The 62,122-nt window shown below is 45.0% G+C and overlaps 1 protein-coding gene and 1 long non-coding RNA gene across 2 annotated transcripts; one reads left to right on the top strand and one right to left on the bottom strand.

The window, feature by feature from the left end:
• The first annotated feature begins 19,248 nt into the window (after nucleotides 1–19,248).
• On the top strand, nucleotides 19,249–26,366 carry LOC122922056. Its single transcript, XR_006387080.1, has 3 exons — nucleotides 19,249–19,376; nucleotides 22,607–22,862; nucleotides 23,395–26,366. It is a non-coding gene; the product is annotated as an uncharacterized LOC122922056 (long non-coding RNA).
• A 300-nt stretch (nucleotides 26,367–26,666) lies between these two features.
• FSIP1 (fibrous sheath interacting protein 1) lies at nucleotides 26,667–60,521 on the bottom strand. Its single transcript, XM_044271365.1, has 8 exons — nucleotides 60,371–60,521; nucleotides 58,004–58,176; nucleotides 57,461–57,554; nucleotides 43,203–43,295; nucleotides 42,790–42,905; nucleotides 40,115–40,222; nucleotides 39,118–39,285; nucleotides 26,667–27,875 (listed from the first exon to the last, which is right to left on the bottom strand). The coding sequence occupies exons 1-8, from the start codon at nucleotides 60,519–60,521 to the stop codon at nucleotides 27,687–27,689; spliced, it is 1,092 nt and encodes a 363-aa protein (XP_044127300.1). The 3' UTR covers nucleotides 26,667–27,686.
• Nucleotides 60,522–62,122: the final 1,601 nt, after the last annotated feature.

Here is a 62,122-nt window from a genome sequence, read left to right on the forward strand (position 1 = left end):
TGCTGGCATTCAGGGCCAGGGATCGAGGGTGGCTAGGTGGGAATTTACGCTTTCTATCAAATGTTTGTGAGATGGAGAGCTGAACGCTGGCGTGTGACATGGTTGAGACGCTTGGTGACGGAGGTGGTGGTGGTGGTGTTGGTGGTACATCCCCTGTTTGCTGGGCGGCAGGTGCCAACGTTCCTCCAGAGGCGGAGGAAGAGGCCGAGGCGGCAGCAGCAGAATAGGCCGAGGCGGCAGCAGCAGAAGAGGTAGCAGGGGGAGCCTGAGTGACTTCCTTGGTTTTAAGGGGTTTACTCCACTGCAGTTCATGCTTTGCATGCAGGTGCCTGGTCATGCAGGTTGTGCTCAGGTTCAGAACGTTAATGCCTCGCTTCAGGCTCTGATGGCACAGCGTGCAAACCACTCGGGTCTTGTCGTCAGCACATTGTTTGAAGAAGTGCCATGCCAGGGAACTCCTTGAAGCTGCCTTTGGGGTGCTCGGTCCCAGATGGCGGCGGTCAGTAGCAGGCGGAGTCTCTTGGCGGCGGGTGTTCTGCTTTTGCCCACTGCTCCCTCTTTTGCTACGCTGTTGGCTCGGTCTCACCACTGCCTCTTCCTCCGAACTGTGAAAGTCAGTGGCACGACCTTCATTCCATGTGGGGTCTAGGACCTCATCGTCCCCTGCATCGTCTTCCACCCAGTCTTGATCCCTGACCTCCTGTTCAGTCTGCACACTGCAGAAAGACGCAGCAGTTGGCACCTGTGTTTCGTCATCATCAGAGACATGCTGAGGTGGTATTCCCATGTCCTCATCATCAGGAAACATAAGTGGTTGTGCGTCAGTGCATTCTATGTCTTTCACCGCTGGGGAAGGGCTAGGTGGATGCCCTTGGGAAACCCTGCCAGCGGAGTCTTCAAACAGCATAAGAGACTGCTGCATAACTTGAGGCTGAGACAGTTTCCCTGGTATGCATGGGGGTGATGTGACAGACTGATGGGGTTGGTTTTCAGGCGCCATCTGTGCGCTTTCTGCAGAAGACTGGGTGGGAGATAATGTGAACGTGCTGGATCCACTGTCGGCCACCCAATTGACTAATGCCTGTACCTGCTCAGGCCTTACCATCCTTAGAACGGCATTGGGCCCCACCATATATCGCTGTAAATTCTGGCGGCTACTGGGACCTGAGGTAGTTGGTACACTAGGACGTGTGGATGTGGCAGAACGGCCACGTCCTCTCCCAGCACCAGAGGGTCCACTAACACCACCACGACCATGTCCACGTCCGCGTCCCTTACTAGATGTTTTTCTCATTGTTATGGTTCACCACAACAACAAATATATTATTTGGCCCAATGTATTGTATTCAAATTCAGCGGGATATAAATTTGAGGCCTAGTATTTAGGCGCTGGGTGACCGGTATGGATTTAGTGACAGAATTAGACTTGGAAATGCACAGAAGCGTGTGTGTGAAGTTATTCTGAATGACCCTATGTGCACCTTCAATATGATCTACCCTTTTAGGGATAGATTTCAAATAGCTCTGATATAGCAGAAACGACTAAATTATGAAATTGCTAAATTGGGAATTGTATTTCAACCCAGAACAAAAAATGTGCTTTGACGGACACTAAATAACTTTCCCAGCCACAACAGGACAGCGGTAACGAGAGATTTAGCGGGATATAAATTTGAGGCCTAGTATTTAGGCGCTGGGTGACAGGTATGGGTTTAGTGACAGAATTAGATTTGGAAATGCACAGTAGCGGGTGTGTGAAGTTATTCTGAATGACCCTATGTGCACCTTGAATATTATATACCCTTTTAGGGATAGATTTCAAATAGCTCTGATATAGCAGAAACCACTAAATTATGAAATTGCTAAATTGGGAATTGTATTTCAACCCAGAACAAGAAATGTGCTTGAACGGACACTAAATAACTCGCCCAGCTACAGCACTAGGGACAGATTTAGCTGGATATAAATTTGAGGCCTAGTATTTAGGCGCTGGGTGACCGGTATGGATTTAGTGACAGAATTAGACTTGGAAATGCACAGAAGCGTGTGTGTGAAGTTATTCTGAATGACCCTATGTGCACCTTGAATATTATATACCCTTTTAGGGATAGATTTCAAATAGCTCTGATATAGCAGAAACCACTAAATTATGAAATTGCTAAATTGGGAATTGTATTTCAACCCAGAACAAAAAATGTGCTTTGACGGACACTAAATAACTTTCCCAGCCACAACAGGACAGCGTTAACGAGAGATTTAGCAGGATATAAATTTGAGGCCTAGTATTTAGGCGCTGGGTGACAGGTATGGGTTTAGTGACAGAATTAGACTTGGAAATACACAGTAGCGGGTGTGTGTGAAGTTATTCTGAATGACCCAATGTGCACCTTGAATATTATATACCCTTTTAGGGATAGATTTCAAATAGCTCTGATATAGCAGAAACCACTAAATTATGAAATTGCTAAATTGGGAATTGTATTTCAACCCAGAACAAGAAATGTGCTTGAACGGACACTAAATAACTCGCCCAGCTACAGCACTAAGGACAGATTTAGCGGGATATAAATTTGAGGCCTAGTATTTAGGCGCTGGGTGACAGGTATGGGTTTAGTGCCAGAATTAGACTTGGAAATACACAGTAGCGGGTGTGTGTGAAGTTATTCTGAATGACCCAATGTGCACCTTGAATATTATATACCCTTTTAGGGATAGATTTCAAATAGCTCTGATATAGCAGAAACCACTAAATTATGAAATTGCTAAATTGGGAATTGTATTTCAACCCAGAACAAGAAATGTGCTTGAACGGACACTAAATAACTCGCCCAGCTACAGCACTAAGGACAGATTTAGCGGGATATAAATTTGAGGCCTAGTATTTAGGCGCTGGGTGACAGGTATGGGTTTAGTGCCAGAATTAGACTTGGAAATACACAGTAGCGGGTGTGTGTGAAGTTATTCTGAATGACCCAATGTGCACCTTGAATATTATATACCCTTTTAGGGATAGATTTCAAATAGCTCTGATATAGCAGAAACCACTAAATTATGAAATTGCTAAATTGGGAATTGTATTTCAACCCAGAACAAGAAATGTGCTTGAACGGACACTAAATAACTCGCCCAGCTACAGCACTAGGGACAGATTTAGCTGGATATAAATTTGAGGCCTAGTATTTAGGCGCTGCGTGACAGGTATGGGTTTAGTGACAGAATTAGACTTGGAAATACACAGTAGCGGGTGTGTGTGAAGTTATTCTGAATGACCCAATGTGCACCTTGAATATTATATACCCTTTTAGGGATAGATTTCAAATAGCTCTGATATAGCAGAAACCACTAAATTATGAAATTGCTAAATTGGGAATTGTATTTCAACCCAGAACAAGAAATGTGCTTGAACGGACACTAAATAACTCGCCCAGCTACAGCACTAGGGACAGATTTAGCTGGATATAAATTTGAGGCCTAGTATTTAGGCGCTGGGTGACCGGTATGGATTTAGTGACAGAATTAGACTGGGATATGGCCAAAAAATAAACAGACTATTGCTGGTTAAATGCACTTGGTGTGACAGCTTCACCCTGATGTAGGCTTTAGCCAAAAAACAACCACACCATTGAGGGTTAAATGCACTTGGTGACAGGCGCAGCTTGCCCCTGATTTTGTATATGGCCAAAAAATGAACAGACTATTGCTGGTTAAATGCACTTGGTGTGACAGCTTCACCCTGATGTAGGCTTTAGCCAAAAAACAACCACACCATTGAGGGTTAAATGCACTTGGTCGCAGCTTGTGCTGGCGCACCACAAGACACAAAATGGCCGCCGATCACCCCAGAAAAATGTGACTGACAAACGGTCTGGGCAGCCTAAAAACAGTGAGCAATTGAGGATCAGCAGCTCAATGATCCACAGCTGCAGATCGATCAGTTAATCAAGTCCTTTGGAGGAGTTAATCTGCCTAATCTCGCCCTACTGTCGCAGCCGCAACCTCTCCCTACGCTAATCAGAGCAGAGTGACGGGCGGCGCTATGTGACTCCAGCTTAAATAGAGGCTGGGTCACATGGTGCTCTGGCCAATCACAGCCATGCCAATAGTAGGCATGGCTGTGATGGCCTCTTGGGGCAAGTAGTATGACGCTTGTTGATTGGCTGCTTTGCAGCCTTTCAAAAAGCGCCAAGAAAGCGTCACAAAAGCGCGAAGAAAGCGACGAACACCGAACCCGAACCCGGACTTTTACGAAAATGTCCGGGTTCGGGTCCGTGTCACGGACACCCCAAAATTCGGTACGAACCCGAACTATACAGTTCGAGTTCGCTCATCCCTATGTTTAACACCACAATAAGTACAGCTCTGGACATTGTTGCCCCCCTCACACACAACAAAACCCAAAAACTCAACAGACAACCCTGGCACACCAACCTGATCAAAAAACTCAGACAAGCTTCCAGGGTTGCTGGGCGGCGATGGAAGAAATCACACTCTAACGATCACTTCACCACATACAAACAATCTCTCCTCATTTTCAAATCTTCAGTCGCTGATGCAAAACAGGCCTACTTCTTATCCCTCATATCTTCCCTGTCCCACAGCCCTAAACAACTTTTTAACACTTTTAACTTCCTTCTCTGTCCCCCAGCGCCTCCACCCTCTCCTCTCATCTCAGCTGAGGGCTTTGCCACATACTTCAAACAAAAGATATGGATTACACCTATCCTCAAAAAGCCTTCACTTGACCCATCTTCCTTGTCCAGTTATCGCCCCATATCACTTCTTCCGTATGCCTCAAAGCTACTTGAGCAACATGTCCATTCTGAACGGTCCTCTCATCTCTCCTCCTGCTCTCCCTTTGACCGGCTACAATCTGGATTCCAACCCCACAACTCAACTTAGACTGCCCTTACTAAAGTCACCAATGACCTACTAGCCAAAACCAAAAAACATTACTCTGTCCTCCTTCTCCTTGATCTGCCCTCTGCCTTTGACACTGTCAACCACTCCCTTCTGTTGCAAACTCTCTCATCTCTTGGCATCACTGACCTGGCCCTCTCCTGGATCACATCATACCTCACAGACCAGACGTTTAGCGTCTCCCACTCTCACACCACCTCCTCGTCTCATTCCCTCTCTGTTGGTGTCCCGCAAGACTCTGTCCTAGGACCCCTGCTCTTCTCTATCTACACTTTTGGCCTGGGACACACAAATCTACCTCTGGTCCAGACATCAACACCTTATTATCCAGAATCCCACAATGCCTATCTTCCATATCCTCCTTTTTCTCCTCTCGCTTCCTAAAACTTAACATGGATAAAACAGAATTCATCATCTTTACCCCATCTTGCTCAACCCCCCCCCCCCCCCGAACAGACCTATCATGACCAATGGCTGCACACTCTCCCCAGTCAACCAAGTCCACTGCCTTGGAGTGACCTTGGATTCTGCCCTCTCCTTCCGACCACACATACAAGCCCTTTCCACCACCTGCCGCCTCCAACTCAAAAACATCTCCCGCATCCGCGCTTTCCTCAACTTTGAGTCAGCGAAAATCCTTGTACATGCCCTCATCATCTCCCGCCTAGACTACTGCAACATCCTCCTCTGTGGCCTTCCATCTAGCACTCTCACACCCCTCCAATCTATCCTCAACTCTGCTGCCCGACTAATCCACCTCTCACCCTGTTACTCCTCTGCCAATCCCTTCACTGGCTCCACATTACCCAGCAAATTCAGTTCAAAATACTAACAAATACATACATGGCTGTCCACAACCTGTCCCTCCCTACATCTCTGAGCTACTTTCCCCACACGCAATCTCGATCCTCACAAGACCTCCTTCTCTCCTCTCCTCTTATCACCTCTTCCCACAATCGTCTCCAAGATTTCTCCAGTGCTTCCCCCACACTCTGGAACTCGCTACCTTAACATATCAGAGTCTCACCTACAGTGGAATCCTTCAAAAGAAACCTGAAAACCCACCTCTTCAGACAAGCCTACAACCAGTGACCCTTTCTGCCTTTATACCGCCATGACTTAATTGATGATATAGGGGATGGGCCCTGAGAATAATTTTCTATGGTGAGCCTAAGGAACCCCAGTCTGATACCAGATTGTAGTCCAAATATAGTGACGATGATAGGTTCATGGAAATATCATTGATTGCGCTGGTTACTGTGGTATGCATTCTGAGCATATGGGCTTTAGCTGGTTCTACTCATGGAGGTTGGGATGAACAATTAAAATCAAGGCATTACACTTATTTTGGGTTTTGGGTTTTGCCTTTGATCCACATTCTCGCAAGAAACTTGCATGTGAAGAATGAGAAACCAACTGGTAATAATCCCCCTAATTGTTGCTATTGATGACCAGTTCTTTAGGCATGCTGCAAATCGTCCTCCCAGAAACTAGGCCTATAATACTTCACCATTGGATGTCTTTCACTGCAGTAATGGACCTGGCACTAGTTCTAGATAGATCTTGCTTAGAATAGTTGTTACTATGCTCTACGAATAGTATGTTGTATGTATCGAAGAATGCTTTGCTATCTATAATACTGACCTCATTTATAATGTGATGGCTCAGGTTCACTTCTGATACCATGCATACCTGGCCTTGCAACAAAGAACAGTCATTAATCTGCATTTTTGTGGCCTTCATCCATTACACGTGGCGGGGGGGACCTTCTGCCGAAGATGATGAGCAAAAGTATCACGATCGGCGTAACTGTCACATACGTGACACGGAGGGAGGAAAAGAGGGAGGCCCTGCCCTAGTGAGAGGGAAGGTGGTGACCCCTGACTCACCTTGCGTCTGGCACCTGGCTGCCCTGTCGTCCCTAGACGGGTTCCTCACCCGTACGCCGATCACGTGCCTAAAACCCTGGCTTTCCCTAGGATGAGCCCTAGATAGTGAACAGGGCGGTGGGAACACTAGTCCGCACCACTAGCTCTAAAGGAAAACACCAAGGGGAGGACAGACAATACAGACTAAACATATAATCCCAGGTGGGCAACAACAGGAGACAACAAAAGCCCAACAGGGATCCGGAGGGTAGCACTCTGGAACAACAACCAGGATTCACAGCTCCAGTGGGTCAGTATAGATGTCCAGGCAGGAAGCTCTATAACTGGCAACAAGAGAAGTGTGAGAGGAGAATATAAGGAGTTTGGGAGTGGCAGACAAGAAACAGCTGAGGAGGAGAAGCTACGGATCCCTGAGTGAGACAAAAAGGATAGTAAGGAAAACACAGAAAACAAACACTAAGAAACACCGTGATCTTTAGACATAGAGCGCGCAGCCACCCGCTGCGACTTCCTGACCCCGGGTATAACGGAGTCAGACGTGGCTCTTGACACCCTCGTGACAGTACCCCCCCTTTCACGAGGGGCCTCCGGACACTCAGGACCAGGTCTCTCCGGATGAGAGACATGGAAAGCCTGAATCAACCTGTTGGCGTTTACCTCTGACGCTGGAACCCACATTCTTTCCTCGGGACCGTAACCCCTCCAATGCATCAGATACTGAAGAGAGCGGCGGACCCGACGAGAATCAACAATTCTGGATATTTGAAACTCCAGATTACCATCCACAACAACAGGAGGAGGTGGCAGCGGTGATGGTTCTAGAGGTGAAACATACTTCTTGAGCAACGACTTATGGAAGACGTTATGGATCTTAAAAGTCTGAGGTAGCTCCAGGCGAAAAGCCACAGGGTTAATGACGGCTACAATTTTATAAGGACCAATGAACCTAGGACCCAGTTTCCAAGAGGGAACCTTCAACTTAATATTCCTAGTAGACAACCACACATAGTCATTCACTCCTAGGTCCGGACCTGGCGACCGTTTCTTATCGGCCATGCATTTGTATTTACCACTCATATTTTTCAAGTTAGCTTGTACCTTCTGCCATACCGATGAAAGAGATGAAGAAAACCGTTCCTCTTCGGGAACCCCAGAAGACACCCCCTCTTTGAAAGTACAAAATTGGGGATGAAAACCGTATGCACCAAGAAATGGTGACTTGCCAGTGGATTCCTGACGGCGATTATTTATGGCAAACTCGGCTAACGGTAAATATGATGACCACACCTCTTGGTTTTCAGACGCAAAACACCTTAAATATGTTTCTAGGTTTTGGTTGGTACGCTCAGTCTGTCCATTCGACTGAGGATGGAAAGCTGGGGAAAAGGATAAGTGTACCCCTAAACGGGTACAAAAAGCTTTCCAAAACTTAGAAATAAACTGGGTTCCCCGATCCGAAACCACATCGGAAGGGACCCCGTGAAGCTTCACGATTTCACTGATAAACACCTGAGCAAGAGTCTTCGCATTAGGTAGTGCGGGTAATGCAATAAAGTGTACCATCTTGCTAAACCTGTCTACTACTACCAAGATAACTGTTTTACCCGCAGACAAAGGTAAGTCAGTGATGAAATCCATTGATAGATGTGTCCATGGTCTATTGGGGATGAAAAGTGGCAATAAAGACCCTGCTGGACGTGTATGAGAGACTTTTGCGCGTGCACAAGTAGACACGAAATCTATTACATCCTGACGCAACCTTGGCCACCAAAAACGACGAGACAATAGCTCCAAGGTTGCTTTACTACCCGGGTGCCCAGCAAGTGCCGAATTATGATGTTCCTTCAATAACTCAAGACGCAGGTTTAACGGTACAAACAATTTCTCTGAGGGGCAAGAGGCCGGGGCGTCCCCCTGGGCCTCTAACACCTTTCCCTCTAGAACAGAGTGTACAGCAGAGACAACCACTCCTCTTTGTAGAATAGGTACCGGATCACTAACATTACCCCCTCCAGGGAAACTACGAGACAATGCGTCTGCCTTGGTATTTTTTGCCCCAGGACGATAGGTGATTACAAAGTTAAATCTGGTAAAGAATAGCGACCACCTAGCTTGTCTAGGGGTGAGACGCTTAGCCGATTCTAGGTACAGAAGGTTTTTGTGATCCGTAATTACCGTGACGGGGTGGATTGCTCCCTCTAAGAAGTGACGCCACTCTTCAAACGCCAGTTTAATCGCCAACAGTTCCCTATTTCCAATATCATAGTTCTTTTCTGCTGCAGATAATTTTTTGGAAAAGAAAGCGCAAGGACGCCATTTGCCAGGAGACGGACCCTGAGACAATACAGCCCCCACTCCCACCTCCGACGCATCAACTTCAACAATAAAAGGCTGGGAGACATCAGGTTGAATTAGAACAGGTGCCGAGGTAAATCTCTCTTTTAGAGAGGAAAATGCAATTTTAGCGGCGTCAGACCATTTAGAAAAATCAGTCCCCTTCCTAGTCATGTCAGTAAGGGGTTTAACGATCACTGAATAATTTTTAATAAACTTTCTGTAGAAATTTGCGAAACCCAAAAACCGTTGTAGAGCTTTAAGGTTCTCAGGAAGATCCCAATCTAAAATTGCCTGGACCTTCCCAGGATCCATACGGAAACCTGAAGCAGATAATAGATATCCCAGGAACTGTATTTCCTGAACGGCGAAGACACATTTTTCAATTTTCGCATATAATTTATTCGTCCGTAGGACCTGCAGTACTTGCCTGACATGTACTTCATGTGTTTTCAGATCAGCCAAATAAATTAAGATATCATCTAGGTATATGACTACAAACCTGCCGATGAGATGACTAAAAATATCATTAACGAAATGTTGGAAGACAGCAGGGGCATTGGTCAGACCGAAAGGCATGACTAAATTTTCGTAATGCCCCTCAGGGGTGTTAAAAGCTGTCTTCCACTCATCCCCTTCCTTGATACGAATCAGATTGTAGGCCCCCCAAAGATCAAGTTTGGAGAACCACCTAGCACCCGCAATCTGATTAAAAAGGTCAGGAATGAGAGGAAGAGGGTATGGGTCTCGGACGGTTATCCGGTTTAGCTCACGGAAATCTAGGCAAGGACGCAGGCCCCCATCTTTCTTTTTAACAAAGAAAAACCCTGCAGCCACGGGTGAAGAAGAGGGTCTGATGTGTCCCTTGGCCAGACTCTCGGAGATATAATCTTTCATGGCTTGTCTCTCGGGACCCGAAAGATTATACAACCTGGACTTGGGTAATTTTGCACCGGGAATCAGGTTAACCGGGCAATCATAAGGACGATGAGGTGGTAGCTTCTGACAACCCTTTTCAGAAAAAACGTCCTCAAAGTCCGAAATAAATGTAGGTAGGGAAGCTATGGAGGCGATTAAGCAATTGTTATTTAAGCAATTCTCTCTGCAATGCTTACTCCACTCCAATATCTCCCTGGCCTGCCAATCCACCACTGGATTGTGCGCTACCAACCAGGGAAGACCCAATACCACAGGAGAGGGAAGGCCCTCCAGAACGTAACATGAAAGACGCTCCTTATGGTGGTCCCCTACCCGAAGGTGTAAGTTATGGACAATGTGAGTGAGGTTTCTCTGAGACAGAGGAGCAGAGTCAATAGCGAATATGGGAATAGGTCTCTGTAACATACAGAGAGACAAACCCATAGTGCGGGCAAAATGGGCATCTATCAAATTTACCCCTGCTCCACTGTCTAGAAAAAAAGAAATAGACTCCGTCTTAACACCAAAAACAATAACCGCTGGCAACACAAATTGAGATGTTCGTATGGAGGAAACGTATACCCCCCGGCTGACATCCTCCGCACAGCCTGGGGTTAGTAGTTTTCCGACGGTCTTTTGTTTTTGGGAAAGGAGGGACAGACATTAATGAAATGACCCTTCCCCCCACAGAAAAAACAAGCCCCCCACCTACGGCGAACCTCAGGAGGACGGACCTGACGAGAAGTTCCTCCTAGCTGCATAGGCTCATCTAAGTCAGTACAGACTAACTGCTGCTTGGGAGAGGTTACCAATTGCTCAGGAATTTTCGATCTCTCCCTAAGACGTCTATCTATCCTGATAGAGAGGGACATAACAGCATCAAGGGAAAGGGGGGTCTCATACAGCGCCAGCGCATCCTTAACCCTTTCAGATAACCCAGAGCAGAACTGACTCCTGAGAGCCGGGTCGTTCCACTGAGTATCCGTAGCCCACCTGCGGAACTCTGAGCAATATTCCTCTGCTGGCCGATCTCCCTGTAGGAGTCTCCGTAACTTCGACTCAGCCAGGGCGACACGGTCAGGGTCATCATATATGAGACCCAAAGCCCCAAAAAATCCCTCCACTGACCGGAGAGCCTGGGAACCAGGGGGTAACGAGAACGCCCAGGATTGCGGGTCCCCCTGAAGCAGGGAAATAACAATCCCCACCCGCTGTTCTTCATTACCTGAGGAGTAAGGGCGCAGCTTAAAATATAATTTGCAGGCCTCACGGAACAACACAAATTTGTCCCTTCCCCCAGAAAATCTGTCAGGAAGAACAACCTTGGGTTCTGTAACAACCTGGTTACCCATAGCAACCGCTGGGCTTACGGTCTGCTGCATTTGCTGCTGCTGTTGGAGGACAGACGCCTTCAATCCTGCCACCTCCAAAGACAGGCCTTGAAGCTGTTTTGCCAAAGCAGCAATAGGATCCATATTGGATTCTAAGTAGAGAAAAAAAAATTAAATATATATATATATATATATATTTTTTTTTTTTTCTCTCAAAAAATAAGGGCCAGTTATAATATCACGATCGGCGTAACTGTCACATACGTGACACGGAGGGAGGAAAAGAGGGAGGCCCTGCCCTAGTGAGAGGGAAGGTGGTGACCCCTGACTCACCTTGCGTCTGGCACCTGGCTGCCCTGTCGTCCCTAGACGGGTTCCTCACCCGTACGCCGATCACGTGCCTAAAACCCTGGCTTTCCCTAGGATGAGCCCTAGATAGTGAACAGGGCGGTGGGAACACTAGTCCGCACCATTAGCTCTAAAGGAAAACACCAAGGGGAGGACAGACAATACAAACTAAACATATAATCCCAGGTGGGCAACAACAGGAGACAACAAAAGCCCAACAGGGATCCGGAGGGTAGCACTCTGGAACAACAACCAGGATTCACAGCTCCAGTGGGTCAGTATAGATGTCCAGGCAGGAAGCTCTATAACTGGCAACAAGAGAAGTGTGAGAGGAGAATATAAGGAGTTTGGGAGTGGCAGACAAGAAACAGCTGAGGAGGAGAAGCTACGGATCCCTGAGTGAGACAAAAAGGATAGCAAGGCAAACACAGAAAACAAACACTAAGAAACACCGTGATCTTTAGACATAGAGCGCACAGCCACCCGCTGCGACTTCCTGACCCCGGGTATAACGGAGTCAGACGTGGCTCTTGACACCCTCGTGACAAAAAGTTTTCCTACTGGTCTCACTGCATTGCTATATGTTTAGTACATATATGAGAACGGTATGTTCTAACCTCTGTTCCAGAAGACATGCTTTTACAAGATTAGTAAGATTTGATGAGTTTATCAGAAATGTTGAAGCTTTCTCCAGATGCTAGGACATGCTGTGTGCTAATGAACTATACTTTGTGCCAAGTACTATATATCAAATACATACATAAAATGACTAGAAGAATGTGGACACCCCCACCCCACCTATTGAATTCAGGTGTTTTAGCCCCATCCATTGCAAATAGATGCATAGAATCAAGCACACAGCCAAACAATTGTCATGGACCATTATCGGTAGTAGTATTGGCCTTACTGAAGAGCTCAGTGACTTGAAACATAGTGCTGTCATAGGATGCCACAAGTCAGTTTGTGACAATTCTGATCTAGACCTTCCTCGGTCAACTGTATTATGTATGTGAATATGGTGCCTCCAAGTGCAAGAAAATCTTAGCCACGAAGAGGTACCTACCCACAATACAGGTTTCCCGATTACCCCTGGAAGTGACATCAGCACGTGCTGACAGAATATTGACCTACTGGAATGTATAGAGCCTACTGTTGTGGGAATAGTTTTGGGTAACCCCTTTCCTTTTCTGGCATGACTTTGTATATATATATATGCTTAGTGATGTCCATGTATGCTGTTTCCCATAGAATAGGTTGCTTGCTAAAAATTTGAATCCCACCCCAGTTTTGACCCAGGTATCAATCTCTAGTAATGGTGCCACTAGTGCACAATAGTATCTGGACAGATACATGCAGCGGATCCAGAACCACATGTGGCTCTCAAGCCACTAGTTGCCCAACACTAGTTTAGGGGGTTTCTGGTCTGAGGCCTGTATTACTTTGGTGGATTGCTCTTCAGTCTGTATTTAGAGATTCCGGTCTTTGGTCTGCATTTGTTTTGATGGTCTGGGGTCTGTATTTGATAAGGGGGACGGGACTTGGTTTGGTATTACATAAACAGTCTTGTTTGGGGTCTGTATTTGACTAGGGGTCTGGTCTGGGTCCGTACCACTTTGGGGGTCTGCTCTGCAGTCTGTATTTAGCGGGTAATGTCTAGTGTCTGTATTTGTTTAGGGGGACTGAACTTGGTTTGGTATTGCATTAACAGCCTGGTCTGTATTTGATTAGGGGGTCTTGTCAGGAGTCTGTATTACTTTGGGGGTCTGCTCTGCAGTCTGCAATTAGAGGATCATGTCTAGGGTCTGTATTTTTTAGGGGGACTGGTCTTGGTTCGGTATTACATTAACAGCCTGGTATGGGGTCTGTATTCGATTAGGGGACCTGGTCTGGGGTCTGTATTACTTTGAGCATCTGCTCTGTAGTCTCTTTTTAGAGAGTTCGGTTTGGGGTCTGTATTTATTTAGTGAGACTGGATTTCATTCAGTATTACTTTTACAGTCTGGGGTCTGTGGTTAATTAGGGGGTCTGGTCTGGGGTCTTTATTTGTCCAAGGGTCTGTATTCCTTTGGCGGTATGATAAAGGAGGTCTTTGGCACTTCTATAACTATTGTACTTATGCATTTGTAATTCACACTGTAAGGGCTCATGCACACAAATGTATTTTGTGTCCGTGTCCATCAGTTTTTTTGCGCAAAAAAATAATGGAAATGACTCCGTGTGCATTCTGTATTTATTTGTCCGCAAGTCCATTCTGCAAAAAAATAGAACATGTCCTAATTCTTGTCCGTTTCGCGAACAATTACAATTGATCCGGAAAAAAAAAAAACTGATGAAAAAGGGATGTAACACAACGTTTTTTTGCATGAGCTCTAATGCTGTAGGTTGGGTTGTGTCTTGAAGGCACTTGCAAACCCCATTTGCATATGGTGTAAACTTCATTTTTGGACCATTGCAGCTTCAGAAGTGGCAAAAAAAGGTACCATGTGTTATCTGTGTGTGTGAGCTACAACGTGGTATTAACAGCTTGACATGACTGAAGTTGATGACTCCCTTTAAATAAATTTCACGTTTTATCCTTCACGTTTTAGAATCTCCCTGATGTCTTCTCGAAAGCTTGCTATGGCAATGGTGGCACATTACAACAGACCTCAGAGATTAAGTCATAAATGCTATTTTTCCTAAATTGCCAAAAATTGTGCATTGTCCCTCCCTCATACCATGTGCCCCACACATAACCCTCTGAAATGCACACCCTGCATATTAGCCCCAATTTTGTATTACCATATTAAATGTCTCCATGTGTATGTCCCACTAAATCCATCTCAGTTCTGTACAATTTAACGTTTTTTCCGCCCATTACAGACATAGCAAATGTTAACTTGTTAAATACCCAGTTGCCACAGACACAACATGAAAGCACCCATTGAAAAAGTCAAGTTAAAGTTTAATGTATGTGTTAGGTTAACATTTGCTGCATCTGTATACCAGCTGCCTGACATTGCTCTTTCTGTTCAGTAAAATCATCTAAATATATTCTAGGTCCAACAATTATTCAAATAAGTTTGATGATGGATTATGGTAACACGCGTTCTTCACCCTTCCCTGAGGTCAGTCATTTTTCTTGCGAGATGGGGAGAATGAATCATATTTTCCATCAGACAAAGAATGCAATACAGAATAAGAGCATTCAGAAGAAGAAAAACCAGAATTCATGGACAAGGGCATGCATATAATATAATATTAATGATAATCTTGATTTATATAGCGCCAGCAAATTTCACAGCGCTTTACAATCAGAGAGTTCAAATACAAACAAAATCATACATTACATAGCAACAAACAAAAGGAATGATGGATAGTATCACTAAAGTCGGGTCACCCCATTAATTCAGGACCTGAATATCAATTAAATCATGCTATAGATTAAAGGCATTGCTGGTGTCATATTAAAGAGCACCCAACAGAAAGATCAACCCTATTAAACTAGGCATACTGCCTGGTAGGGCTGATTCTGCTGATTAAAATGATACCTATCTTGTCAAAATCAGTGGTGGCGTTCACGAGAAATAAGACTTTTCTTCTGTATGCAAATGAGGACTTCAGTGCGCCAAGGGGCGTGGTCAGCACTGGAAAGCTGAGGAGCATGAGAGTCTAAACTCCGCCCCTCAATGCACTAAAGCCCTTATATGGGTAAAGGATAAAAGTCTTTTTTCTCAGGAACACTGACACCGATTTTCACAAGACAGGTATAATTTTAATCAGCAGGGTCAGCCCTACAGACAGTATGCCTAGTTCAATAGGGTTGTTTCTACTGACTGTTGCCCTTTAAGAATCATAAATGCTGCTGATGTACTGAGAAGAATATAGACAACTGAATATTTCCAGGTGGGGACCTGGTCACAGCTCAGTTATCCTATTAATGTGTTACAGGCACATAGGAATTCCAAATGGTACGAACAGGTGAAGATGCCTACACAAGGGTTCTTGTGATGTCTCCCAACATGTAAGTGACACAAGTGGAGCTACAATTACTGCTCCTGAAAAGAGTCAATGAGTTCTTAACGTAGACATAACCAATATGATAATTATACTGGTAGTAAGGTCAGGGCCAGAGGGTTGTGATAGGGCCACATGGCCACCGCAGTTCTACTGTACCGAACTTAGATCACTATGAGGCTCTGCTTTTCTGTCTCCAGAAGATACTTTCATAGTCATTTATGAGAACCTATGAGTGTGGGTGTCCTAAGGAGACCAGTCCTGGGAAATCGTGTTGCATATCCTGCATTATTAAAGAGGTTTTCTGGGATTTTCATATTGATGACCCATCCTCAGGATAGGTCATCAATATGAGATCGGCAAAGGTCTAACTCCCGGCACGTCTTTCAATCAGCTGTATGAAGAGGGTGCGACGCTATGTGAATGTTCATTGGTGACTTGGCTTTTGTGGGGCTCAAGTAAATCGCTCTGGGCTGCAATACAAAACACAACCACTATGCAATGTACAGCCCTCTTCTTTGTAGGCTGCGAGGAGGTTCTTGTGAGCACCAGGGCCTTCTCAAACAGTTAATGTGTTACAGGCACATAGGAATTCCAGATGTTACGAACAGGTGAAGATGCCTACACAAGGGTTCTTGTGATGCCTCCCAACATGTACCGGTAAGTGACACAAGTGGAGCTACAATTACGAATCCCATCTTTCTTATATTGATGACCTATCCAGAAGAAAGGCCATCAATATGAAAATCCTGGAAATGTAAAACAGGCTGTGCCTGCTGACCCATAGACGGAATACAGACTGCCATAAATTATATCCAGCATTCTGCTGGTGGATCTGAAATTTCCATAGCCCTGCAAGGTAATCGTCAGAAAGCCCCCACTAAATTGCTATGTTATTCCATAATATATTAGTGAAAGTGCACCACAGGTTCAGGAAATGGAGCAGGGAGGATGGGCAATCTAGGGCACAGCTGCCTCCTTTGTCTATGGCGGTGCAGGTTAAACCCTCAACTTGATCGGCAGTAGTAATTATGCCAATCATACATAGAGATATGACTGTCAAAAACCGTCTGAGACAGCTGCATCCTGCTGCTTGACAGCAGCTCCACTCTTCTGCACTGATCACGGTGATCAGGACAGGAGCAGAGAGTTACATGTGAGCGCCCTCTGTTGGCTGCTTAATTGCGTAACCTGCAATTCAGTGACTGAACAGCACATAAGCAGGGGGTATACCATAGAATGGCTTATATTGGGGGCAATGACGGTTGTACTGCAGGAGCATTACGGCTGCTACTTTTTGGGAAACGTTATGACCTGTACTCATGAGGGCATTTTGATTTATAAGGGCTCATGCACACAACCGTATTTTCTTTCCATGTCCATTCTGTTTTTTTTGCAGCCCGTATGCACCATTCACTTCAATGGGTCCGCAAAAAAACCTAAATGACTTTGTGTGCATTCCGTGTCCGTACGTCCGCAAGTTTGTTCTGAAAAAAAAATAGAACATGTCCTATTCTTGTCCGTTTTGTGGACAAGGACAAACATTGTTATATCGGATCCGTAAAAAAAAAAAAAATGGATGCAACACGGACGTCATACGGTTGTCATCAGTTTTTTTTTTTAGAGATTCAGAGGCTAATAGTATGGGGCATTACTTAAATTTGGTTTGAGACAGTACACCGGATGAGCTTCAAGAAAAATTTATACTTTTATTGATATTTCAACATCAGTGGTACATGTTATAGCAACGTTTCGGGCCCAAATTGGTGCCCTTCATCAGGCTGTAAAACATGTACCACGCCGTGAAATCCTACATTGGTCTTATACAGCCTGATGAAGGGCACCAATTTGGGCCCGAAACGTTGCTATAACATGTACCACGCCGTGAAATCCGACATTGGTCTTATAGCAACGTTTCGGGCCCAAATTGGTTCCCTTCATCAGGCTGTATAAGACCAATGTCGGATTTCACGGCGTGGTACATGTTATAGCAACGTTTCAGGCCCAAATTGGTGCCCTTCATCAGGCTGTATAACATGTACCACGCCGTGAAATCCTACATTGGTCTTATACAGCCTGATGAAGGGCACCAATTTGGGCCCGAAACGTTGCTATAACATGTACCACGCCGTGAAATCCGACATTGGTCTTATAGCAACGTTTCGGGCCCAAATTGGTGCCCTTCATCAGGCTGTATAAGAGCAATGTCGGATTTCACGGCGTGGTACATGTTATAGCAACGTTTCGGGCCCAAATTGGTGCCCTTCATCAGGCTGTATAACATGTACCACGCCGTGAAATCCGACATTGGTCTTATACAGCCTGATGAAAGGCACCAATTTGGACCCTAAATGTTGCTATAACATGTACCACTCATGTTGAAAAGTATACATTTTTCTTGAAGACCATCCGGTGTGCTGTCTCAAACCAAATTTAAGTATTTATATAGATCCCTGGGGTGGAAGAGATCAACCTGGGACGTGCACCCACGTAAGCCCTTTGGATGAGTGCTGTAGTCGTACTTCTGCCTACAAATAGTATGGGGCATTGTTATGGAGGGTGCCCTTTGCCATGTGTACCAAAGCTACATCTTTTGCAAATCCTTTTTTTCTACCCTTCATTTTTTCCTTTGGTTATAAATGGACTCACTTTGAGTAGTATTCAGTATATATTAAAATGCTTCAAAGAGCACTTGTCATCAGGATCAATCCTATTAACCCAGACATACTGCCTATTAGCGTTGATCCTGCTGATTAAAATGATACCTGGATGGCGAAAATCCATTGCGCCGTTCCAAAGAAAACAGAGTTTCATTCCATATGCCGGTTATGGCTTCAGTGCACTGAGGGGCGGGGAGGGGGCGTGGCAAATGCAGGAAAGCAGAGGAACTGAGGTGCACTAAGGAGCTAGGCTCCGCCCTCAGCGTATTTATGCCCGAGTTTGCATATGAAATTAAAATTAGTTTTCTCTGGAATGACACAACAGATTTTAACCATCCAGAAATTAAAATTAGTTTTCTCTGGAACGACACAACAGATTTTAACCATCCAGGTATTTTAATCAGCAGGATCAACCCTACCTGGCAGTACACTTGGTTTAATAGTATGATCCTACTAACAGGTGCTCTTTAAGTATGAATTTTTACAAACAGCTGTAAACAGGTCACCTTTTCCTCTTCTGAATACCGTGGAAAATCTAGAAAAGTCGTTTGAAGCTGAGAGGTGTACATCAACAGGTGGTAATGTCGGCAATCGACCTGATGAATGCGGTAATCCGGGCAGTGTGAGAATGAGCAAACCTGTCAAGAGGAGCCCATGTCTATCAACACTACAAGATACAATTTAGCTACATTATTCCTGGCGTGGTTCCAAAAGAAACGGGACAAAAGCAAGGTACACTAGCTAATATTTGCACAACGCAATATGAAGTCCTCGTGGCAGCTGTAGGGCTCGAAACGTGTAAAAGTAAATGATGACAGAGCTGTTCGCACAGCGAAATATCAATTTTGCTACATGATCATAAAGTAACACAAAGAGACATTCAAGACAAGTCATCATCTGGACTGCGGCATCCAGACATCCATCAAAGCCCCAATGGTCAGGGCAGAGGCTTGCGTGACGGAAAACACAATGCTCTGGTAAAGGTATAAAAGTAATAATACAGAAAATAACCTTATAGGAACAAACATTGGGTGTCCAATTTTACTAGAGCTTAAAAAATACGGTAAAACTGTTGATATCGCTCTTATTGTGTTGCTTGTTTGTGTTGCTGGTTATTGATGGTGACCGGTGTCATGCAGTTGGTGGTTGTTGGTGGTAAGCTCTGTTGGTTGCGGTACTTATTTGTTACTGATTTTGCTGCTAGTTGGTACTGAATATGCTTATTGGTTAGTTGTTGGTCATATTGGTGATTGTGGCTGGTACTGGTTATAGGTGGTAGTTGTTTTGGTGATGACTATAGGGGATGTCTTTATGGTAGTGGTGCATGTTGGTGGTTTTTTGTTCTTCTGGGCTTCTGCAAATGATGATACAATAATTTAATACTCTCGTACATATAGCTTACATTGGTATAAGTGTAGGTCATGAAAGCTACATGCACATTCGTAGGTTGCTGAAGCTAACGTCCCAGCTGTTCCCACACATGCTTGGTTGGTGATAAATCTGGTGAATGGGCAGGGCCAGGAAGGGTTCTAATCTGGCAGAGATACAGTAGTCCTGGGAAACTCTTGTGGTATGCTGGTGAGCATTATCCTGGTGAACAATGCCAGTTGGAAGCCCTGCCATGAGAGGAACACATGTGGCTGCAGGATGTCCCAAAATATCACTGAGCTGTTAGGGTCCCTCTTCTCACCACTAGAGGTGACCCACTGCTCTATGTGATGGCTCCCCAGATCATCATACCAGCAGTTGGGGCAAGATTGAAGTGCTCATGAAGAGGTCTCCATCAAGGAATCCCAAACAGAACCTGGATTCATTGCTAACAATCATATGGTTCCAGTCTGTAACTGTCCAGGTTTTTCATTCAAGACACCACTGAAAACAAAGGAGACAGTAGCTGTCAACAGCAGGACATGTAATCCATCAATTTCCTTCTGCTAAGCGCCTCCAGGCAGACACAGAGGTATATAATCAAGGTGCCTCCTGTGTCTGGATAGTGAACAATGAAACTGTGGGAGCTGCTCGTGCTTATCAGTGGATCACACGATCCCCTATACTAGTGGTCTGTCTGGGCCATCCAAAGCCTGTTTTCCATGAGTGCATACTCTAACTTAACCACTGCCCCCAACACCTCCCAACAACTAAATCAAACAACCATCCTGCTTCTCTCAGTCCAATGATGCGTCCCCTCTCAATGTCTGTCAACTAGGCAATATGTCTTCAAATGCATCTTAGAGGCATGTCTAGCAGTCAATGATCTCTTTCCAAGAGGTACACTAACCAAAAGTAGCCTCTGAGACCCAGGGTCTAATCAGATCACACCTCTGATTATTTACATATCTGCCTGACACATAACTGCATGCCGAGTTTTGCAGCAATCTGGCATTTCTATCTGGGAAGTGAAATTTTCACTTCCTAGCCCTGTCAATGAAGTTGGAAAGGTCACAGCAGTTGTAGAGAGAGCAGAGTCTCTAGGTGTAACGTTAACGCCCCCGTTGCTCCTAGAGGCTCATTTGCATATATTAAAACATCACTTTTCTCAGTAATGCGGGCACATATGAACATGGGACCAACACAGATGCCTTCAGCTGCCAAGTGCACAAGCAACAGGTCAGTCAGTTTCATAGGTACAAAACTCCTGACAGATGCCCTTTAAGGAAATAACTATCTATTATAGTCAGTTTCATAATTCACATACCCCTATGCTTCGGCTCTGAGATGCAGAATAAGACTTTTGGCTACAGGCTACAGTTTACGTCACACATCAGGTTTAAATTATAACAAAATACAGTATGACTTCATGAAACAGAAGGTTAGCCAAAAACGGGGGTATTGCCTAATAATTGAGTTGGTTCCACTTAAATACCCAAATAATTTAGGTCTGGATTTATACTCTGCTGCTGCCTGAACTACTGCCTTCATCAGAACCTGTAGGTTAGCTGTAGTGTCAGCTTGACAAAAGTTACAAATAGTGTTGAGCGAACTTGTGTTTTAAGTCCGGCGTCTAAAGTTCGGGTTCGGGTTATCGAAGAATCGCGTTATGGATTCTAAATTCCGTTATGGTCCATTGTAGCGGAATCCATAACGCCGATTCTTCGATAACCCGAACTTTAGACGCCGAACTTAAAACACAAGTTCGCTCAACACTAGCAGACTTTGGAAGCATTGTAGATTTTGAGGTGGCACCACCAACCATATGATGTGGCTCAAATGGTCTCAAATAAAAGTTGTTGCAAGTCTCCAACTCCAAGGGAGAGCAACATGTTTCAATTCCGCATGATGGGTGTTGTTCTCTTAGTTTGTACAATATTTCCCTCGATAGAGCTGCAGTTTGCGCTTCAGAACTGTTCTTCTAGACACCCGGGGACAGTCACTGGCAACCATTCTGTAATTTTGGGGTTTTAATACCAACACAAAATAGGAAGAAAGAAAGAAGTGGACAGGACTTGTGAATTTTCTTGGTCAGAATGTTGATTGTTAAAGGATTTTCCAAACAGACTTTATTGCGTACTCCACACAGAAATCTGCTTCCTGTTGTTGATGGGAAATCCATGCCATAGTTTATGGAATCTTTCTTTTTCATGACACTTTGCCATGGGTCCACATGTGGATGGTACCCATGGAAGTCACTGCAAACTGCTGCAGAAATGTGAGGGTCAGCCTTTCTGCCATGTATCTCAAGGCAAATTTTTCTAAAGGTAAATTCTGCCATGTGCACATACCCTTGTTCTGCTTCCTTTAAGACATGAGCAGATGTATCCACTATCTACCACTAAACCTAAAGGCCCCCATACACATTAGTGATTTGTCGGCTGAACCCACCAAGAATGGTAGGTTTGGCCGACAGTCTTATGTGTATGAGGAGCTCCCAACAGATGATTTTAAGGGAGAGAAGGATAGGACAAAGTGATTTTTTTCACATGCTCAGCCTAACTGAATGTGCATGTGTATGGGAAAGCCAGGAGGGAGTTAGGAGAGACAGCTGTTGGCCAAAGGATCGAATGTGTATGACCACTTTACACCATGGCCCCAGTAAGGATTTTAATGGAGTTATAATGAACAGAGGAACCAGCTAAGGTGAGAAGATTGTATACAAGTTGAGTTGATTTGAACATGTGAAGAAAAGTTATGGTCCTGCTACTTGTACTAGAACTTGCTGCCTTGGGCTGTCTACATTGGTATGCTTAAATCCATGTAACTTCATTTTTCTTGACAGTTGAACACAGACTAGACACATTTACCCATCAATCTCTGTCAAAATATAAAAAATATCTGACCAACGTAAATGAAGGAACAGTGATAGGGGAAAGCGGAGAATGTCCCATATCAACAAAGTCAGTATGGAAGAAGCATCAAAGGGGAGATCAAAGCAGGAATGAGACAATAAACCAAACAGCTAGAAGTCCCTCAGCAACATGTGTCCTCAAGTCCTCTTCTGAGATGAACGGCTTCCATCTGAGCCCAAAGAGAAGGTATTGTAGCCACAGTGATCACTTTGTCTTTGTCCAAAATCTTAGTTCCATAGGTAGTCACGTAAACTACACTACCAGGTAAATATAAGATTGCTTCCATCTATTCACCAGAAGTGTTCCTCTAGTTGACTCTGAAGAGCACCACTTGAGGAGGACACCATGGGGCAACTGCCCAGAAGTTATGCCTTCTGGTTTCCTATAGGTCTAAGACCGGAGTCTAAAGTGATGCTGGTTCTTCAAAAGTTAATAGATTTCATCTGATCCCCCCCATACATGCAAGTTTGAATAAGTGTGCATATGTTCTGAATGGGTAGAGGCCTGTCAAACATATCTGGATGCTTATTTCCTCCAGATCAAAGGAATCAGGCACGATGAAATCCAACAGCCCAATCCGTGTGTCCCCATACAGATAAGATTGTGGGCTAGTCCTGCTGAAAATGGCGGTTTGGCAGATATAGTTGAATGGGCTCCATAGGATGAACAAAATGGTGCCCCTGTTGCTACACGTTGACCTCCTAACCATCTCTTGCAGATCACAGGAGACTTGTAGCCTTGGACTGCTTTCCCCTATTTGCGTGAGATCCCTGAGGAGAAGAAATCTTGTAAAGCTTCACACTACCTGTGGATGGATGCCAAAACCTGACTTGTGCCCCATTCCTTCATGGGTCCCATTGAAGAAGCCTTGCCTGCCTCTATGATATGTATCACATTGTTTGTCCGGACACCTGAGGATCGGAGTGACTATGTAAATCAATACGACTCTCAAAATATTAACTGTCGATGACACTTTTCTCGAGCAAATTCATATGGACCCACCCCCATAGATTACAGCATTTCTTAACATTTGTATTTGTTTCACCATTTCATTTCCAGTTTTTGTTTGTTTGCCCACAAGTCTCAGCACCACATCCACATTTCAAATGCTCTCCTAAAGAACTGTGTATTGTGTTTTTCTGGGTTCATGAATAGAATGCCATACATACAGTAGAGACTGACACACAAGCAGAGCAATAGTTGTTAAAATAAATGGAGAGTTGATCTAAAACAATTCAGATTTGTATTGGCGGCCACTAGTGGTTGTCGCCCACAATTTGTTTCGGAGAGAGTGAGAAATACGTTCATAAATACATTAAAAAATAATATTACAAAATAATAACAGAAATAAATCTAAGACTTATTTTCCAGCATTTTTAAGCTACATTTTACTTTTTTAGACAGTTTTATTCTCTTGAGAAACCTTCAGAGATTTCCATCTGCCAACTTTAGGGCCGGAATTATTACAATCATCGTTTCTTCGAACTCCACACACGGCCTATAGAGAATTGGACCTCCTCGTCTGATTGCCTTAGAGCAGATGTTTCCATTCATGTAGATGATGTAACATCGTCTGGTGATATGGTTTTTGGCTTTTTGCTATCTGAAGTCATTTTTTAGTATGAGTATTTCCCACACCATTATCCTATATACAGCCAAATGAAGCGCTGCTCTGAAGGCGTTCCAGGGAGCTTCCGCTTACTCATACAGCTATGCGAACGGTTCAAACATATTTATTTGTTCATTGATACAACTACGTACGACAACATTATTATCATAAGACTCATTAATCATTTCTGTTCTTACTAGGTATAGATGAGACACTGTTCAAAATCCTCTATATAGCAGGGATCAGCAACCTCCGGCGCTCCAGCTGTTCTGAAACTGCAACTCCCAGAATCCTCCTTTCACTTCTATAGGAGTTACTAGAACAGCCAAGAAAATGTGCATGCTGGGAGTTGTAGTTTCACAGCAGCTGGAGTGCCAAAGGTTGCTGCCCCCTGCTATATAGGATCAGAGTCAAAGGGGTTGGCATTTATCATGTAGAGAAAGTTAATACAAGGCACTTACTAATGTATTGTGATTGTCCATATTGCAGGCCAGTGATTTCAATGGAACTTACAAAAACTAAGGATACCTGCCAGTCACATTGAAAGGGGTGGAGTTGGTACTACTGTAATTTGGCAAAACCCAGCGGACACTTGCCAGCATGGCGCTAACATGAATGAAAGTTCTAGCTATGCTACCGCTATGGAATGTTTGCACTTGTTACATGTTCCTTTACTATTGATGGACTATCCTCAGGGTAGACCATCAATATCTAATCGCAAAGGGGCCGACACCCCTCACCCTGTTGATCCAGAGTAGCTCCGATGCTGGGATTAAACAGCTCTGCTCCGATTCACTTCAAGGGGCGTGGCGATAACCAGCTCCGCCCATTACACAATGGACAGCGATGTCTAGTACCGGTGCCAACTTCCAGCACCAGAGCTAATACAGAAAAGTGGATTGGCAGGGGTGTGAGGTGCCGGACTTCTGTTGATCCGATATTGAGTGGACAACCCCTATAAAATTCAAGTCTACCTGAATCTTTCACCTTGATGTTGGTGATGTCACTGAGTGAAATTATAAGTTGCATCCAAATGGGTTAAGCCCCCTTCTCTTGGGAAACAGTGGAGGTTCAGCCCATAGACCTCAATTTATTTGTTCTTATGAAATGTACCCTATGATCTAAAAAATATGCAGAATACAGGAAAATATACCGAGCATTGCAAATAATATTAGGCTGATCTTCATGTAACGTTATAACCTATAATCACACTACACTATAACATACATAGATAGATGTGGACATAATACGGCCCCCTAATTTTCATATCATCTTTCAACCTAAAAAGGACCTTTAGAGGATGAAAAAGCCATGATTACCCCATATATCCAAGGAGGTAACTTTGAGAATGGGCTTGATCTAGCTACCATGAGACCCGTAGATTACATCATGTCAGCTGTAGATCCTTCATGGGACTGTGAATTCATAAAGCAAATATTGTGGCTCCAGAACTAACCTGCAACTATTTTATTCAACCTCTGAATCATTGCTCATAACCAGCCTCACACCACATAATCCATTGTGGTTGACTGAGCAATAGAGGCCACCTACCATGTGTGATACTTCTGGTTGATGAAACCACAAGAACAGTTAGGGAGGGTGACTTATATGGATGGACAAAGCAAACCCATTGTCTCTCTTCAAAAAGAACATGAAAGTGGTGGCAACCAGAACAGTGCCTAGACCTATGGTAGGGTAGACCTATGGTATGGTAGACCTATGGTACTGGATCAAAGAGGCTCCAACCTCAGCAAGATCTCTGACGGATCTCCATCTCTCTGTCTTCTGCTGCAAGCTGAGCAAGTACACCCGGCCTCGCTGTACATGTGCCAGAAGGAGTGGGACAAATAGGTGGAGATTTTAGTAGAGATTCTGGTCAGGTTGGAGCCTCTTTGGGTCTTCAGTGAAACCACAATGGGTGTGATTGCAGCCTGGACTGTGTGACGATTCTTGGGCCTAGCACCACCCAGTTGACAAGTAGAAGGTAATATGTATACAGTTTGCATGTGAATATAATGTTATTTAGTATCAGACAGTTAATGCTAACAAGCTGCATAACATGGTGGTTGGAGTTATGTCAGGAGAGGTGACGGGTCCCCTTGTAAGGGAACCTTGCTTTGCCTCTACTTATTTATTTTAGTAACTACTTGAATTCCACATGTAATAAAACTTCTGGAGCATCTATTCTTATGACTCTGTGGTGTGCCATTCCTCTATCATTCCTGCCAAAAGTTATAAATTACTAGCAGATGGGTGTTACCAACTGGGGGTATGTCCCTGCACAGTCTGACACTGGCAGCACTGATTGGATAGTGACAGACAGTGCAGGGACACCGCCCCAGCTGTTAACACCCAGCTGGACCTTCATTGTAAACTACTATTAATTCATTCATAAACTCTTGCACGAATAAGAGAGGAATAGATGCTCCAGAATAGTTATTAAAGGAGGATGCAAGTCGTTTCTAAAACAGACATGTCAGGAAAGGTGATGGCCTTTTTCAAAGGGCTTGTGAACCTTTGCGGAGGGAGTGTTTTGAACCCCACCCCTTGGGAAGACCTGCTTCCTGGCGTTGGCTCATGGCTTCTTCTCTTCCTAGCTTTGGCTTCCCCGCTCAGTTGCCAGGACAGAAATTTCTGTTTTGACGTTGCTGCAGCCAATCATTGGCGGTGGCGAACTGCTTCCCTTGTGTCACGTGATCGGCATCAACACAGAAGCTTACATCCTGGGAGCGCAGGAGAGCATCTGAGGCTGGGGAGAAAAGGAGCCAGCACCGGGAAGCAGGTAAGAATGCTTCTTTTTGCAGGTCTGCCCAAGAGGGAGTTTGCAAAAAAAAAAAAACATTAAAGGGGTTGTCTTAAAGTAGTCCCTTTTTTTTTTAGATAGATGGGATCTAATAATATGTTGAGTGTCCCTGGAGGAACCCAGCAGCAAGTGTTCAGTTTCATGGCAGCGCCACCACAGGGCAGAGGAAGCATTACATACCGTCCACTGAAAACAAAGAGTGGTCCATGGATGTGCTTGGTACTCCACGATGGGAGATGCTCTTTGCGGCTGCTCTAGACTCCTGGACCAGGGACCCCCTCTATATTAAACGTGGTTATTTCTTCGGCGTTTGGCACCTTCTGGTTCATATACTAGGCTTGTGCCAGATTATTGAAATTTCATGACAATTCAATTTCAAACAATTGTACAGAATTATAAATGCTCCACTGATCGGTTCAGTCCCTTGGTATGTGCTGGAATCTTTGCCCTTCTCCTCCATCAGCTACATGTATGGGCCATCAAGGAGCCGGTCTGGTAATAATTAGCACATTCTGTCTTCTTCTCGTTTGTACATCATGTCGCCCACTGCTTGGAAAAACACAGAGACATTGTGTGGAGGATAAGGCGCGTGTTAACACTATAAAATATGTACAGATGAGTCACACGGCAGCGAGCTGAAGCCAGTGCTGCTACTTCGTTGAATGTCTTCAAGTCGCTGGTCTATTTCTTTCAGACGTGTCTTCTGTTCTCGCAACTCCTTTGTGTAACGTAAAACTTTCTCCCCTGGTGCAGTCTCTAGGTTTCCAAACTTGACCGCTGAAATGTCCTGAAAAGGAGGCGAAGTGGAGATATGTTTGATGAGTCACTTCAGCATCATTGATACTTCTCATGCTAGAGAAGCAGATGTATGTAAGCTAAGGCAGCCATGTTCACACGTAACATAGACCATTGGTGACATGCAAAAATGCAAACCCATGTTTATCATGTTTATAATGATCCCATGTCTACCAATGAACTGAATGGTGGCACAGCGGTTAGCTTTTGTGCCTTGCAGTACTGTGGTTCTGGGTTCAAATCCAACCAAGACTGTTGTCTGATGGGGTTTTATGGGTTCTCCAGAAAGATGCAGCTAGGTGGTGAGACCTAGAATTGAAGAGTGAAGGTTTTCTTTGTGCTGTGGAAGTAGAATTGTGGTCTCCCTATGTGGAGAGCATTTTTGAAAACTGGGGTGATGGAAATATGCTCACCATCCAGAACAGTTATGTCTAACCTCCGGCACCCCAGCTGTAGTGAATCTACGACTCCCAGCATGCTCCATTCATTTCTATGGGGTTCTGAGAACAGCCAAGCAAGTGTACATCTTGGGAGTTGTAGTTTTACCACAGCTGGAGTGCCGGAGGTTAGCCATCACTGTCCTAGTAGTTTTTCATGTTGGCTATTGTGATGGGTCCAATGGTTAGTAGTGGTGTCTTACAGCAGTGAGGTCCTTGGTTCAACTCTGACCAAGACCCCAGTGCTATCCACTGATCCAACACAGAGGGGAAATTTTTAAAACTCTATGGAGTGATGGAAATATTATAACGGAATGCAGCCTTCTGCCATTGCTGGTTCATGTTATCACTCACCTCTGAATGGTTTCAGGTGTTGGGTAGTGTGGTGGCTCCAGTGGTTGGTGCTGGTGTCTTAAAGCAGTAAGGTTCTTGGTTCAAATCTGACCAAGGGTGAGAGCTGCATGGAGAGTTTGTGCTGTCTGATAATTAGAGGTGGGTTGGTTGTGAGTGATGATAAAGGATGTAAATAAGAAGTCTGGACTTAGGTTTTTAAAAATTATACATTGATTGTTATGTTTCTTGGTCTCCACTACAGGAGACCTCCATTAATTGTACTTAAATGATTATGGTGAATGATGACATGAACCAGCAATGAGAGGAGAGCCTTCAAGTGATGAGATGTCTATGTAGTTCCAGTGTTTCTCAATGTTCCTAAGCCTAGTACCCCCTGGTCACATACATGACCTAAGTACCCCAAGGCTATGATCATACCCTGCACTGCCTATAAGAAGCACAGCATGAGCACACTGTCAGGACTTGGCTTGAATCTCACCTATCTGGAGATTGTGGGTTCTCCCTGAGTTTTTTCTTACACTTGACTGTGAGTGGTGACTATGGTTGTGCAAAAAAAAATTGGATTTGAACCAAGGATCCCAGCACTGAAAGACCCCAGTGCTATCCACTGATCCACCACATTGGTGCATTTTTGCAAACTCTATGGGGTGAAGAAAATAGTATAACAAAATGCAGCCTTCTGCCATTGCTGGTTCATGTCATTGCTCACCTCCGAATGGTTTCATGTGTTGGGCAGTGTGGTGGCTCCAGTGGTTGGTGCTGGTGCTGGTGTCCTAAAGTTTGTGAGGTTGTTGGTTCGAATCTGACCAAGGGTGAGAATTGCTTGGAGAGTGTGTGCTGTTTGATAATTGGTGGGGAAAGGAAATATGTTTGGAGGTTGGTTGTGAGAGATGATAGAGGTAAGGCAAAATAAGAAGTTTGGACTTAGGTTTTTAAAAAAAAATCTGCTTCTTGGTCTCCACTACAGGAGACCTCCATTAATTATATTTGAATAGCACAAAGTATCCTTTCATTCATCTTATATAACCCAGCTGCACCTTTCAGGAGAACACCAGAACCTCCATCAGATAACAGCATAGGTTGGTCTCGAACCCACAGCCTCACTACTGAAAGACACCAGTGCTGACCACTGAGCCACCATTCCACTCAGTACTAGGAGGCTCCAGGAAGTGAATGTTGACATGAACCAGCAATGAGAGGCGAGCCTTTAGGTGATGAGATATCTATGTAGTGTTTCTCAATGTTCCTAAGCCTAGTACCCCCTGGTCACATACATGAACCAAGTACCCCAAGGCTATGATCATACCCTGCGCTGCCTATAAGAAGCACAGCATGAGCACACTGTCAGGACTGTCCCTATTAAAGGCATGGTGGCCCCGGGTACACGTAGCACAGGATTCATCCCAGGAGGCAAAGGGCCAATGTCTATTACCAGCTGCAGTAAACAGTAAGTGAACCCTCTGGAAGGATCATTTCACCTGCCCTAACCCGTGATGGAGCAGGGGATTATTCCCCTCAACCCTAATAAGAACACATGCACACTTGGCCAGCATGCAGGTGTCCAGGACAGATGGGACTAAGAGCTGAAGTGAGGGAGAAGGGACGTCTCCACCACAATGTCACTTTACATGCTCTTCATGGTCTGTGGAAAGCAGGGTGATACGTCTTACTGGCGGCCATTAGTAGCCGGTATCTTCTGGGACTGGGAACGGATAGGACCTGAATGGTTGGCTAATGTGCAGCTTCTTCATGGAAAGTCATTCATCATATGGTAGCTGCACCCAGAGGAACCTCAGATGTTATCCCCTTTCCCAGATTCTCTGTGTAGGAGATGGCATCAAGAAACCGCTGGATAATAGGAGAAGATAAAGATAATAAACCCCCCCCCCCCTCCCCATATACTATAAAGTACAATAATATCTATAGTCATCTCCATCTAATAGTATGAGGAGTAGAAGGAGGAGCTGATGAAGAACCACTTATTACTCAAGATGATTGAGTACTGGCAAAGTGTGCCGACATATAGTGCTAGCCACAGTGCGCCCCCCATATAATGCGAGCCACAGTACGCCCCCTATATGATGCGAGCCACAGTGTGCACCATATAGTGGTAGCCACAGTGTGCCCCATATAGTGCTAGCCACAGGGTGCCCCCATATAATGCGAGCCACAGTGTGTGCCCATATAGTGCTAGCCACAGGGTGCCACATATAGTGCTAGCCACAGGGTACCCCCCATATAGTGCAAGCCACAGTGTGCCCCCATATAGTGCAAGCCACTGTGTGCCCCCATATAGTGCTAGCCACAGGGTGCCACATATAGTGCTAGCCACAGGGTACCCCCCATATAGTGCAAGCCACAGTGTGCCCCCATATAGTGCTAGCCACAGTGTGCCCCATATAGTGTTAGCCACAGTGTGCCCCATATAGTGTTAGCCACAGTGTGCCCCATATAGTGTTAGCCACAGTGTGTCTCCATATAGTGTTAGCCACAGTGTGCCCCCATATAGTGCTAGCCACAGTGTGCCTCCATATAGTGTTAGCCACAGGGTGCCCCCATATAGTGTTAGCCACAGTGTGCCCCATATAGAGCTAGCCACAGGGTGCCTCCATATAGTGTTAGCCACAGGGTGCCCCCATATAGTGTTAGCCACAGGGTGCCCTCATATAGTGCTAGCCACTGTGTGCCCCCATATAGTGCTAGCCACAGGGTGCCACAGATAGTGCTAGCCACAGGGTGCCCCCCATATAGTGCAAGCCACAGTGTGCCCCCATATAGTGCTAGCCACAGTATGCCCCCATATAGTGCTAGCCACAGTGTGCCCCATATAGTGTTAGCCACAGTGTGTCTCTATATAGTGCTAGCCACAGTGTGCCCCCATATAGTGTTAGCCACAGTGTGCCCCCATATAGTGTTAGCCACAGTGTGCCCCCATATAGTGCTAGCCACAGTGTGCCCCCATATAGTGTTAGCCACAGGGTGCCCCCATATAGTGCTAGCCACAGGGTGCCCCATATAGAGCTAGCCACAGGGTGCCCCCATATAGTGCAAGCCACAGTGTGCCCCCATATAGTGCTAGCCACAGTGTGCCCCATATAGTGTTAGCCACAGGGTGCCCCTATATAGTGCTAGCCACAGTGTGCCCCATATAGAGCTAGCCACAGTGTGCCCCATATAGTGTTAGCCACAGGGTGCCCCCATATAGTGCTAGCCACAGTGTGCCCCATATAGAGCTAGCCATAGGGTGCCTCCATATAGTGGTAGCCACAGTGTGCCCCATATAGAGCTAGCCACAGTGTGCCCCCATATAGTGTTAGTCACAGGGTGCCCCCATATAGTGTTAGCCACAGGGTGCCCTCATATAGTGCTAGCCACAGTGTGCCCCATATAGTGCTAGCCACAGTGTGCCCCATATAGTGCTAGCCACAGTGTGCCCCATATAGTGTTAGCCACAGTGTGCCCCATATAGTGCTAGCCACAGTGTGCCCCATATAGTGTTAGCCACAGTGTGCCCCATATAGTGTTAGCCACAGTGTGCCCCCATATAGTGCTAGCCACAGGGTGCCCCATATAGAGCTAGCCACAGTATGCCCCCATATAGTGCAAGCCACAGGGTGCCCTCATATAGTGCTAGCCACAGTGTGCCCCATATAGTGTTAGCCACAGTGTGCCCCCATATAGTGCTAGCCACAGTGTGCTCCATATAGTGTTAGCCACAGGGTGCTCCCCATATAGTGCTAGCCACAGTGTGCCCCCATATAGTGCTAGCCACAGTGTGCCCCCATATAGTGTTAGCCACAGTGTGCCCCATATAGTGCTAGCCACAGTGTGCCCCATATAGAGCTAGCCACAGTGTGCCCCCATATAGTGCTAGACACAGAGTGCCTCCATATAGTGTTAGCCACAGTGTGCCCCCATATAGTGCTAGCCACAGTGTGCCCCCATATAGTGCTAGCCACAGTGTGTGCCCATATAGTGTTAGCCACAGTGTGCCCCCATATAGTGCTAGCCACAGTGTGCCCCATATAGAACTAGCCACAGTGTGCCCCATATAGTGCTAGCCACAGTGTGCCCCATATAGAACTAGCCACAGTGTGCCCCATATAGTGCTAGCCACAGTGTGCCCCATATAGAACTAGCCACAGTGTGCCCCATATAGTGCTAGCCACAGTGTGCCCCATATAGTGCTAGACACAGGGTGCTCCCCATATAGTGCTAGAATAAATCAAAAGTAACACTGCAGCACTCGCCGGTCTTCAATTCATGCTGGTTTATTCACCTAAAATTGCGACGTTTCCACCTCCCCTGCAATGTCAGCCACAGCAGACCCACAATGCCCAAGTAAGTACCAGTGGCAGTGCAACCCCACTCTCAAGGAATGCCTCCAAAGTGCCCCCCCACTACTCCAGCCACAATCATTACAGTACTTGCCTCCTGCATGGCTTCTGCAGGGAAAAGATCAGCGGAAGCAGGAACTATGCACCGCTCGTCTCATGTATGTATGCATGTCTGTAGCTTAGCCTGATGCTTCTGGGCCTAAATGCAAACAATGCAGCAGGGCCTCAAATCCCCCAGGAGGTGCGTTCAATGATGGTGCTTTCTAATTCCTACCCCTTCACACCTGTAATGGAAAGGAGCTTTTAAAGTGACGCCCCCAGAAGCACACGGACTAAGGCTCCACTACGCTCAGAGAAGAAACGGCTGTGTATATGACTGAATGATCCTATTCAGCCCCGAGACTAGGAAAAATAGACAGGCCTCCTCCCACGTCTCCCCGTACCTGAAGCCAGGAGATGTATCACGTTCAGTCCATTCTCCAGCCGAGCTGAATACCTCTATTCAGGCCGGGAGGAAGGAATACACAGACATTCTTCTCCTGCAGAGTGATATCACCGCTGATCTTCTACTGGTGGGAATTGTCCACCACAGTGAAGGGTGATCTCTAGATACTACAGTCAGAGAACCTGGACATGTACATCGCCTGTCTGTGGGTCCCATATTACAATTCCGTACAACTCTAAAAGCGGATCTTTCACGGTCACACAGTCCATCAAGCTGAACCTCTTGCTCTGTTGATCCAGAAAAAGACAATTACCCCCCCCCCCCTCCTTCCTTCCTTCCCGCGAAAGGTTGTTATATTCATTTTGGAGATTTCATCTATTAAAACATAACTATTAGGGCGGCACTAAGTCATCTTCTGCCCAAAATCAACAACCCCAATATTGCTATTTATCGCTCTACATTGGTGCGGCAGTTCATGTCATTATTTTTGGTGTCCTCTTCTGACCCCAGGCGCCCAAAACTTTGCACCATATTATATCTATGGTCTGACTAGCGATGGGTATAGAGTATGTTCTCAACGTTGGCATCTAGTCTCATTTTTAAAACACAACCTATAATCCTTTTTGGCTTGGCAGCAGCTGCCTGGCATTGATTGTTACGCTTCAGTTAATTATCCAATAATGTCTTCAAATACTTTATCGAATTCTTCTCAGTGGATATGCACAGTTGAGTCACATTACTAAGAGCACCAGCTAATATCCAGCATAACCTCTGTTAGACAGGCTGGAAGTGACCAATAAGGTCCTGGTAGGTGGTCACAGGTATATGGAGCCATGCTGACTGCAGTGCATCCCACAACTGGTAGAGGGGGCGTGGGGGGATCCATAGAGCGAACATGACCATCGAGGTGGTCCCACAGATGCGTTATTGGGTTCCAGTCTTAAGGAGTCAGAGTAGTACATGAAAGTCTTGGTCATGCTCTTCCAACCAATGTCAGACATGTCATATTGTCCTAACCTCCGAGTTAAAGGGGTTGTCCGCTTTTTACTAGGGATGAGCGAATTTCATATTTTGAAGTTTGTGTGCGGATTCGTGTTGTGGTATTTACTGAATTGCGTTATGGATTCCGTTACCACGGACCATAACGCAACTCTTTGACGGAATGCATAACGGAATGCCTTTAGAGGCATTCCGTCATAATAGAAGTCTATGGCCTGCATAACGGATCCGTCCGGTTTATGTTACCTGCATAACGGAAACGGGACGGATCCGTTATGCAGGCCATAGACTTTTCTATTATGGCAGAATGAATAACGGAATGCCTCTAAACGCATTCCGTCATAGAATTGCGTTATGGTCCGTGGTAACGGAATCCATAACGCAATTCAGTAAATACCACAACACGAACATGAAATTTGCTCTTCCCTACTTTTTACTACTGAGATAGTAGGATAGGTCATCAATATCAGATTGGCGGAGGTCCGACTCCCGGCTACCCCTGCTGATCAGATGATTGAAGAGAAGCAGAGCTCGTACGAGCGCTGCTTTCTCTGCTCTTTTTACCTGCTCTCCGTCGCAGGTGAGCAGTGTATTTACAAGTATGGGGTCCCCATTCACTTCTAGTGAATACTACAGAGCCGTCCCATAGAAGTGAATGGGGACGCCATACTTGTAATGACACCTGCTCATCACTGCAATTGCAAACAGAGCAGAGAAAGCGTTGCTCGTACGAGCACTGCCTTCTCCTCAAACAGCTGATTGGCAGTGGTGCCGCCCTTGGCCCGTTAGCCAACAATCATCGCTTTTTGCAACTCTGATAAATCGCCCCTTTTACCCATGACAGTAATGAGGGATATGTGAGCAGAGTGTCTATCACCCACCTTATATACCCACCGAGCCAGCTCAGCACACGTGACTTCATTCATGAGCCATGAATGTGAAAAAGTAGAAAGTGATCATAATAACGGGACATTTTCTACTATATTGTATCCATAGTCTTATCCCTATGACACTTCAGACATTATTATGTACATTCGACCTTAAAAAAACACGAGTTAATAAATGGGGGGAGGGGGGTCCTCTGTTCAGGATCCTCATCTCTTGGCCAGAGCCCTGTCCTGTCCTGTATGACTCAGACATTGAGTAATGCTTGAAGGCTATGGACACCTTTTGGGGCATTTTCTTTAATTATTGAATTCTACACATTTTGAGCCTAAAAACATTTTTTTTTTCAATTGGTCTTTATTGAAAAATTTCAACAGTTTTTTCTTTCTCAGTGCACCTGCAGGCTATGGCTTCCCCCTGCTCAGTGAACACATCGGAGAGCTGCTCCGACAGCTCGATCTGTACTTTTCTAACAGCCCATAAACATACGATAGCTAAATTCTGATCAGTGTTTATGAGCTGTCAGGAGGTCAGAGATAAGAGCTACAGGTTGAACCGTCAAAGCAGCTCTGTGATGTAGTCACTGTGAAGCAGAATGCAGACTGTAGAGTAAAAACTGTTGAAAATTTTTAATACAAACCAATTGAAAAAAATTATTTTGGCCCATAATAAAAAAAAAAAACATCCCTCAAAGGTGCCCATAGCTTTTAATTTCCTCCATGGAGGTGCTGAAGGGATAGGGAGGGAACACTTACCGTATGGTTTCCCCACAACTGATTTCAGAGGTCCAGCAGGAGGACGCATTGGAGAAGACCCTTTAAGGAACTCTTGAATATATTACAGTAGGTTCCCCAAAGGTCAGCCTACGCCTCCTGGTGACTGTTAACGCTCAGATAATATCATGATTTATAGACACGCTAAATATGTGTTATGTATATTGTATGTCAAATTTATAGCATCTTCCTATACATAGATCTTATATAGTCCCATGAAAACCCCCCCGTGAAGACCTCCTCATTACCCCTGAGATAGATGGGCACGTATTATAGCTTGTGCTGCCGTGTAATCCATAGCCATTTGCTGCTAGCACATAACAGTGATACCTGATCCTCTCTAATACTTCCAACCTAAAGAAACGCACAAAAGAGTCTGTTCTTCATTATACCGCCTGTAAATGATAGTCGCTACACGCTATATCAGATGCACGTGTAATGTACAGCACATGCTAGGACTCAGCAGGCAGGCAAGTCCAAGCTTCTTATAGTTAGAAAAATCTTATTCATACCACAGCCTGACCTGACCTGAAGGAAGGCACGATGAGCCGCTTTTACCGCTATACAGTACCGATCCAGCTTTGGATTTCAGACTCTAGTCTTTTTGGAGTTGTCATGGTTTAAAGGGGTATTCCGATTAGATTAAGTTATACCCTGTCCACAGGATAGGGGATAACTATTAGGTCGGTGGGGGTCGTACCACTGGTCATGAGACCCCCCTGAAATGAACGGAGCAGCCGGTCCTACAGCAGTCAGCTACCTCCGTAATTCCCATAGAAATGACATGAGCAGCGGCGGGCAGGCCTGACCTGCATAAAAATAAAGGAAGCGTCGGATTCAGCAACCGACGCCAACAGATCCCACTGTCTATAATGGGGTCCGTTCAGTTTCTATTCAGGATCCCACTTTTTTAGTGGAGAAAAAAAAGTTATATTCTCTCCACAGTTTTTTATGGAATCTAAGATGGAGGCCTCAAAGCATATCCAGACATGTTCTTCCAGGGAACCTTTAAAGGGGCAATTTTTTATCATTACATTTTTCTCATTGTTGGCTTAAAAAAACATTTAATTTTATATATTAATTTTTGGTGCCCAAGACACAATAGCAAGTCTACCCTGTGATCAGAGAGCTGAGACCTGCTATCAGAGGAGCAGTGCAGCTCAGCTTCAGAGCTGTTGTCCTACTTCTGGCCACACGTAATAAGGAGAGGGACACTAGCTTCCACCAATGGCAGGGATCCTCATCACGGCGTGTCCCCTGACTTCCTGATTCACGTCAACCAAAGTGATCTGTTCCTCCATTTTGTTACCGGAGTTGACCAAAAATTTTGGGAGTTGTGTCCTAGGAGTTTGTAAAATACTTTGGGAAGACTATGCGGCCAGTCCTTCCCAACGAACATAATATGTGCCTTTTTTAGAGGATTTTATTTAAAGTTGTAAGCCGGGCAAGTCCGCGAACCACAGAGACATAAATCAACCCTGCTAAACGTGGAGGTCTCACATTACACAGTATGTGGCGGCGTTAATTGTATGTTTTTTTGTCATTTTTCTAAAACAACTTGTATTCGCCACTAAATGACACCCATTATTGCTTTAAATATAACTTGGAGGGCCAGACCTCGGCCTAGTTTACTTCCTGCAAAGAAGAATTACCTATAATTTCTGTGCAAGTCATTCATCCCCAGGCAGGACATGGGTTGGTTGACGTGCAGGGCTCGGTACGGATCTGAGCATCTCATGTACAATTCATATTAATTGGAGCCGCACAGCTCCAGAGAACACTATGAGCCAGGCTAAAGCACAACGGTTTGGCAATTAAAGGGGTATTCCACTGATTGGTGGGGGTAAGACAACCTGCACCCCTGCCGATCGGGGTCTGCAGTAGCTCTGGAAGACGGCTCCATCTATTGTGCAGTGCAGTGCAGTGGAAGGAGGTGGTCACCACTGAAATGAATGCTGCAGTAAGCCGCTATGTCCATTGTCCAATAGACAGAGAGGTATAGTTCTGGCGCTGAATTGGTGACTTCACAGTGCAAAACTGAATTATTAAAAGATATGGTATTATAAGACATTAGTGTTTATGACAGGGCAAATTATTTGGGGGAAGGGTGATGTGTCTATAGGGTCCAAGTCCCACAGTGCTGATTGTGATTATATGGTAATATCTAGGGGCGGTGTACTAATGAGGTATGGGCGCCTAAGCCTAGACTGTTTGAAAAATGTTTTTAAAACTACAGTGTAGAACTAGAATTAGGGTTTAAATCCCTGAACTTTTTAGAACCGAGCAACACCCCTGGCGACACTACTTGTTCTTCAAATCCATCGCCAACTTTTCATTCAAGATCCTGATATCCCACTGATATAATTTACTAAAATTACCAAAATACTTAAAGGGGTTGTCCAGGATCCCTCTAGTTTTGAGCTAGCCCCCTTGGGGCTAGGTTGACCTAATACAAGAACCATACTTACCTGGTTCCTGCTTCTCTGGTCCTGCTCCCTGGCTGCATTTGGCAATCTTCCAATCCCAGGTTTGTTGACTTCTGGCCAGGCTGCGGACAGACTCACGTGCGTTGCTGCAGCCAATGACTGTCCGCAAGCATCATGTGAGGTTGGTCACTGGCTGTAATGATGCAGATGTCAGAACAGAGGACCAGAGTGGCGAGGACCAGGTGAGTATGATTCTTGTATTAGATCAAACACTCTAGGAGAGCTAACTTAAACCTGAAGAAATCCTGGACAAACACTTTAATGAAAAGCTGTGGGCAGATAGAAAGTCAAATGTGTTCCTCAAGAGGAACACTTTCTATATGACCCACCTAAACCAGTCTGACATCTTCCATTCCATAATGGTATTTAGAAGGAGATAAGGTGTTGTTTGATGATGGCGAGCCATGAAAATTATGTATCTTCACAATATGTCCTCAATAATATGAAAAACAAGACCCAAAGATGAATATGAAGCCCATGACCACAAATGACGTTGTTTCCGAACAGAGCTACTTTACCTCTTTTGGCTCTGGGAACAAGATCTCAAGTTCATCATCATATGTCACAACGGGGTCTTCAGTGCTGGAAAACCTCTGCAGTTCTGCTTCTATCTTAGCCAGCCTATCAAGGTCACCAGTTTCTGGAGTGTAGCCTTCACCAGGCACAAGCCAAAGAGATACACTGGCCTAGAAAACAGACAGCATTCATCTACAATTCATGTAGACATTTTACGTATATTAAGCACATATATTTCCTACGGCTAGTCTTCTCTGTTTAGCCTTCCTCTATGGCAGGGTGTCTGAGAAGAAAATATTGCTAGTCTGGCTAGTCCCTGCATTGTATTCTGTGCCTGACCTCTGCCTGTTGAACTTGTTCTGTCCTCCTTGATCTCTGCCTCTTTATAGTATTGACCCTGTGCTGACCTGACCCTTGGCCTGTTTGCTGGATTGAATGACTTCTGCCTTCCCTGACCTTGTCCATTAAATATAATTCTGCCCATCTACTTTGGTGTCTCGTGACCCACCCTAGTCAGCTGTCACTGAACAAACACTACTCCAATAGGTAACGGCCTGGTGGTTCTCCTGCGGTGGAGACCAGATCTCTGGGTGGAAAACAGGGGAGGCTAGTTATGATAACGCCTTTAGGAGTAGCCTTAAGCCAAATCTGTTCAGTGACACAGGGGGTCCACACCCGCTGTGTTACAACTGATCACTGGATTTCTTTCCCAAGTGAAACCTGCGCAGCAAATAAGCTACCTAACAGGTCCCCTGGTCCACCATTATTCTAACCTAACGGTAATTTATAACTACCCAAAATCCAGCACTGATCAAGTCACATTTACTCATGTACCTCAGCAGTCTCCAGATGTGGGTGAATTAATAGGGGTGTCAGGGTGGCCATTATTGCATAAAGAAGTGATTATAATGGATTGAATCTGTTATTTCTTCGTTTGGTATATACATGCTGTAATGTGGCACTTAATAAAAACTGCAGCACTTAAACTCTATGACTTACCATGATGTCATCATCACTGCAGCCATCTTGAATATCCCCCAACAGCTGCTCCAGTCGTAACTTTTCGTCATCCATGAGAAGGACATGGGAGCCGGCGTCTTTCACTAGCTTTAATACAAACAGTCAGTCAGATCTCATTAGTGGCCGGCTCCATCCGAGTGATCGTACACAGCGCTGCCAAACATAACAAGCTTTAACATCACATTTAACAGGAGCGCTAACCAGATTAGCTTCCCGACAACTTAAATCAGGGCGTGCAATCAATGAGCAGTTCCACAAACACTTCTGACACATAGGACGTCTCCTCAGTGCATTTCTTCTCACCGTGTGAGAGGCTCGTGTTAATAATACATCCACCTTGTTCAACCATAAAAGCCCACTTTATGAAATGACTACAATATGTTCTTCACAACTCAATGACCTCAACGGGGAAAGCCAAATTATAGGGAGTAGCCTGTTTTCTATAGAAGACTCCGGCCACATTACCATAGAAATACATTCAGCGTGTTTTGTCAGTTATATATGGCACATTGGCAGAACGCATTGGACAACGAAGAGCATTGTATTAGGAGGACAGGGCTCCGAAGCAGAACCTACCACATGCCATTTATAAAACTGGGGTGGGGACATTGGGACCTCTTAGGTATGACTCTGCATCTCCTAAAGCTTTGGCCCTGGAATTGGACCTTTATAGCATAAACCACATCATATGTTATAGGGACCTGGCTACAGCAAATGATATACACAATCAAGCCACTTCCTACTTTCGACGTCGGCACGAAGGAAGTCAAGTGTCAGAAGTTGGCTTGGTGTGATAGGCTGTCTGCACACATATCCCTCGTAGCTGTCATGGGTCAAAGGAGGGATTTATCAGAGTTAGGGTCCATTCACACGTCCGTGGTGTATTGCGGATCTGCAATACAGCCGGCCGGCACCCTCCATAGTACTGCCTATTCTTGTCCGCAATTGCGGACAAGAATAGGACATGTTCTATTTTTTTGCGGAGCCGCTGCCCGGAAGTTCGCGGCCGCGCTCCAGAAATGTGGAAGCAAAGAGCACATAGTGTGCTCTCCGCATCCCGTTCTGCCCCATTGAGAATGAATGGGTCCGCACCAGTTCCCGATATTGCGGAACGGATGCCGACCCATTTGCGGACGTGTGAATGGAGCCTTACATAAAAGGGATGATTACTGGCTTTTGGGCCAAGGACAGCAGTATAAACGGAGCAGTGTGACCTGTCCGCATGCTGCCGTGGTGAAAGTGTACGGTGAGAAACTGCAGAGCACCATAAGCTATTGATATGTAAGGTGAATGTCGGCTACGAAGGTGCACGAGGACGGGCTGACATGCTACAATGGAGCAGCTCACCTCCAAAATGAACCAGGGGGCTACCAGATATGTGTCTAACACAACCCTACTGCGTATGGGGCACTGAAGCAAACAGATGTTCACTGCACATCTGCTAATGAAGTTGCAGTATCAGAATAGGACCACCACTGATTGGCAAAGGGTTGCCTTCTCCAATAAGTCATGTCCTCTGCTTCATCGAACAGATGATGGCATGTCAGACTAGAAACATCAGGGAAAGAACACCCTGCAACCATCATTGGAAGAACACAAGCTGGTTATGGTCTAGGGAATGTTTTTCATGGCGTTCTCTGAGCCCACTCCTTCATGTGGAAGGCACTCGCATTTGGCTATGAATCCATCCCTGCAGATGGGATCTTCCAGCAAGACAATGAGACACGTGGGATGCACTGCAGTCAGCATGGCAACCTACTAGGACCTTATGGAGTCACTCCAAGCCCGTCTAGCTGCTGTCCGTGCTGCACATGGCGGTTACTCTAAATATTAGCATAGTAATGTGACTCGACTGTGTATACGACGGATGCACATGTTGTGGCCCTGGTAAGATGGGAGTTTATATACGCAGGTATCTCTGTTTTGGTGATAGATGTACCCTCTTCTAAAAACACAGGGACAAGTCAAAGAAAATAAACTCATCTAAGTGACCAGAAACTTACTTAAAGGGGTTGTCCACTCCTCACTCTCTGACTGAGGAAGGTCTGACACCCTGAACCCCAGCCGATCGACTGTCCTGCAGTAGCTCCAGCGCCGGAACTACACAGTTTCATCCATTGTACAGTAGACATAGCTGCTTAGCACTGTTTCCAACTCCAGGAGGGGCCCCAAAGTGACCAGACAGCACATCACACATGTGTGGACATCCTCCATTCAGCACCAGGGAACTTTCTGAAAATAGCCAAATACTGGTTTGGCTATTTTTAGAAATGGTGAATGGTGGGATGGCATTCACTGCTATAGAACTTCTGAAAATAGGCAAGCATGCTCTCTCAGCTGTTCTGAGAAGTCCCATACCAGTGATGGAGAGTACGCCATGTTGGGTGTTCTCCTTTCACTTTAGGGCCTGATTCTGGAGATAGGAGTGGGTCCCAGAGGTGGGACCCGGACCTATCTGACCTTTATGACATATTCTAGCAAGATGGAAAGAACTCCTAGATGGAACATTAAATCAATAGCACTTTATCACAAGTGTTGACATGGAAAACAGTAAAAAGCACCACATGAGATTAACTGCTGTGAAGAGTGTCCTCAGACCCTAGGAAGAAAATGATACCAACAAGATATGAGTGCTCTATAGTCTGTACACACACCTCAATGTTCCTTTGGATGAAATCGGTTCTTTTATGGTCTTTATTTTTGTGCTTTCTGTGACGTGATCTTTCACTGATGCTCAATAAGTCACCACTTTCAATTCCAGAAACATTACCTAAAACCAGAAGACTGGAATGACTACGCAATCACGCTTCAGTAATGCTCTGCAATCTAGATTAGATAAACCATGACCACGTACATTACTAATAGCCCCTGGATTACTGTATATGTGATTACTAGGTGATATTACACCACTGGTAGATTGTCGTCACAGTCATCATCTGAAATGTCTAGTTTTAGCCAGATGGACAATCTATATCAGGGCTAGAGCAGAAGCAGCTTCTATAAGAAGGTGTGCGCTTAGGGGGCGTCAAATGTAGGCATTGTTCTGCTATGCAATGACCCTGGGTACCTGGACAGTCTTCTAGGTCCTCATCACAGTCTTCTGGTGGAACTTGAGTGGAAAATAAAGGTGGAAATATTTTCTCAAAGACAGTGGCATCTGCTGAACAAAAGAAAAAAGTTTCCATACGTGAAAAGAAACCGACTTCAGCAATTCCTGTGCCCACATAGGACCTCAGCTTGGCTAGCAAAGACTATACATAGGTGTTGTTCCTTACCTTCACTCTTGGTTTCAGATACCCTAATGAGTGGTGTGCTATGACCATATATGATTTTGCGATACTCTGATGGGCGTTGTTTATGTTATATGTGTCTGCATTAGACGGTTTTAAATTTGTATTATGAGAAATTGGAGCGGGTCCTTCACAAAGTTCATAGTAAGGCAAAGGTAGTAGACACATCTGTACACGCAGTATGGACATATACAAATATGTCTGTCCTCATCTTTCCTATTGGCTCAACATGTTCTGAGATCTCTGAACCAAGAAGTCAAGCTTTTAAAAAGTCATGAGGTATCCATCCTGAATGTGTGGAAACCCAAATTCTAAGGTAACAGTGGACACATCTGTAAATGCCATTGGTGGCTGTCTTTAAGGATGGCAGTCATCCCATAATGCAGAAATCCAATCTCCATTTCACCACCATACCAAGGGGTGACTTTGATGCTGTAGATATTTTTTTTTCTACCCTGAAAGATGGGAGAGGCATGGGTTCTATTTGTCCTCTGTTACATTTTCTTTGTCAATAGTGTTTTTGTCATTTGTTTGGGAAAATTGTTTCTAGTGAAGGGGATAATCAGGGAATAAATCTGAACCACCTTATGACAAGCAGGAAGGTAACATGGGCTATTCTAGTTAGAAGGTCCAGCAAATGAACATGCTAAAGATCAAGCTAATCATATTTCACCATTACTTGCCTTACGTATTACCAGCCTATGCTCTTCACTGCAGCTCCACTTGGATATGTATATGAGGTTAGAATGGGAAAGCTAACAGGCCAAGTTTAAGCACAGAGTTTCTACAAAAGGACCATAAATGAAGGAAATAACTCAACAGAATTCACAGTGTTCCTGAGATAATAGTACATCACAAAGTTATTAGGGCTACCACAGTACATTTTTAGGACGGTTGACCTGAACGATGAACCCTTGGAAGTCTGAAGTGTCTACCAAAGAGGAGAGTCAGTAGACACATGGTCCAGAGTGAGCTGCAAAATTTGCACCAAAAAATATTTGGATACAGATGCATCTTATGTTCTGAAGTCTTTGGTCATGATGGACTGCTATCAGGAGGGCAATGAAGTAGCAAGAAAATTGAGGGAGAAATTTTGTGTTAACATAGCCCACCCAGAAAATGTGATACTAGGACAGGAAAAAGTGAGGAGGAACATGAAGTATCAAATAGTCCCGATGCTTCAAACACCAAGTGAAATCATAATTAACATTGAAAGGTGCATATGGATAATGTCAATTATATATTGAATGCAGTGGATTTGGACTCCTTATCTACAAGACCAGTAGATGGACAAGTTCTGGAGAAGGACAGGAGATGTAAAGGAATCATCCATAACTTTCATATGTTTGATGGATCAGATAAGTCCATGTAGGATCTATATATTTTTTTTTATGGGAGTAGAGGAGAAGCTCCCCAAAAGTTTCCTGACCATATCTTCTACCAAAAAAGGATTGGACTCTTGGGTTGAGTGGTACTTTTTGGGTCTAAAAGATAATGAAAGCCAAGGAAATAAAATAAAAGTACAGGCTGCGTTTGTACTAGAAGAAGAAGCGCCAAAGACAATGAATGGATTTAAGGACGGGCTTGTGGGTATGTCCGCTGGAAAGTCAAACAACTGCTGACCTCACACATGCATTGTTGTGGGAACGAGTACATAAAACAGGTGGCACAAGACGGATTGGCTTTGAGGCTGTTTAAAGGCACGTTAATGGACAACTAGAGTAAGCACAGGCCAAAAAAATGTCAAACACTCTACTTATCCTGGCAACAAAAACTAGAGCTGAATAGGGATGTTTGGTTCACACCTACCTACCCAGGAGCTTCAAGTTGCACTTCTGAGAAGAATGATGGTTATTGTTTTATAGGACTTAATGATTTGCTTACTTTGCATAGGGATAAAAAGAGGAAGCCTTATGCCTCAGTCACACGTCAGTGTTTTGGTCAGTGATTTCCATCAGTGATTTTGGGCCAAAACCAGGTGTGGCTCTAAACACAGAACAGGAGCAGATATTTCCCTTATACCCTACGCCCTGGTTTTGGGTCACAATCACTGATGGAAATCACTGACCCAAACACTAATGTGTGAATGAGTCTTTACACTAGAAAATACACCTTCAAAGGGAACTCATCATCGTGAAAATGCATGTTATAGCAGCATGTTATAGAGCAGGAGGACTGAGCAGATTGGTATGTAGATGTATTACAATGGTTCCAGAACAATATCTGCTCATTCTGGGCTTAAGAGTCCAGTGGGTGGTTCTACTCCGAGACTGACAACCTTCCCTATATCAATGTGCGTACAGAAATAACTGTTACTCTCTGAGTAGGACCGCCCAATGGACTCCTGTGCCATAAATCAGCAGGGAATAAAATTACCTAAATGCACTGGCCATCTTCATGGTCTCCACTGCACATGCTCGACCACAATGTATGGACAGAATCGGTGCATGGTCGTCCTACAAGACCACAGAAGTACATCAGCAACCATCACCAAATACCTGCAGGCTTTGGTGTACTTGGGTGAATTTTTTGTACTTTTGAGTGAAACTATTTCCCATTTACTATTGTTATTTTGGGAATAAACCTTTAAAAAAATGAATCACCGCACAATCATTATAATAGAACAGCTCTAATCATACCGAATAAACTGAAGGATGAGCATTGACTTTAGAGGGGTTATTCCATAATTCATGTAAAAAATTGAAATCAGACATCGAATAGTACATGACTATTTCTTTCTAACAAAGCTGGAACCAGCCCTGTACCTCACATGGATCCAGAGATCTCCCCAGTCATTGCTCCAATTGCTCAGTGGGGGGTGTCTTTTATGCCGCAGCTCTCTCCCTTTCACAGCTTGGGGGGTCCTTCCCGCTGTGCCTCATTCCCTGTAACTGCGACAGCTTCTAATGGATGCTGGCAGGTGAAGATTTAAACGCAACACGTGCGACCACCTCAGTAAGGTGGACGGTGAAAGAAGGAAAAGAACTAACAGCAGGTGGCGCTGTCTATATACATTTTATTGAATAACTCAGTGGCTATGCTAAATTTTTTATTACACGCAATTGCAAAAGTTTTCAGATCCTTGCCGCTCCTTGCATTCTCTATGGAACTGCCAGAAAGCTGGGCGCTGTTCTCAGCCATCTCCAGCAGCAGTCCTATAGAGAATGAATGGTGCAGCCTAAACTGCTGCTCCATTCATACGGGGGCCCCAATTGCTGTAATCTCTGGGGATCCCAGATCACATACTTATCCCCTTATCCTGTGGAATAAATTCATAATTTGGGTCACGACTTTAAATTTCCTTTTCATTAGGCTACATGCACACGTCCGTATGTGTTTTGCGGTCGGCAAATTGCGAATCCGCAGAAAAATACGGATGCCATCCGTTTTTTTTTTTGCAGATCCACTGTAACAATGCCTAAAACGGACAAGAATAGGACATGTTCTATTTTTTGGGGGGGCTACGGAACGGACATATGGATGCGGATAGCATCCTCTCAGCAAAAAAAACGGAACGGACACGGAAACAAACAACGTTCGTGTGCATGTAGCCTAAAGGAAAGAGGGAAAAAGGAAGGGAACCGCAGAGGAGAGAAGTACTATCTGTCCTTAAAGGGGTTATCCAATGCCCCTAAAAATGGCCAGGCCCCTCATACAGGTTGTACTGACCTCGCTGCCCGGCACCTACGTCTCTCCTGACGCCTGCTGCTGCATCTCCCTGTTGTCCGGATCAAAACGTCTGGCGATGGGGAGTGGGGGGTGGCCCAGCCGATTGCAGGCCGTGATGGGAACGAGCCTCCTTAGCGTCAATCGAGATGGTAGGGAAGCTCATCCCAATCGGCGACGAGCTGATGCAGCAGCAGGCGCCAGGAGCGACGTGGGTGCTGGGGAGCGGGGTAAGTACAACCTGTATGAGGGGCCCAGGCATTAGAGGGGGGCATTATAGGGGTTGGATAACACTTTTAAAGGGGTTGTCCTTGGTGACCACGGAAAAGGCAGCGGCACTCTTAGGCGCACAAGTGCCTTCTAAAACAGCTGATCAGCGGGGGTCCTGGGTGTGGGACCCTCCACAGATCAGATACTAATGACCTATCAAAAGGATAGATAATCAGTATTAAAATTTTAGAATACCCTTTTAACTGCTGCCCGCCGCTCCGTTCACTGAATCCTTGTCTCTCAAACGCCGCACTTGTTCTGCTGAAGCCAATGACTGGCCTCAGCGGTGATGTCATGGGAATACTAGCCACTGACTGCAGCAGTGCAGGTGACCCTATCTGTGCGGAAGTTGACATATGGGGACCAGAGATCCAGTGGAGAGAGTTTGAGAGACATGGAGCAGGTAAGTATGGCCAGGGGACGAAACCTGGACAATCCCTTTAATACTTTCTGATTTGGGCTTCAAATACCACATAAGAAGACCCGCACGTGCGGCCGCACCCTAAAAGATTTAGACCCCGCAGTGGATGCCGATTCACAGCGACTACAGCTTTTATTCCTCTTCGTTTGGAGGGGACCTGCATCCCCCGGCCTCTGCAGGTAACATACCGTACGCCCGATCCAGGAACGTATGGAATGTTGTGCTCTACTGATAAAGATCCACATCGGGGAGGACAATGGAGCACTCACTCCAGTCACCTGACTCCAATTTCCAAGACCCCAGAATTCATTTTGAAGGTTTTCTATAAGGGATCAAGTAAAATCCAGCAGCTTAAAGGTCTTTACGAGGAATATTAAAGGATAAAACGCAAACCAAGAATAGTTTTTACATACGAGACCGGCAACCTTTCTCCCGCCTGGTTCTTAGCCAGGGCCTGCTTCCAGGTTATCTGCCGGGAGGTGGAGACGATTCAGACTGCTCATCCAAGACCGAGAATATAAGGTTACGGATTAATTCAAGTTAACCCTTTCAGGTGATCCGGCCGCAGGCTACCTGTGAACATATATGGCAAATCCTGGAAACGGAACCTGCCTCCATGAAAGTGCGCAGTAATCTGCAGTCAGCATGTCATAGCGCAGGAGGAGCTGAGCAGATTGAAAGGGGTTGCACAACTTTTACTAAGTGATTGCCTATCCTCAAGATAAGCCATCACTAGCTGATCGGCAAGAGTCCCGCACCCCTGCCGATCAGCTGTTTGGGTGTAGCTCTGTTTCCGGAGTCGGTGCCGGAACTACGTGGCACCTTGTAGTGGAAGAATCTCGTTACAACCACTGCTACTGAGCTCTGAGGTTGATGGTGCGGTGCGGTCCCAACGCCTACTTCCAGAGGATAGGCCATCACTTAGTCACCCCTTTAATGCTTAGGAGTCCAGTGGGCGGTGATTTACAGCTCATGCAGGAAAAGCTATCAATCACCGAGTTAAGCCCACCCACTGGACTCCGTCCTAACCGCAGAAAGAGGAGTGATTTAGGGGTGTTGGACATTTTGCACCTCTGGTAGCCAGGGCAATTTTTGCAGTTTTGACATATACAAAAAAAAAAAGAAATTACTAAATAATAAAAAAATTAATAAAATAAATCAAACTAACCCTTCCCACACACACACCTATACATAGTCAAAATGGCATTCAGCGCTTTATATTCACAGACACCTTCATGCAACTTTGCGTCAAAGTGTAATTTTTCATAAAAATTGGATAAAAGTTGATATTAATGGGTAAAAGTCGCCTGCATCACACCTCAAAAAATGAATGTTCAACGTGTGCAGAGTTCATACGCGCCTCTTAGGCCTAAAGTATTACGCACGTATTCTTCATAAAACCAAAAACTGGCTTACGCTAGAATTTTTTTTAAAAAGTAGCAACCTATAAAATACAGAGATTACAGTCCATGAAAAGTAAGTGAACCCACAAAACAGATCTGACAAGCTAATGGTTTCAGTTACCCTGATGGACTGTTGACAACCATGTCCACCTTCAGGTAACTTTGTGACAAAACATGAATAAAAAAATAATAATAATACACACAAGCGCCTTCCTGCAACTTTGTAGTAAAGAATCATTATTAGCAAAAATTTGACAAAAATTCTAATTCACGGCTAAAGTGCATACTCTAGCAGAGTCCATATGCAAATAATATACAGTCTGCAAGAAACTGTAAGATGTGCTGAGTGCATACATACCACACATGTCTACATTCACTGCTGCATGTGGTAGGGAAATGCCAAAACCTCAGGAATGCGCCAACCAACTTTTGTATGAAAGCATTGGGAATTATGTAGTATATAGAGTATTTTTTGCTTTATAAGACGCACTTTCACCCCCCCCCCCCCAAAAAAAAAGTGGGGGGAAATGGCAGTGTGGCTTATACAGCAAATACTTGCAAGCGCTGCTGGTATTCAACCTCCCTGGGGCCGCGCTGCACGATCCTGCGTCAGGACGTAGTGCGCGCGCTGTAACCTGGCGATGTACGCAGTCAGGTCACAGTGTGGTGTGGGCCCAGATAAGACCAGGGAGCGCGACTGCAGGGGAGACCGCCGGACCTGCGGTAGCAGTGGAGCAGGAGAGGTAAGTGAATTTATCTATTTTAAGGTCTGATCTGAGGTCTTATACAGAGGTCTGGCATGGATGCCTGATGGGGGAATGGCATGGAGGTCTGATGGTGGTCTCATCTGATGTCCTGATATGGGGGGTTGATCTGAGGTCCTGATATGGGGGTCTGATGTGAGGTCCTGATATGGGAGTCTGATGTGAGGATCTGATATGGGGGTCTGATGTGAGGATCTGATATAGGGGTCTGATGTGAGGATCTGATATGGGGGTCTGATGTGAGGATCTGATATGGGGGTCTGATGTGAGGATCTGATATGGGGGTCTGATGTGAGGATCTGATATGGGGGTCTGATGTGAGGATCTGATATGGGGGTCTAATCCAAGCATCTGATATTGGAATCTGACATGGGGGTCTGATCTGAGGTCTGATGAGAGGAACTGATATGGGGGGTTTGAACTGAGGATCTGATATGGGGGCCTGATCTGAGCATCTGATATTGGAATCTAATATGGGGGTCTGATCTGAGGTCCTGATATGAGGTCTGATGCGAGGAACTGATATGGGGGTCTGATCTGAGGATCTTATATGGGGTCTGATCTGAGGATCTGATCTGAGGATCTGATATGAGGGTCTGATTTGTGGTCTGATGAAAATATTTTTACACAGGTATAATATAGGGTCTTTACTACTCCTGTAGTATGGATACAACATCTGAACCTCCTGCAGTTCACCAGAAGGTCCGGGTGTTACATCTCTAATATGGGCACATAGTATACCCATCTGAATAGCGTCTGATGAAGCTGTTGTTTTATGTTTGCCTGTTGAAAACACGCAATAAAAATGTATAGCTAAACAAAAAAAATAAAGTATGATTGTTTATAGCGTTTGTCACAAATATATTAGATATTCCTATTACTTCAGCGTGTAACGGGTATCCCTAGAGATGTGGTCCCTCTATATTTTACTCTACAGATCGGGTATGGACAGGATAGGGACAGTGTAACATGATGTGTGTATTCGTGGTGTTCGGTGCCAATTGGGCACCATGATCTGGAAGCTGGTAAACGTTTGGGTCATGGCTAAGTGATTAGATGGACAAATGCTCATCCTCAAACTCCTTTTCTGGAAAAAAAAATACTCCAATATGTGACAATCAGAGAGCAAGTATGGGGGGAAGGGGGATAGACAACAAGTTCATGTTATCCTCCTCCTGGAGACATTAAACGTGTTGTCCTGCCATAGACACTGATGACCTCTCCTCAGGTTAGGTCATCAATATCTGATAGGCAGGGATCCGACACCCAACATCTCCGCCAATCATCTGTTTGACGGGGAGGTGGGGCTCCATGCCAGTGCTGCTTCCTGTACATTACACTGCTCGTCATCTCGACAGTGCAGTGTAATGACTTGAATGGAGCGAGTACTTGTAATTACACTACGCCACCGCTCCACAGGAGACGACGCGTAGTGTGATGAACAGGACCTGGGGTGAGCATTAATTACATGAACAGGACCTGTAATGACATCACTCCGGTCATCACATGATCCATCACATGATCTTTTACCATGGTAATGGATCATGTGATGACCGGAGTGACATCACCACAGGTCCTGTTCATGTAATTAATGCTCACTCCATGTCCTGTTCAGCAAAGGAGACAGACGAGAAGCCGGGCTGCGCGATCAAGTGGACTAAGGTGAGTTAAATAATTTTTTATTTTTTTTTAACCCCTCCAGAACTATTTTACTATGCATTCTGTATTCAGAATGCTATTATTTTCCCTTATAACCATGTTATAAGGGAAAATAATAATGATTGGGTCTCCAAGTGTGGCTGATATTGGAGGGTCACTCAGGGGGTTCACCTATGTATTCCATGTACTGTATCACAATCTAATGGTAAAGCACTCTCAGCAATAATCACCAGGGTTTCAAGGGAACCTTCACCTGAGCCACCACTATAGTGCTCTGCACTAGCTCTTTATAAACATGTCTAATTTAATATTATGTAGAAAATTAATTGCCCTGAATAGTCATCTGGGTGGTGCCCTTTGGGTGAACAGTTCTGCAGCACTGTGCCCGTCCTAGCATGAATGACATCCCCTTACAATCCAGCTCTGGTGGCATCTAGTGCATGTGCAATGAAGAGTGGACCTGGCCTCAACCTCATCTGTGCATGCTCCAGATGTGGTCTCTGGGATGTCAATCAAACCAGGAGAAGCTTGGGACTCCGTGACTATGACGAGGGGACATCCTCTGTGTCTAGAGGAAAGAAGGATTTACAGGATTCTTTACGGTAAGAGCAGTGAGACTATGGAACTCTCTGCCTGAGGAGGTGGTGATGGTGGAGTCACTAAAAGAGGTCAAGAGGGGCCTGGATGTATTTCTGGAGTGTAATAATATTACAGGCTATAGCTACTAGAGAGGGGTCGTTGATCCAGGGCGTTATTCTGATTGCCTGATTGGAGTCGGGAAGAATTTTTTTTCCCCTAAAGTGAGGAAAATTGGCCTCCATCTCACAGGGAATTTTTTTGCCTTCTTCTGGATCAACTTGCAGGATAACAGGCTGAACTAGATGGACAGATGTCTTATTTTGAGGGAAATTGGCCTACAGCGAATACGGTATTATAGCTTATACGGTTTTTTACATACTGCTAAAGGCCCACTTATACAAGGACAGGACCCACAGCATTGGAGTGCTCCGAAGGTGGTTGAGGGTAAGAAAATTAGGTGACAGGTTCCCTTTAAAAATGCAAGACTTGGAGGAGTCAGCCCATCACGGCCTAAATCTCTAAATCTTCAGGAGCACACGACACATCAGCAGCACGTACATCAGTGATAAATAGGCGACGAGTGATCAAAGAGCATGAAATCCAGAGGTTCGTTTTCCTGAGAAAAGGAAGTCTGACTGATAGACGATGTGTCTCTGGAGACTGCTTCCAGACATGCAGTATAACTTGTGGAGACCGAACGTAATGATGGAAGATCTTACAATGATTCCTCGCTGCCAAATCCAAGATATGTTCTCCTAAGAAGGACCTTAGGGAGACTGGAGTTATGGCGCTTTGAAATAGCATTGTTTTTTAGGTGCAGGTTTAGACAGAAGCTTGGTAAACTACCAAAGCAATAGAGATCTTATCATCTTACAAAGCACCAGCAGGATCAACCCTAGTAAACCAGCCATACTGCCAGGTAGGATCGATCCTGCTAAATAAAATGATACCTGTTTTGTGGCATTCCCGAGAAAAAAAGCGTTTCAGTGCATGAGGGGCGTGGCCAACACTGGAAAGCTGGGGTGCACTGAGGGGCTAGACCCCGCCCCTTGGTGCACTGAGGGGCTAGACCCCGCCCCTTGGTGCACTGAGGGGCTAGACCCCGCCCCTTGGTGCACTGAAGCCCTTGTTTGAATAAAGAATAAAAGTCCTTTTTCTTGGGAACAACACAACCGATTTTAACAAAACAGGTATTATTTTATTCGGCAAGATCAACCCTACTGCTCCTTAAAGGGGTTGTATAAGATTAGAGACTATCAGGATCACTTTAATCTATTCAGCTGCCTGCTATACCAAACATGGCCAATGTACAGGAGTGGTACTGATCCCCCAAAAAACAGGATCGTAACAAACCCCTACCAAGTCAGAACATTATGTCTATTAGATTCTACTTGATGGTAGGAAAGTTGGTATCTCTGGGTACATTTTTGGTGGTTTCTAGGCAGAAGACAAAGCCAGAAGAATTGTTTACACCGACCTGTGGGAAAAGCTATCCTGGGAACGTTCCTGACGCATTTTGTGGTGCAGGAATGGCTTAGGCAGGGTGTCGACTCTCCTTAAAGAGACAAACTGAAAGTACTCCATGGTATGGAGACTTATTGTCAATGCTCCATCGGAAACGAATATGCCAAAAGGTACCTCCCAACCATCTCACTAGTGCCACCTGTTAGAAGTAACTCCCTATCAGTCAAGATCCGACTTTCTAACAAGCCTTCGGATTTGACAAGAGAATAGAGCCAAACCAGATATCCATCCATAGACGGCTGTTTTGGGGTGCTTGACCCTCATGAGTACAGAGTAGGATTCTTTCCAGTTCAGAGTAATGCCTTGGAAGCAGCTTAGATATGGAGAAGGAGAAGGCAGCAGTGTCGGACTGGAGGAGCAAGAAGCCCAGAAGATCTGTGCTCTGGTGTCCTCCAGGTCTGACTCTGCTGCCTGGAGGAATGCTCTTTTATTGAGGCCAAGACAGCTAAAGTGATGTCTTTGGCAGAAGGGATGCATCGATGGCACTTGGTAAACCAGGCTCCACTGAGGAACAAGTAGTTCTTTGGGGAGGGCTACAAGTTGCAGGCCATAAGCGTTTCAACTCCAAGGCTGTGATGGACAAGAGTAGGTTTATGAGCTGGTCATCCACTACCTGGTAGGAGATCTATTCTACAATAGACCACAGATGGTAAGGTGGACCTCACACAACAGTAGCTCAGATAACACCACACACTGACTGTACAAACATCTGCATAATTTCTGGGGCACAAATCAAAACGGTCTACCTGAAAAATGGTCTAGACCCACCAATCGCAGCGGCATTTTGCATTTTACCTGAGCAGTTTATGAAGTGAAAGTCATGGGCAAAGTTTTTCTTTGAGACAGTTTTGTGTTTGTAGCCTGATGCAACACCTCCGTGAATATGAGATTGGCTCTCATTTTCCTGGAATGTGTGGCTTGTACGAAGACTGCATAGAAGAGACATGTCAAAAATGCAGTATTCAGGTGCAAGCCTAAAACCTGTGAAGGTTAATAAAGCAACTCAAGAACATTCATGGGCCAGTACCTGCAAGGAATACAGCTGCTGAAAGGATGTGGACAACACAATGGGAAACCCAGGGCTTGTCACTGAAGTTATATTGGAAAATGTGCGGCAAAAGAGAGTAACATTTGTCAGCAGGTCCCCACCACACGGTGTCTTCTCCGATGCTCGGTATAGCTTTGGCTTTTGCAGTAGTTAAGCGGATGCTGCCATCTGCTGGTCTTCTATGATGAGCTATTTTATGTAGGCTCAGTAACGCATACAGTGGTATCATTTGCAGCTACGCCTGGGCAGCCAACAAGTCACTGACATACTACGCCACTACCTCAAGGGTAACCAGTGATACCCAACATCATGGGCTTCCAAGACTTAGTCTAGTATGTTTGAAGGGCAAACTGTCCCTACTACTGTAATATCCTTGCCAAAACGCTGAGTGTTCTCCCCTAAAAGAACCTTGTCAAAAAGCCTGGTATACTCTAGATAATCCTGCCCATTGTCTCAACACGTTTCCACCTTAGGCTGCAGGTTCATCAGGGGGCCTTTAAATAGTAGTGACGTGTACCCCAAGGAGAACATAACCCAGTGATGTGCCTGTGACTTTGGGGACAGTCGATGGTTGCAGCGGCACAAGCGACCTCGCGTCCGTCCTGGAAGTTTACAAGCAGGGACCGGAGCACGGTGGAGTGAAGGAGCCGGACAGGAGCGGCGCAGGGAGCAGGTAAGTATGCTTCCCTCCAAAGTTCTGATGGGAAGGAGAGCCAAATGTGTTATTTGCCCGTTAAAGGCAATGTTCCCTGGGAGAAAGGTAAGCAGATATTTGTTAGTTTAAAACTCATGACCCCAGCTCTGTGCAGCAAGAGTGGTAACCACTGAGCCACGGTGTTTAAGAGGACTGGAAATACATAGAAATTAGCTGTCCGCCAGAAGAAGGCAAACTGTCTTCCTAGTCCCATCTGCACTTTGAAGACCCTTAGGAGGGGCCAGGAAGCTAGAACACACCTAGGCATGTAGCAATGACGACATAAGGATAAGATTTGTCTTGCTATTGCCACCTCTCTTTGTATCATATGGGCATCACCCAGGTACCATGTAGGGAACTGGCCGATAGGAAGCCTGCTCATTAGTTCACAGCATTGGAGATTACTACTTACTTTACTCTGTATGTTATCGTATATCTTTTATGTATTTTCTCATAGTTTAGTAAACTTTTTATTCACCTGAGCCATGACAAGCCTATTTATTCCCAGATCTCAGAATTCACGGTAAAATAGGGCATCATATGCACAGACTTTGTATGTTCTCCTTGCGTTTGTGTGGGCTTCTTCCCACACAAATCCCAATACCTGCTCATAGCCTGTAACTGAGACAGGAAAAAAAGTGAGAGAAGACAACCTCTGTAAAGCGCTGCAGAATATGCTCTATAAATAAAGAACACAGGACCAGTAGTCCACAGAAGGCAGGACCTGCAGCCTGCATACATTCCAATGACCCCCATGTTTGTAGACACTGACACTGCCATAGTAAGTATGCCCCCAACCCAAGCTTTGTGCATTTCCATGGAGTTGTCAACAAGTAAAAATGTGTTATCAACTGAGTCTATCGTCTCCGATATGCGCCAAGCCAATGCCACACAACATTATTCACAGCTTTTGCCACGTCCAAGGGACTGCATTCATCAACTGGACCCAACATGGTAGGCCATTCACAATGAAAAAAAAAGTGCCACAAGTTCATCAAGGACTAGGCCAGTGAACCATCTGCACCTTCTCAGATAGGTGGCCAAGACCTTAGATCTGCCAAAGCCCAAAGAACATGCTCCATTGCTCTACTAATCCAAATATATCCTGATCCTTCTAATCATTATATAAGATCCTTAGGAACAGATTCATCGAAGGTGCTATAATTTGCACTCACTTCTGACACTTTTCAAAAGTGGACTGGGCTTAGTGGGTGAGTGGTATGGCCTCCAACTGCCTAACAGACTCAGTACAATTTACGCCACTACAAATCTACACCAGCTCAAAGCAGGCAAAGATTTGTTTTTCTGGTCCACAGACTGCCAGAAAATGTGAGAAATTCTATAAAAAGCCTGTGCCTCTTAATAAATCTGACACATCTTACTCCGACCAAGGAAACGCCCATCTAAAGGTGCCCATACACCTTCGATAGCTACTGGCCAAAAGCTATATCTCCGGACTCCCACGTACACGTGTTTTTAATGAGGAGAGAGATGCTGCCAGACACTTATGGGGGCGACATATCTATCTCCCCAGTAACAAAAGGATCGGGTGTTGAAATCCCAAGTGCCATCAGGGACTGTCGGGAGCTCACTATACACATTAGACTTAGGCTATTGTTCAGTTTTTTCACATTCCTTCAGTCAGAGCTTTTTTATTTTTAATCCGACATAAAGATCTGAGCACTTGTTTTATGCAAGATGCGTGTTTTTGGGCTACATATGTGGAATCATTTCAGGCTATGTTCACACCATGTCCAGTGAATGTAACAGGAGATTCCAAGGAATCGGAGCCGAGCTGAAGTACTCCAGCACAGCCACTACACAGTGGATGGAGCCTTCTTCAGCAAGGAAAGAGCAAGACAGGCGAGTCCTTCTCTCTCGTTCTAGCGAACAGTGGGAATCTCAGACCACCACCGATCAAAACTATGACATATCACAAGTTTTACCAAAATGATGTGACCCTTTAGCCCTGATTTTCACCTTTGACTTTAATATTTCAAGGCTTACCTTCAGGGTCATCCAACTGCGGAGTCAGTGCCAGAAATTTGTTGGTATTGACATTTTCCTCATGGCTGCGTGCTGAGGACTGCTGTGACACGTGCTGGAGAAGAAGAAAGGTTACATCAGAAGAGCGGAAACATTTCCATAGACTACATAGAATACATGTGCCGGGCTGACACATGGCTCCCAGAATAAGATAAAGCTGGGTCAGCCCAGTAGACATTCAATGAAGCGGCAGGACACACACACGACCACCTCTCCTATCAAACTCCTAGGGGCTTGGAAGCTTCAATGTAATTATAGGTAGAGGTTCTAGCAGTGATCCTACATTTACCACCTAGAAGATAAATGTTGTTCATGGGAGAACCCGTTTAAATGGTGGGTTTGACTCTTAGGAAGCCCACCACACACCATTAGGGTCAGACTGCTAAGCGTTCTCATTATCCTTTCCCCAGGAGAATGGTAGAGATGGGCCTAGCTATTTTCCAGACCCCGTTGTTTGGTGAGCACAGTTATACCCTCCAGTTTCCAGGGGGAACATATCACTACCTGGAGCTCTTCCCACAGTTGGTTTCGGATCTCCAGACCTTGAGCTTTAACCTCCTTCTCTTTTGCCATCTTTTTCAGTAAAATTTCATCCAGGGCTTTCATCTTCCTAATGGCTTTTTCTACTTTGGGCTCCATCTTGTCTTCTGTACTTGGCGACTCTTCAGTGGAGCCTTCTGGGGCACAGAGATACAAAACAAAGGTGGCATAAGCCATGTTTTGGCTTAGTGTGGTCTCAAAAGATGTAAGACACCAAAATAACTGGTGTAGATGCACCACACTTATTAACCATTTTAGACACTTTTTCCACCTCGTCTGACAAGGAGGAATGGCTTAAACTAAGCCAACAAATAGGTGGTGTAAAGTCAGACTATACAGTTTAAAGATGCGCCATCGGCCACTGTAATCTGGTGCCTCTTTAAATGGTCTACATGTCAGAGAGGATTAGTAAATCTACCCCATTGTGTTGTGCCTAGTCTAGACATTGCATGACTTAAGGAGTCAAAACCAGAAAGAGAATTCCTGTGTCATGCTCTGATCCCTCAGAAAACATGCATGACTGCAACCGATGCTCCAGTCCTGAGATCTAGTGCTCATTATGCCCTCTAGAGGTGGTGGCATTTAACAACATGTGCCACCAGTGTTTCTTCCAAAAATCTGGTAAAAGTCACTTGTGGACCGATACCTCGGTTGCTACGCAGCAGTCCAATCACGTGCTCGATCCATTGTTTCCTATAATGGAACAGGCCACGACGGATAGAGCATGTTGAAATTTGCTGTTGGGGGACAGTTAGGTTGTCCTCCATGCAATTCGGGTTAAGCAGACCTATCTACAGAAATAGACACAGTTGAAAAAGCCAAGGGTCTACGTTTTCTGGCGGGGAAGTGAGAAGTTATCTCAAATATATGACCCGCTTGAAGGATTCCATGATGAAGGCCATATATATCTCCCGATGTCTCCATATCTAATGAGTTCAAGCCCAGTCTGCTAAGTGGACCAATAATTCCTATTCCTTTGAATCCAGTTTAATGCAGACATTTGATGTGGTCTCTAGAAGGCAATCTGGAGAAACATATCACGCTAATCCCATGTGCCACACATATGTTCTCCATGGGTCAGACTGACGGCATAGCATTAGACGAGTATCAAAGCCTTACTTCTGAGAACTGGCGGCCAAACATCTCACTAGGGTATGTTCCCTTCTATCATCTGATCACAACATTTAAGATTTCAAAGCCAAATGGGCATATTTTACTTGTTGAGTTAGTATCATGGAGGTTAAGAGGACAATTCTGATAGAAATGTGATCAAGTGTGATGGTGTCCTAGAAGATCAAAGATGTCATCACTCTGCGGATGACTATGGCCCATTGCACACAAGGAGATGATGCTAAGCGGCTTCCTAGCCCGCATTCTCCTAGCTACCTTCCAGACAATCATCTCTGGGTTTGACAGCTGTGTCAATGTCTTCAGCAGCTGAAATGTCTGGGAGGTCATCTTTACCGTCTTCTCTTCCAAAACAGGGAACTAATGTGGCAGACATAGCACAGAATCTCATTTATTTATAAAAAGGACCCTTAAAGGGGTTGTTCACCTTCTGCCTGAGGCACAAGGTGACGGGCCGATTGCCTGAGGATTGAAGCAGGAAGCTGATGGGGAACTATAGCAGATGAGATGGTTGCCCACTGAGGACAAGTCCGGACAAATGAGTGTCCTCTCCATGTTGCTTAGTATACAGATCACCACTAATAGTGATGAGACAACCCCTTTAAAGGGATAATTGACTTAAAGTTAGGCTGCTACGTTCACATGGCTATGGCGCTGCCGGAGCCTGTGCTTTGCATTGCAAACCACAGATCTGCAAAGCGCCAACTGTGTTAACACAACATCATGGTGCGGATGTGGCCACAAGATGTGGCCAAAGACAGGACATGTCCTATCTTTTAAGGGGCAGAGGATAGATCCAAAAGCCAAGTGGCACCAACAGCCATGTGAATGTAGTTGACATCAGAAGGCAAGGTAGTGGCAGTGTACCCCCCAAAGCTGAGGTGACATGCTGTACAGCAACATTACAGCAGTGTCACTCACACAGTGACTAGAACCCAGTAGAACCCAGCCCCAGCCAACGCTTTCATTGTTTACGTCTGGCAGGGTATGTATGATTCCATCTCTCCTGGGAGGCCTCGTGGGCCCCGGTCACAATTGTGACCACTGCGACCCCTATAGCTACGCCACTGGAAATGATACATCTCCCCATAGGCCTTTAGCCTGAAAGAGTAAAACAGAGCTGAGGCCGGTGATTGGCTGCAGCAGTCATGTGAGTGGTGAGGTATGTGAAGAATATAACAAAAGTATTGACACAATGGCTACCTGGATCTTCTGGCAGGCTGGTCATCCTGTCTGGAGTTCTGCCTTGATATACTTCTGCTCCCATCCCTGTACAACTCTGTGCGGTCTCCTCATCACCAGGACCTTCTGAACACACTGTAGGAGAAGTCTCTTGCTCATCGTCTGAAGTCATTGTCAGATCCGTCTGTATCAGAAGACAGTATTAACATCAATACGTGAAAATACACAACGGTCCAAATGTCTTCTGAAGGCACATCAATGAAAACTGTCAGACAGCTCCAGATGTCCACACTCAGGACCACTTTGATACTAAATGTCTTTTCCATAAAAAATCTCAAATTTAAGAAATGCTGGTGCAGAAGACTGGTATGCTGGACGTACATGCTCGGCCTAAAGAGCGTGCACCCTTCTTCTCAGATTGACCTTCACCAACCATCAAGGACCTCCATGGAGGGATAAATATTACATTTTTGGGTTCCACTGGAGCTTCCACGGTTACACAACCGGCCATCAATATATACTGTAGGAATGTGTCACCTTTCTGCCAGTTAAAACCAGATACCAGATACTTCCTAAACATGATCATGGGGGGCGGCCATCTTGACCGTTGTGTTTTTAACAACATTTAGAGATTTGCTTTACAAGCTATGCAGAGGTCATTGTGCAGGGAGGGGAAGTGTATAAGCAAGATGCCAGTACAAAAAAAAACTGATAGTGACACATATCCGTTTTTCCTAAACTTTTTTTTTCCAATTATAGATTTTTTATTCTACTTCCTAAACATGATTATCTCACCTAAAGTGATGTTTAGAGCATTCTGAGCTTTGCTTCATACACTCTGTGACATGTGCAGAGGTCATTGTGCAGGGAGGGGGAGTGCATAATCTGCCAGTTAAAACCAAATAGTGAAACATATCTTTTTACCTTCTAAATATGATCATGGGGGCAGCCACCTTGACTGATGTGACGTTAACAACATTTAGAGATTTGTTTTACATGCTTTGTGACAAGTGCAGAGGTCCTTGTGCAGGGAGGGGCAGTATATAAGCGCAAGTTAAAACCAGATGGTGACAAATATATATATATATATATATATATATATATATTTATTTATTTTTTTAATCTATTTTACTTCAGATTTTTTATTCTACATGATCAGAACTGAAGGGGCACGTATTTGCCTATGGTCTGGGTGGAAAATTGCAGGATTTTAGTATTTTCTGAAAATATAGATAGTGACATGGAAATTAAACATAGCCACCAAATATCAAAAAAAAATTGGCTTAACATAAAAACTTGATTTAAACAAATGGTCATGATGACTTAAAGGAGGTGTGTCACGAAGGATAAATGGACACCATAGACAGTGGTCCCTAGAATGCCCCCTCCATATGACAACAGAGTTAAGGTAAGTCCACTTGTACCAGTCAAGCAGATTCCGCTTTGGATTTTTCCACACGTTGGATAGTGGTGTGAACATAACCCAAGAGTCTTTTGAAGGCTCAGCATGCAATCGCTACGTGTCATCTGTCGCTACCTGAATTTTTGACCGGAGCAATGACTCATGCCCCTGTATGATAACGGACTTATATCATACTCATATGTTATCAACCAATGTATTATGGAGCAATGTGTCTAATGGAGGCACCAAAAGGTGTTGGTGCCTACAGTCCCATAACGTGTCCTAGGGACTCTACAGGCTCCGTGCACATGGTTGGACGCATGGATGAGATCTTAGCCATCGCGTTTCACCTGTGATATTCCCGGCTCCGG

The sequence above is a fragment of the Bufo gargarizans genome, chromosome 11 (assembly GCF_014858855.1).
Source record: "Bufo gargarizans isolate SCDJY-AF-19 chromosome 11, ASM1485885v1, whole genome shotgun sequence".
NCBI classification, from domain to species: domain Eukaryota; kingdom Metazoa; phylum Chordata; class Amphibia; order Anura; family Bufonidae; genus Bufo; species Bufo gargarizans.

What these genes read in the sequence shown, in the direction of transcription:
- FSIP1 (XM_044271365.1), bottom strand. Translation starts at nt 60,521, where the DNA reads ATGACTTCAGACGATGAGCAAGAGACTTCTCCTACAGTGTGTTCAGAA. An exon ending in CAGCCTGCCAGAAGATCCAG is followed by an intron (nt 58,177 to 60,370) that starts GTAGCCATTGTG and finishes TCTGTGCCCCAG; the next exon opens with AAGGCTCCACTGAAGAGTCG. An exon ending in TGTTCCCAGAGCCAAAAGAG is followed by an intron (nt 27,876 to 39,117) that starts GTAAAGTAGCTC and finishes CCTCCTTTTCAG; the next exon opens with GACATTTCAGCGGTCAAGTT.